The 72,089-nt window shown below is 37.5% G+C and overlaps 1 pseudogene; it reads left to right on the top strand.

The window, feature by feature from the left end:
- Nucleotides 1-34,370: 34,370 nt before the first annotated feature.
- On the top strand, nt 34,371-55,397 carry LOC121482554 (annotated as a pseudogene).
- Nucleotides 55,398-72,089: the final 16,692 nt, after the last annotated feature.

Raw genomic sequence — 72,089 nt, 5'->3', positions numbered from 1 at the left:
TGCTGGTGGAGTTCCTTAATCAGAGCAATAGGGTCTTCTGAAGAAGCCATGAGGAATCTTGCTGGTTTAATTCATTTATGCCTGAAAAAACATAGAAGAACAGTGATCAAGTGCAGCATGAAGAAGATTCTCATAGAGGGCTGGGATATTTCAGTAGATGGATGCTGATACCCCAAAAATGGATTACCATGGGCAAAAATAGTATGGAGAGAGTTATACTTAGCTGCTGGTGGTAGTAAAGTTGAGTGGGCATCTCTTTACCATCTGACATATTTTTTAACTTAGTCTTTGGAAAGGGTGAGCAATGATAGGAATTTCAGTGGCAGGGTTCACATGTCACTCCTTGGTCACAAGGAACTCTTAACTATGATTAACTAGCCTAGAAAAATCCCACACCTTGTAGTCAAACACAAAACAGTTGGAGGGTAGAAACTGATTTTTCTCACATGGGAATCTTTTCTGAGTTCTTATAACCACAACTGCTTTATTGATTAATGTATACACATGGAGAGAGATCTAAATGGACACTGGCTCAGCTGATGCTGAGAGAGATTAACTTCTACAAAAAAAACTGCCTTGCAGGTACCATTGCAATGCTTGCAGATGGCTTCTTATGTGGGGTAGTTTAGATGCATCAAAAAACATACTCCACTCCTTTCTGCTCCATGTTGTGCAATGATCTCTTGCCTAGGGTTGCCACTTTCCCTGAAATATCCCATTATAGATTCAATTCTTTAACTCACTTGGTCTCCAAGAATTCCTTTTTTTTAATGGCTTGTATTCTGAGAGAGAGAGAGAGAGAGAGAGAGAGAGAGAGAGAGAGAGAGAGAGAGAGAATGTGTGAATGGGGGAGGGACGGGGAGAGAGAGAGTCTTAAGCAGGCTCCACACCCAACACGGAGCCCCATGTGGGGCTCAATCTCACAACCCTGATATCATGACCTGAGCTAAAATCGAAAGTCAGATGCTTAACTGACTGAGCCACCCAGGTGACTCTACAAGTATTTCTTAATAAATGAAAATACTACAAGGAGGATTTTAACATTAACCTATAAACTGTGGTCAATCAGATATGTTAGTTTTCACCTTAGAGACTGAACAGGATGAAATATACAAATAGAGATGCATTTTACTTTGTAGAAAAAGGGAAGTAACGGAACAAAGATGGGGACAGTCTTAGGTGGTGCAATGTATTAGGATTACTAGAGAAGCCAGATTATATCATAAGTGTTGTCAGAGAATTCTACAAAAGGGAGGAGTAGACAGGAAAGATAGAAGGCAGACAGCCAACATAATAGCTTCTGCTAAACAAATTTGTGTCAAACTAGTTCTTTTAAGAGTCTTTTCTCATCAAGAGTGCAATCTCCTTGGGGAGAGGCTTCCTTTCGAGGAAACTAGAATTTGAATACCAGCTTCATTTTGGAGCTGTTGAACCACTTATTTTCTGCTCTCTTCCCTGCCCTGCTTCATTTTCATCCTTTTTTACAATAAGTACAATAATGTATACCCCTGGGGTGTGTTGTTAAGATTACATAAGATATCCCAAGTAAAAGGCAGTAGGACAGTGCTTTGCACATAATAGATCTCAATACCTCTCATTTTCTTTTTCTTCTGGCCTCTAACATATATTAAATAAGATGTTTGGTACAAAGGGACTTCTCATAAATGCTTACAAAGACTTGGTGAAGGAAAAAATAGTGGTGACAATAAAATATACTAGAGTAACCAAAAGGCGATCCATATTAGTATGTCACAAGGGCTAGGAAAGAAAGCCCAGACAGAAAATTACAAATTAACAGAGTTATGATCCCTATTGGTACTTTTTAATGTGTGAAGGCATAGTCAGAACTACCCAAATACTACCCAAGTGGGCTAGATATGTGAGGACAAACTAGAGCAATTGTTCATAGGGACATAATTCAGTGACTGAGAAGAGTTACAGATTAATCATAAACATCACCAGGTAAATCCAGCTAGAGAGAAGCAGATCTTATTGAAATGGTGAATATTTTCAGGGACTTTTTTCCAAGTCTATGTTAATTATATTTCATGGACAAGAGTCATGTAATATATAAAAACGGGTTTTAGTTTGGGGTTTACTTCATCAAGTACTTTTAGAGAAGCCATATACTCCCAAAGTATTTCACATTATTTGCTGGCTTTTTCAACTCCCAAGACTGGCCACATAAGCTGAGAGAAAGCAGAGTATGGGGGAAAAGCACAGGTGAGAGAACTAGGACACCTGCCTTCTAGTTTTCACCTTATCACTAACTGGTGGTATGACTTTGAGAAAATTACTTCTATTTCTAGGTTTCAGTAGTTCATCTGTAAAATGTAATAGTTGGACTATATTATCCCTAAGGTTTCTTTGAGTTCTAACAGTCTAAGTCTAGTACAAAGTTTGATTTAGTTAGCATAGGAAGATGTTATAGTATGTGGATCCTAAGCTCACCTCATCCCATGGGTATACCTAGATAACAGCCACACCAGTGCAACTAATCCAGGAAACAACACAAAGACTGACAGAACAGACTCTGCAGTTAATCCTAGGGAAAAGCCTGCATCAAAAATGGCAGTAGGAGCAGGGATGTGGTTGTGAACCAAACTCATGGCCAGACTAACCACAAATGGAAGGGAGAGAACAAGCATGGAAAAGAAAATGAATAAGCCCCACACCAGGCACCCCAGACAAAGGGACCACATTGGGAAGATGAGTCCTCAATTTGGCTTTTAAAACCAGTAGCACTTAACTTTGCACTTTTTTAATAAGTATGACTTGACTCTGGGTGCTTTAAAAATCAGCATTTTTAGCTGTGGGAAAAGCAAAAGGGAAGCTGAGTCCCATCCATTACGGAGACAGAATATCAATTTCTGCAAAACACAGCAAAGAACCAACAGTTTGAGCAGTGCCTGGAGTATAAGGGAAGAAGATTTATTTACTAATCTCAGAATGTGAGCTGGAAAAACATTGATCTTTAAAAGACTTCAAGAACAAAATGGCTGGTGGGCACCATTTATCTCCCCAATCCCAACCTAGATAGCCAAACACCTCCTGGAACCATCTTGAACTCTCTTCACCTAGCTTGATAACACTGTAAGCCCCATCTCTGTGTTCTTCTGCATAGCTGCCCATCCAATCCAATCCAATCCACTCAGCAGTATTCCCTCCAAAGTGACTCCTGCTCTGGGGAGATAAAAGATAACCACACATACCATCTCAACTGCAGTCCCAGCAGTGGGCTGAGGGCAGATATCTGGTCTGGCCTCTACTGTCAATAAAAACCTCACTGCGGGCAGCACAAGGAGAAAGCCTTGTAGTTTGAGGTCACTGAAACCCCAAGAGACAGACTGAAGGCAGACATCTGGGTCTGACCACAGGTCCCACTCACCAAGGAAATCATCTCACAATGTAAGGAGAGAACCCTGCAGTTCAGTTCAACAGCAGCCCCAGCAAAAGGGCTAAGAGAAGGCATCAGCTATGACCCAACTATAATTCCAAGGCAGTCCTAGACTGGCCTCTTAGTGGTACAAGGACCAACAGGCAAAGTGGGCCATTGCAGCTAACTAGACTGAAGGCAAACATGGTTCAGCCACAACAGTAGGGTGCATGCAACACAAAGAAGACATCCTTGAATAGCCTGGCCTGGGTAACTAGGAGACATTGACCTACAGGGCATTACAGGATCTCTTCTTCATAACACCACTACTTTTAAGATAAGAACCATAACTGATCTTCCTAATAACAAACATAGGAAGTTAAACAAAATGATGAAGCAGAGGAATATGTCCCAAATTAAAGAAAAGGGAAAAAAATCACAGCAAAAGGGCTAAATGGAATGGAGGTAATAAAGAATTCAAAGTTATGGCCATAAAGATACTTACTAGACTTGAGAAAAGAGTAGAGGATATCTTCAACAAAGAAAAAATATTTTAAAAGGAACCAGAGAAGAAAAACTCAATAACTGAAATGACAAATATGCTATAGAGAATATATAGCATATTAGAGGACATAGAAAAACAGATCAGTGAGTTAGAAGACAAAATAATAGAAGCCAAATGCAAAAAATGGCAAAAAGGATAAAAAAGAATAGTTAAAAAGGAGAGTAGGTTAAGGGCAAAAAATGGCAAAAAGGAAAAAAAAAGAATAGTTAAAAAGGAGAGTAGGTTAAGGGAATTCAATGACGTCATTGTAATAATATTGTCATTATGGAGATTCCAGAAGGAAAAGAGAGAGAAAAGGAACAGAAAATTTATTTGAAGAAATAATGGCTGAAAAATTACCTAATCTGGGGAAAGAAACAGACATCCAGATTCATAAAACACATAGCTACTGACAAAAGAAAGCCAAGAAAGTTTGTACCCAGACACATAATAATTAAAATGGCCAAAAGTAATAATAGAGAGTTTTAAAAGGAGCAAGAACAAAACAAACAAACAAAACAGTTACATAAAGGGAAACCCCATAAGGCTATCAGCTGATGTTTCAGCAGAAATTCTGTAGGACAGAATACACTGGCATGACATATTAAAAGTGCTAAAAGAAGTAAAAAACCTGTAATAAAAAATACTGTATACAACAAGGTTTTATTCAAAATATAAGGACAGATATTTTCTATGACAAACAGAAATTAATGGAGGTCACATCACTAAAATAGCCTTACAAGAAGTGTTAAAGGGCATTCTTCAAGTGGAAAGAAAAGGCCATAATCAGGAGTAAGAAAATTAGGAAAGGAAAAAAAATTTACAAGTACATGAAAACATAACAAAAGTAGTAGATTTATCACTTATAAACCAGTATAGAGTAAAGCACAAAAGCAGTGAAATCAATTACACCTACAAAAATCAGTCAATGTATTTATGAAGTAAAAGTAATTTACGGCATGATATCATATACATAAATGTGGAAAGTGGAGTAAAAATTAGAACTTTTAGCATTAGTTGAACTTAAGTGATCATCAACTTAATATAGACTTATATGCATAGGATGTTATATATATAAACCTAGTGGTAACCACAAATAAAAAACCTGTAATGGATTTGCAAAAAATAGAGAGAAAAGAATCTAAGCATATCATTAAATAAAGCCATCAAGCTACAAGAGAAGAGAGCAAGAAAAAAGAGAAATACAAAAACAACTATAAAACAAGTAACAAAATGACTATGAGTACACACTTGTCAATAATTATTTTGTAAATGCAGTAAATGGTCCAATCAAAAACACAGGCAGAAAGAATACACAAAACAGCAACACCAACCTATGTGCTGCATAGAAGAGATACATGCCAGTCCTAAAGACATATAGAGATTGAAAGTGAAAAGATGTAAAAACATTTATCATGAAAATTGAAGCAAAAAGAAAATATGGTAGCAGTACTTATATCAAACAAAACAGACTTTAAAGAATAAAATATTCATTTGTTTTAGAGAGGAAGAGAGAGAAAGAGCATTAATGAGAAGAGGAAGGGGCAGAGAAAGAGAGAGAGAATCTCAAGCAGATTCCACCCTGAGCACAGAGCCTGATGCAGGACGTGATACCATAACCCTGAGATCATGACCTGAGCCAAAATCAAGATACCAAAGTTTAACCAACTGAGCCACTGAGGCTCGTCAAACAAAATAGAATTTAAAACAAAGATTATAACAAGAGATAAAGAAGGATATTACATGATCATAAAGGAAAAATCAAACTAGAAGATATGTCAATTATAAATATTGATGGACTCAACATGGGAGCACCCAAAGACATTAAGCAAGTATTAACAGACATGAAAGAAAACCTCCATAATAACACAACAAGGGAGAAGGACAAACATTATATGGTTTCATTCATTCAGTGAAAATGAAAAATAGTGAAATGGATTAAAGGGGAAAGGAGAGAAAATGAGTGGGAAATATCAGAGAAGGTGACAAAACATGACAGACTCCTACCTGGGAAATGAACAAGGGGTAGTGGAAGGGGAGATGGGTGGGGGGATGGGGTGACTGGGTAATGGGCACTGAGGGGGGCACTTGATGGGATGAGCACTGGGTGTTATACTATATGTTGGCACATCAAACTCCAATTAAAAAATACAAAAAAAAAAAAAACAATGGTAGAGGACTTTAACACTCCACTTCCATCAATGGATAGATAATCCAGACAGAAAATCAACAAGGAAACAACGGCTTTGAATAACACATTGGAACAGATGACTTTAACATATATTCAGAACATTCCATTCAAAAACAGCTGAACACACATTCAAGTACATATGGAACATTTTTTTTTCAGAACATATCACATGTTAGGCAACAAAACAAGTCTCAATAAATTTTAAAAGTGTCAACATCAGGGGATCCTTGGGTGGTTCAGTGGTTTGGTGCCTGCCTTCAGCTCAGGGCATGACCCTGGAGTCCTAGGATCAAGTCCAAATCGGGATCCCTGTATGGAGCCTGCTTCTTCCTCTGCCTGTGTCTCTGCCTCTCTCTCTCTCTCTCTCTCTGTGTGTGTGTGTGTCTCTCATGAATTAATAGATAAAATCTTTAACAAATATATCAAAATCATTTCATACTTCTTTTTCAAACACAATGATATGAAACTAGAAATCAATGACAAGAAAAAAATCTGGAAATAACAAATACACGGAAGATAAGTAGCATGTTAGTAAACAATTAATGGCCCAATGAAGAAATTAAGGAGGAACTAAAAAACATATGTGGGGAGAAATGAAAATAAAAGCACAATGGTCCAAAATATTTGGGATACAGTAAAAGCTGTTATAAGAAAGAAGACTATAATAATACAGGCCTATCTCAAAAATCAAAAAACTCTCAAATAAACAAGATAAATTTATACCTAAATGTGTTTGATAAATAAGAACAAAATAAATTAAAAAAATAAGACCAAATAGATCCTAAAGCCAGTAGAGAAAGAGAATAATAATAATTAGAATTGAAATAAATGAAATGGAAAATACATAACAATATAACAGATCAATAAAGTCATGAGCTGTTTCTTTAAAAAGATTGGCAAAATTGATAAACCTTTAGCCAGATACATCAACGGCAAAAGTGGACTCAAATAAATAAAATCAGAAGAAGGATAAATAACAACTGTCACCATAGAAATAAAAATAATTATGAGAATATGAAAAGTTATATGCCAATAAATTGTACAACCTAGAACAAATGGATAAATTCCTAGAAATATGTAAACTTCCAAAACAGAATCAAGGGACACCTGGGTAACCTAGTGTTTGAGCATCTTCCTTTGGCTCAGGTCATGATCCCATGGTCCTGAGATTGAGTCCCACATTGGGCTACCTGCAGGTAGCCTGTTTCTCCCTCTGCCTATGTCTATGCCTCTCTCTATGTGTCTCATGAATAAATAAATAAAATCTTTAAAAAACAGAGTCAAGAGTCAATAATAAAAATTAAACAGATTACTAGCAATGAATTAAATCAGTAATCATAAACTCACAATAAACAAGTCTAGAAACAGATGTTTTCACAGGTGAATTCTACCAAACACTTAAAGAGTTAACACCTATTCTTATCAAACTATTCCAAAATAATAGAAAAGGAAGAAAGTCTTTCAAATGAGTTCTATAATACCAGCATTATCCTAACACCAAAGCAGATCAAGACATTATAAAAAAAAGAAAGAAGGAAAGAAAGAAAACTACAGACCTCTAATGAACATAGATGCAAAAATTCCCAACATAATATTAGCAAACCAAGTCCACCAATACCTTTAAAAAGTTAATCACAATGATCAAATGGAATTAATTTTTCAGATACAAAGGTGTTTCAATATTCTCAAATGCATGTGATATACCACATTATTAAGAGAAAGGATAAAAACCATAGGATTATCTCAATGCATACAGAAAAAGCATTTGACAAATTACAACATCTATTCATGATAAAAATCCTCAACAAAGTGGGCTTAGAGGAGAAATACCTCAAAATAATGAAGGCCATATAAAAAAATAACACACAGCTAACATCATACCTAATGGGGGAAAATTAAGAAATTTTCCCTCTGAAATCAGGAATAAGACAAGGATCTCCATTCTCACCACTTTTATTCATCATACTACTGGAAGTCCTAGCCACAGTAATCAATCAATCAATCATCAATCAATCAATAAATGGCATCCAAATTGGTAAGAAAGTAGTAAAACTGTATTTGAAGATGACATATTACACCATACTGAAAACCCTGAAGATATCACCAAAAATACTAAAACAAATAAATGAATTCAGTTGCAGGAAAGAAAATTAATATACAGAAATATGTTGCATTTCTATACACTAATAATAAAGTACCAGAAATGAAATTAGAAAACAATCTCATTTACAATTGTATCAATATTTCTTTTCTCATATAGTCAGGCCATTTGGATTTAAGCTTTGTTTATGTTATTAAAGTTTGTCCATCTTTAAATCAACACCACTGTACAAATCACTGAAAACATATGTCCTTCATTTTGCTTTCTGCAATGGCATTGTAACCAGTGTTGTTGCTATGTGCAGAAAAACATTAACACTTATTCTTGCCTTCACTCCTCTCTCTCTAGCCCCACCCCCACATAACGAAACACAGATACAAATAGACATTTTCATTGGCATGCAAGACTGGAAGAAAGTAAGCAAGATGGGGCAAATGTTCATTTACTTGGCCATCCCCTTTCCTGCTCCTACAGTTTGTTAAATTATCAGTGTAGGAAAAAGGAATTAAGTGATGAGATGAGCAATACCTTGTTGTAAATTAAGTTACTGTGTTAGATGCCACTAGAGAGAAAAGGGATACATGGCCTCTCAAAACTTGCAGACTGGCACAATACACAAAACAAGAGAGAAATGAGTAAAATCAATTGCTAAATTGAGCAATTCAAATGCTAAGCTCTATAGAAAGCTCCCATATATTTAGTGTACAAACCCACCACAGTTCTTGATGTGTTTGGGCCATTCCATATGACCTTTTTAAAAGCAGTGGTTTCACTAATTTATAAAACTCATACTTCTCTTTTGTAGCTTTTCAGCTTTAAGCCTTATAACAATTCTGCTCCTCATAAGCATTTTAAGGTGAAAGATTGACCAAGCCTAATGGTCCCATGTGCTGACGGAAATTTGGCAGGCAAAAAGGCAGGTGTGACTTAACTTTCTCACTATAAGTTCCATCCAACTGCACATGGCATTTTGCAAATTTTACAGAAGTATTTGGAACAAAGAAATGTGAAGTATCTATTAAGGTATTTGCATGGTGAGTAATGCCCCTGAAAGAGAGGTGCCCTCAATCACACTATTCTCACAAATGGAGAAAATGAAAAATGGGGAAGCTTACTTCCTTGTTCAGATTTATGCCCTTGGCCAGTCCCCAAATAGCATAACTTGAAGCTCAAGCTTCAAATCCCAGTTAACATTACACTAAAATTGGTCTCGAGTGTACAATTTAGTGATTCATCAATTATGTATAACGCCCAGTGCTCACCACAAGTACTCTCCTTAATAACCATCACCCATTTAGCCCATCCTCTGCTCACCTCCATCCATTAACCCTCAGTTTGTTCTCTGTAGTAGAATCTCTTAGGGTTTACTTTTCCCTTGCTTTGTTTCCCTTTCCATAAGTTCATCTTTTTATTTCTTAAATCCTACAAATGAGTAAAATCTTACACCATTTGTCTTTCTCTGGTATTTGACTTATTTCACTTAGCATAATACACTCTAGCTCCATCCATGTCATTGAAAATGGCAAGATTTCATTCTTTTCGATGGCTGAGTAATATTGCATTGCATATGGAATGGAGTCCATTCATCACTCAATGGACGTTTGAGTTCTTTCCATAATTTGGCTATTGTTGATAATGCTGCTATATACATAATGGTGCATGCACCCCTTGAATTTGTATTTTTGTGTCCTTTGCATAAATATCTAGTAGTGCAATCGCTGGGTCATAGGATAATTCTATTTTTAACTTTTTGAGGAACCTCTATCTTGTTTTCCCAGCGGCTGTACTAGTTTGCATTCCCACCTACAGTGCAAGAGGTTTGCCTTTACTCCACATACTCACCAACACCTGTTCTTTCACATGTTGTTAATTTTAGCCATTCTGAAAGGTGTGAGGTGATATGTCATTGTGGTTTTGATTTGTACTTTCCTGATAATGTGTGATGGTGAGCATCTTTTCATGTGTCTGTTAGCCACCTGGAGGTCCTCTTTGGCAAAATGTCTGTTCATCTCTTCTGCCCATTTCTTAAATGAATTATTTATTTTGGGGTGTTGAGATTGATGAGTTCTTTATAGATTTTTGGATACCAATCCCTTATCCAATATTTTATTTACAAATGTTTTCTCCCATTTTTTAGGTTTCCTTTTAGTTTTGTTGTTTCCTTTGCCATGCAAAAATTTTTATCCTGAAAAAGTCCCAAAAGTTCATTTTTGCTTTTGTTTCCCTTGCCTCTGGAGAAGTATCTAGTACTAAGTCGCTACAACTGAGATCAAAGAGGTTACTACCTGTGTTCTCCTCTAGGATTTTGACAATTTCCTGTTTCAAATTTAGGTCTTTCACACATTTTGAATTTATTTTTGTGTATGGCATAAAAAGTGGCCCACTTTCATTCTTCTGCATGTTGCTGCCTAGTTTTCCCAACATCATTTGTTAAATAGACTTTTTTCCATTGGATATTCATTTCTGCTTTGTTGAAGATTAGTTGACTGTAGAGCTGTGGGTCCAGTTCTGGATTTTCATTCTTTTCCATTGATCTATGTGTCTGTTTTTGTGCCACTCCATACTGTCTTGATGATTACAGCTTTGTAATATAACTTGAAGTCTGGAAACATGATGCCTCAATCTTTACTTTTGTTTTTCAAGATTGATTTGGATATTTGGGATCTTTTGTGGTTCCACAGAAATTTTGGTATTGTTTGGTCTGGCTCTGTGAAAAATGCTGGTAGTATTTTGATAGGGATTGCATTAAATGTGTAGGTTGCTTGGAAGTTAAATAACATCCTACTAAAGAATGAAGGGTAAACCAGGAAATTAAAGAAGAAATTTTTAAAAAGTACATGGAAGCAAATGAAAATAAAAACATGACAGCCTAGAATCTTTGGGATGCAAAAAAGGTGGTCATAAGAGGGAAGCGTATAGCAATACAGGCTTACCTCAAGAAGCAATAAAAGTCTGAAAGACAACCTAACTGTACATCTAAAGAATCTAGAAAAGTAACAGCAAATAAAGCCTAAAACCAGCAAAATAAGGGAAATAATAAAGATTAGTTCAGAAATAAATGATTTAAAAACAAACAAAAAACCCAGATCAATGAAACTAAGAACTAATTCTTCGAAAGACTTAATAAAATTGATAAAACCAGACTTATCAAAAAAAGGGAAAGGACTCAAGTAAATAAAATCATGAATGAAAGAGGAGAGATCACAACCAAGACCAGAGAAATACAAACAATCATAAGACATTATTATGAAAAATTATAAGCCCACAAACTGGGCAATATGGAAGAAATGGATAAATTCCTAGAAACAGACAAACTACCAAAACTGAAACAAGAAGAAAGAGAAAACTTGGACAGACCCATGACCAGCAAAGGAATAGAATCAGAAATCAGAAATAAAAAAAGAAAAGAAATCAGAAATCTTCCAAGAAACCAATGTTCAGAGACAGATGAATTCCCAGGGGGAATTCTACCATACCAGATATTTAAAGAAGAGTTAATACCTATTCTTTTCTAACTGTTCCAAAAAAATAGAAATGGAAGAAAAACTTCCAAATTCCTCCTAAAAGGCCAGCATTACCTTGGTTTCAAAACCAGACTAAGACCCCGGTAAGAAGAAGTATAGGCCAATATCCCCAATGAACATGGGTGCAAATATTATCAGCAAGATATTAGCAAATCCAATCTGAGATACCACATTAAAATAATTATTCATTCCAATTGAGGGTAATTTATTCCTCAGCTGCAGGAGTGGTTCAATATCTTTATATAAAATGATATGATACACCACATTAATAAAAGAAAGGATAAGAACAATATGATCCTCTCAATAGATGAAGAGAAAAAATTTGACAAAATACAGCATCCATTCCTGATCAAACTCTTCAGAGAGTACGGACAGAGGGAACCTGCCTCAATATCATACAGGTTATATATGAAAAGCCCACAGCTAATGTCATACTCAATGGGGAAAAACTGAGAGCTTTTCCTCCATAGTCAGGAACAAGACAGGAATGTTCACTCTCACCATTGTTATTTAAAATAGTACTGAGAAGGGAGGGGCAAGAGGGCGGAAGAGTAGTGTTCCCAAATCACCTGTCCCCACCAAATTACCTAGATAACCTTCAAATCATCCTGAAAATCTACGAATTCGGCCTGAGATTTAAAGAGAGACCAGCTGGAATGCTACAGTGAGAAGAGTTCGTGCTTCTATCAATGTAGGAAGACAGGAAAAAAGAAATAAAGAAACAAAAGGCCTCCAAGGGGGAGGGGCCCCGCGAGGAGCGGGTCTAAAGCCGGGGTGAGTGTCCCCAGGGCAGGAGAGCTCCGTCCCAGAGAAGCAGGAGCTTCACCAATCTTCCTGGGCGGAAAGGTGCCCGCAGGGAGTTGGAGCAGGACCCCAGGAGGGCACCGATGCCCCCGGGCTCCCTGGGACAATAACAGACACCTGCGCCCCAGGAGACGTCGCCATACTCCGGGGCGGCCGAGCTCCCTAAAACACTGCAGCACTCACGGCTGGACCCAGAGCACCTCGGAGGGGCTCGGGCGGCGGCTCCATGCGGAGGGGGCTGCGCGTCTCCGGGAGTAGCTCGGTGGGGTTCCGGCTGCGGCTCCACGGAGCGGGCTGCGCAGCCGGGAGCGCGAATCCAACAGCGCAGTTCCCGGAGCACAGGGCGCCGGGACACAGCCCAGGATCCGGCCTCCCCCAGGGACAGGCAGAGGCCGGGAGGGCCCAGGACAGCAAGGATGCTCCTGCCTGGAACTGAGCAGATCAGCGGCCCCGCCCATGGAGCATCCAGGCCCTGCAGACTGAGAGCTCCATAGTTACTGTGGGGGTTGAAGCCAGGCCTACAGAGCTGCCGCCAACACTGGGGTTGTTCCTCCTGGGACCTCACGGGGTGAACAACTCCCACTGAGCCCTGCACCAGGCAGGGGGAGGAGCAGCTCCCCCAAGTGCTAACACCTGAAAATCAGCACAACAGGCTCCTCCCCCAGAAGACCAGCTAGACGGACAAGCTCCAGGGGAAGTCAAGGGACTTAAAGTATACGGAATCAACATACTCCCCCGTGTTTTTTTTTTTCTGTTTTTCTTTTTGATTTCTGATTGCTTCCCCCACCCTTTTTTTCACCTTTCTTTCTTTTTCTTTCTCTTTTTCTTCTCTTTTTTCCTCTTCTTCATCCTTTTTTCTTTTTTCTTTTTCTTTTTTCTTTCCTTCTCTCTCTCTCTTTTCCTCCTTTTCCCAATACAACTTGTTTTTGGCCACTCTGCACTGAGCAAAATGACTACAAGGAAAACCTCACCTCAAGAGAAAGAATCAGAAACAGTCTTCTCTCCCACAGAGTTACAAAATCTGGATTACAATTAAATGTCAGAAAGCCAATTCAGAAGCACTATTATACAACTACCGGTGGCTCTAGAAAAAAAGCATAAAGGACTCAAGAGACTTCATGACTGCAGAATTTAGATCCAATCAGGCAGAAATTAAAAAACAATTGAATGAGATGAAATCCAAACTAGAAGTCCTAACGACGAGGGTTAACGAGGTGAAAGAGTGCATGACATAGAAGAAAAGTTGATGGCAAAGAGGGAAACTGAAGAAAAAAGAGACAGACAGATAAAAGACCATGAAGATAGATTAAGGGAAATAAACGACAGCCTGAGGAAGAAAAACCTACGTTTAATTGGTGTTCCCGAGGGCGCCGAAAGGGATAGAGGGCCAGAATATGAATTTGAACAAATCATAACTCAAAACTTTCCTAATCCGGGAAGGGAAACAGGCATTCAGATCCAGGAAATAAAGAGATCCCCCCCTTAAATCAATAAAAACCGTTCAACACCTCTACATTTAATAGTGAAGCTTGCAAATTCCAAAGATAAAGAGAAGATCCTTAAAGAAGCAAGAGACAAGAAATCCGTGACTTTTATGGGGAGGAGTATTAGGGTAACAGCAGACCTCTCCACAGAGACCTGGCAGGCGAGAAAGGGCGGACAGGATATATTCACGGTCCTAAATGAGAAGAACATGCAACCAAGAATACTTTATCCAGCAAGGGTCTCATTCAGAATGGAAGGAGAGATAAAGAGCTTCCAAGACAGGCAGGAACTGAAAGAATATGTGACCTCCAAACCAGCTCTGCAAGAAATTTTAACGGGACTCTTCAAATTCCCCTTTAAGAAGAAGTTCAGTGGAACAATCCACAAAAACAAGGACTGAATAGATATCATGATGACACTAAACTCATATCTGTCAATAGTAACTCTGAACGTGAACAGGCTTAATGACCCCATCAAAAGGCACAGGTTTCAGACAGGATAAAAAAGCAGGACCCATCTATTTGCTGTCTACAAGAGACTCATTTTAGACTGAAGGACCCCTACAGCCTGAAAATAAAGGTTGGAGAACCATTTACCATTCAAATGGTCCTCAAAAGAAAGCAGGGGTACCCATCCTTATATCAGAGAAACTAAAATGTACTCCAAAGACTGTAGTGAGAGGTGAAGAGGAACACTATATCATACTTCAAGGATCTATCCAACAAGAGGACTTAACAATCCTAAATATATATGCCCTGAATGTGGGTGCTCCCAAATATTTAAATCAATCAATAACCAAAGTGAAGAAATACTTAGATAATAACACACTTATACTTGGTGACTTCAAATTTGCTCTTCTATGCTAGATAGGTCTTCTAAGCACAACATCTCCAAAGAAACGAGAGCTTTAAATGATACACTGGACCAGATGGATTTCACAGATATCTACAGAACTTTACATCCAAATGAAACTGAATACACATTATTCTCAAGTGCACATGGAATTTTCTCCAGAATAGACCACATACTGGGTCACAAATCGGGTCTGAACCGATAGCAAAAGATTGGGATCGTCCCCTGCATATTCTCAGACCATAATGCCTTGAAATTAGAACTAAGTCACAAGCAGAAGTTTGGAATGACCTCAAACACGTGGAGGTTAAGGACCATCCAGCACAAAGATGAAAGGGTCAACCAGGAAATTAAGGAAGATACAAAAAGATTCATAGAAACTAATGAGAATGAAGATACAACCATTCAAAATCTTTGGGACGCAGCTAAAGCAGTCCTGAGGGGGAAATACATCGCAATACAAGCATCCATTCAAAAACTGGAAGGAACTCAAATACAAAAGCTAACCTTACACCTAAAGGAGCTAGAGAAAAAACAGCAGATAGATCCTACACCCAGCAGAAGAAGGGATTTAATTAAAATTTGAGCAGAACTCAATGAAATCGAGACCAGAAGAACTGTGGAACAGATCAACAAAACCAGGAGTTGGTTCTTTGAAAGAATTAATAAGATAGATAAACCATTAGCCAGCCTTATTAAAAAGAAGAGGGAGAACACTCAAATTCATAAAATCATGAATGAGAAAGGAGAGATCACTAACCAACACCAAGGAAATACAAACGATTTTAAAAACATATTATGAACAGCTCTACGCCAATAAATTAGGCAATCTAGAAATAATGGACGCATTCCTGGAAAGCCACAAACTACCAATACTGGAACAGGAAGAAATAGAAAACTTGAACAGGCCAATAACCAGGGAGGAAATTGAAGCAGTCATCAAAAACCTCCCAAGACACAAAAGTCCAGGGCCAGATGGCTTCCCAGGGGAATTCTATCAAACGTTTAAAGAAGAAACCACACCTATTCTACTAAAGCTGTTTGTAAAGGAGAATTACAGACCAATATCCCTGATGAACATGGATGCAAAACTTCTCAACAAGATACTAGCCAGTCGGATCCAACAGTACATTAGGGAAATTATTCACCATGTCCAAGTAGGATTTATCCCTGGGACACAAGGCTGGTTCAACACTCGTAAAACAATCAATGTGATTCATCATATCAGCAAGAGAAAAACCAAAAACCATATGATCCTCTCATTAGATACAGAGAAAGCATTTGACAAAATACAGCATCCATTCCTGATCAAAACTCTTCAGAGTGTAGGGATAGAGGGAACTTTCCTCGACATCTTAAAAGCCATCTACGAAAAGCCCACAACAAATATCATTCTCAATGGGGAAGTACTGGGAGCTTTTCCCCTATGATCAGGAGCAAGACAGGGATGTCCACTCTCACCTCTGCTAACAGTACTGGAAGTCCTCGCCTCAGCAATCAGACAACAAAAAGACTTTAAAGGCATTCAAATTGGCAAAGAAGAAGTCAAACTCTCCCTCTTCACCTATGACATGATACTCTACATAGAAAACCCAAAAGCCTCCACCCCAAGATTGCTAGAACTCATACAACAATTTGACAGCGTGGCAGTATACAAAATCAATGCCCAGAAATCAATGGCATTTCTATACACCAACAATGAGACTGAAGAAAGAGAAATTAAGGAGTCAATCCCTTTCACAATTGCACCCAAAAGTATAAGATACCTAGGAATAAACCTAACCGAAGAGGTAAAGGATCTATACCCTAAAAACTATAGGACACTTCTGAAAGAAATTGAGGAAGACACAAAGAGATTGAAAAATATTCTGTGCTCATGGACTGGCAGAATTAATATTGTGAAAATGTCAATGTTACCCAGGGCAATTGACACGTTTAATCCAATCACTATCAAAATACCATGGATTTTATTCAGAGAGTTAGAACAAATTATTTTAAGATATGTGTGGAATCAGAGAAGACCCCAAATAGCCAGGGGAATTTTAATAAGGAAAACCATAGCTGGGGACATCACAATGACAGATTTCAGGTTGTACTACAAAGCTGTGGTCAACAAGACAGTGTGGTACTGGCACAAAAACAGACACATAGATCAATGGAACAGAATAGAGAACCCAGAAGTGGACCCTGAACTTTATGTTCAACTAATATTCGATAAAGGAGGAAAGACTATCCATTGGAAGAAAGACAGTCTCTTCAATAAATGGTGCTGGGAAAATTGGACATCCACATACAGAAGAATGAAACTAGACCACTCTCTTTCATGATACACAAAGATAAACTCAAAATGGATGAAATATCTAAATGTGAGACAAGATTCCATCAAAATCCTAGAGGAGAACACAGGCAACACCCTTTTGAACTTGGCCGGCCACAGTAACGTCTTGCAAGATACATCCACAAAGGCAAAAGAAACAAAAGCAAAAATGAACTATTGGGACTTCGTCAAGATAAGAAGCTTTTGCACAGCAAAGGATATTCAACAAAACTAAAAGACAACCTCCAGAATGGGAGCAGATATTTGCAAATGACGTGTTAGATAAAGGGCTAGTTTCCACGATCTATAAAGAACTTATTAAACTCAACACCAAAGAAACAAACAATCCAATCATGAAATGGGCAAAAGACCTGAAGAGAAATCTCACAGAGGAAGACATAGACATGGCCTACATGCACATGAGAAAATGCTCTGCATCACTTGCTATCAGGGAAATACAAATCACAACCACAATGAGATACCACCTCACACCAGTGAGAATGGGGAAAATTGACGAGGCAGGAAACAACAAATGTTGGAGAGGATGGGGAGAAAAGGGAACCCTCTTACACTCTTGGTGGGAATGTGAACTGGTGCAGCCACCCTGGAAAACTGTGTGGAGGTTCCTCAAAGAGTTAAAAATACACCTGCCCTAGGACCCAGCACTTGCACTGTTGGGTATTTACTCCAAAGATTCAGATGCAATGAAACGCCGGGACACCTGCATTCCAATGTTTCTAGCAGTAATGTCCACAATAGCCAAACTGTGGAAGGAGCCTTGGTGTCCATCGAAAGATGAATGGATAAAGAAGATGTTATTTGTGTATACAATGGAATACAATACTCAGCCATTAGAAATGACAAATACCCACCATTTGCTTCAACGTGGATGGAACTGGAGGGTATTATGGTGAGTGAAGTAAGTCAGTCGGAGAGGGACAAACAGTGTATGTTCTCATTCATTTGGGGAATATAAATAATAGTGAAAGGGAATTTATGGGAAGGGAGATGAAATTTGTGGGAAATATCAGAAAGGGAGATAGAACATAAGGACTCCTAACTCTGTGAAACGAACTAGGGGTGGTAGAAAGAGAAGTGGGCATAGGTGGGGGTGTCTGGGTGATGGGCACTGAGGGGGGCACTTGATGGAATGAGTACTGAGTGTTATTCTATATGTTGGCAAATTGAACGCCGATAAAAATAAAAATAAATAAATAAAATAGTACTGGAAGTCCTATCTGACACAAAAAGACAAAAAAATAAATAAAAATCATCCAAATCAGCAAAGAAGTCAGTCTTTCACTATTCACAGATAGCATGATACTCCATATAGAAAATCTGAAAGACTCCAGCAAACAATTACTGGAACTGATACATGAATTCAGAAAAGTCACAGAATACAGGGGACCTGGGTGACCCAGTTGGTTAACCATCTGCCTTCAGCTCAAGTCATGATCTAAGGATGGAGCCCCACATAGGGCTCCCTGTTCAGCAGGATGTCTGCTTCTCTGGCTCTCTCTCCATCTTCCCCCCACCCCTTGTTCTCCATCTCTTTCTCAAATAAATCAATAAATAAATATCTTTTAAAACTAAAATCTGCATATAGAAATCTGCTGGATTTTTACACACCAATAATGAAGCAGCAGAATGAGAAATCAAAGAATTTGTCCCATTTACAAAATCGCACCAAAAACCGTAAGATACCTGGGAATAAACCTATCCAAAGAAGTAAAAGATCTATACTCTGAAAACTGTAGGACATTTATGAAAGAAATTGAGGGAAACCTGGTGGCCCAGTGGTTGAGCGTCTGCCTTGGGCTCAGGGCATGATCCTGCGGTCCCAGGATCGAGTCCCACATCAAGCTCCTCACAGGGAGTCTGCTTCTCCCTCTGCCTATGTCTCTGCCTCTCTCTCTGCGTCTCTCAAGAATAAATAAATAAAATATTTTCTAAAAAAGAAAGAAATTGAAAAGAACACAAAGAAATGGAGAAACAGGGGCATCTGGGTGGCTCAGTAGCTGAGTGTCTGCCTTTGACTCCAGTCATGATCTCAGGGTCCTGGGACCAAATCTCACATCAGGCTCCCCATAGGGAGCCTGTTTCTCCCTCTGCCTATATCTCTGTTTCTGTCTCTCTATGTGTCTCTCATGAATAAATAAATAAAATCTTTAAAAAGAGAAAAAAATAGAAAGATATTACATGCTCATGGGTTGGAAGAACAAATTTTGTTAAAATGTCTATACTACCCAAAGCAGTCTACCCTCTCTTCTGATGGTTGATGTGTAGCTTCAAATTTGTATATGAAAGATCTAATTTTTTTCTTTCTAGCTTAGATGCCCTATAACTAATATTGAGTGATGGTGGGAGACAGCAGATATGTATACACATAAATAAATCTATTCTTCTGGACTTATTTCAGAGATTCTCTATGTATAATTTTCTTCTGAGCCCTTTCCTTGTGTAGATTTTAACTTGCATCTAAAATCACACATTCTGTCCTACTCTCTGATATAGCCTTACATCTGGAATTCAGGATGTAAGTAATACATCTGGTATTCCTTTGCTTTAAACTTAGCATAGCATAGATTAGCAGAACATAAGAAATCAAATATTTTGCAGAAGCTCTAATATGATTTCCTTTTTGCATTACAGCAGTTTAAATGTGAATGGTGATGATGACTTCCTGTTTAAGGCAAACTATGTTATGAAATCATATACCTTATTCAAAATTCCTTTTGTATAGTGAGATTTAATATGTACTACTATATCCTCCACAAGTAAATAAACTCCATAATGGTAGGGGCTATATCTTATATGATTCTTATTATTACTCATACTCCACCTGAAAAATAGTAAACACACCATAAAGATTGCTCAAAGAAAAAGTATATCATCCATGTTTTCTTTTTTAAAGATTTTATTTATTCATGAGAGAGAGAGAGAGAGAGAGAGAGAGAGAGAGGCAGAGACACAGGCAGAGGTAGAAGCAGGCTCCATGCAAGAAGCCTGATGTGGAACTTGATCCTGGGTCCCCAGGATCACACCCTGGGCTGCAGTTGGCGGTAAACCGCTGCGCCACCGGAGCTGCCCTCATCTATGTTTTCTATGATCCCCATTTGAAACTATTTTATTCCTTATTTTATGGTTAAATTTCCCCCCATCTATTAGTTCATCTAACATAAATCTAATAAAAGAACAACCTATTTTTAAATTGGTACATCTTATCTCTATTATTAATTATCTTGATCCTCAAAATCATGAAATATAGCCGTATCATATACACAGTATAGTCTAATGTAAAGATTTTTGGCAGCAAATAGAACTGCGTTTGAAACACACCCAAGACAGTTGTACAATTTGGGACAGGTTGTTTAATTTTTGGTTTCCTCATTTATAAAATGGTGGAAATTAATATAGTTATTGTAAAAATGTAAGAAACCTTGCCCAATAAGAGTACATCATAAATGCAAAATAAATAAGAATCATTATTATTTTTTATGATAGAGCACCTAAAATCAAAGTTAGAGCCAGTAATAGATAGGCCTCAAAAGCTTAGTCTATCTGGTAGACTCTGGGTAGCTGCTCAGATGCTTATTAGCTTTTTATGGAATCATTAATAGGAAGATAATCGTTTTTGAATAGTGTATGTTATTTCAGGAGAAAATTAAAAGCTTTGGAATAGCATGGATCTCATGTAGACCTTTACTCCATGTGAGGAGTTTAGCCATGCTATGACATTCACACTGAGTTTTAAGGAGGATTTGGCATACACTAAATATACTTATGAACCCCTAATTCATCTTGGAGAATTCTGATTTATTTTCCCTTTGCTTTAAAAACCATATTGACTTCCCAGAGCTGTGAGAATAGACCAAGACCAAACACTCAGAATTCTCCATGAAGAAAATGAAGTTGGCATGATTAGGAATAAAACCAAGGAAATCAAAACCAATTTATATTCCAAAGTGAATTTTTCAAACCTAAAAATAACTCCATGCCACAAAAAGGTTATGTAAAATTAAAACTTTATTTTGAAAACAAAGTTTTAGTTATGCAAATAAATCAATTTTTTAAATCAATGTGCTGAAAATTTACAGAAAGATATACTGAACTGATAACCACTCCTTGAAGTACTTCATATTTCTTGGCCCCATATGACTAGTGGGTTAATGAATGAAAACATTACTAAATTAGTCTTAAAATTTCCTATGCAACATGATACAGTCTTTGGAGGACAATACATTATAGTGGTTCACCAGCAATTTTAATTGTATATGTATCCAAAATATTTCCAACCAGTTCCCCAATGTTGGTAAATGAAAAGTCAGGGGAAAAATATCTCTATTTAGTGTATTAAAGCATTCCACACATTGGATATTCCATAGCATTTGGGGAGAGCCAGCATGATTGACCATCATGCCCATATTCTCCAGTGTTGGTTTAGCCTCGGTTTTTACTCTGGCTATGCTTGGCTCAGGTCTCAGTTAGGGAGTAGCTTCTAATCCAGGGTAATAAACTTTAGTTCTTGACCATGAACCATGGTCACCAAGATTTTCTAATTTATTGATTCCCAGAATTTTGACAGCTTTAAATTTCCTCAGTGATTTTCCCCCCTAGGAAATGCTCAGACAGATATGGCATTGATCCATGTGCAAATCATACAACTTTAACTAAGAACCAAGATGGTTATTAATAAGTAATTTTATGTTAAATATGACCTAGGGCACACTCTGTGAATTCTGAAAGAAATTGCTGTTCTCTCTGCAGATTGCAAAATATCTTCATAGAGCTTTGCTTAATCAAATTTCATGGTTCAAAATTGGGGGAAGCTTACTCTATCCTCCAGGACTAGAAGGACCTTTCAGCAAATGGCCAGAATAAAGCTGAGTAGCCCAAAATCCAATGGATTATCACCCGCTCTGGATAACGCCTTAATTCATATAGATTGCTTTTCTAGACTGGCCACTTCACTGTCTGTCATATTCATACTTTACTTCAGCTAGGTAAATCATCACTAGGTTAGTTTAATTATATCCACTGATGTGAAATTAATCAAAATTATTCTCCTTTTTAGTACTGATGTGTAAAACCAGACTTATTTATTGTTCATCAGTTACGTTTTTTTAAATACCCATTTAACTCTAAACCTGCAGAAGGAAATGTTTTCTTGACATTTCTGATTGTTGTCACATCAATATGTACAAACTATGCTGATTATGAAGATGAATAAAGTAGTAATATAATAGCTAGAAACTACAGAAACATTTTGTGTTCTAAATTAAGTTTCGCAACTCAAGACTTCAAGTTATATTACAAAATTTTAGTGACCAAAATTGTATGGTACCAGCACAAAAATAGCACATAGATCAAAAGAACAGAATAAAAACCCAGGAAAGAACCCATACCTATGTGACCAATTAATATTCAACGAAGGAGGAAAGAAAGCCCAATGGGAAAAAGTCCTTTCAACAAATGGTGTTGGAAAAACTGAACAGCAAATGCAAAAGAATGAAACTGGACAATTTTCTTCACCATACACAAAAATAAATTCACAAAGGATTAAAGACCTGAATATGAGACATGAAGCCATAGAAATCCTAGAGAAGGACACAGACAGTAACCTCTTTGACATTCACCATAGCATGTTTTTCCTAGATATGTCTCCTGAGCCAAGGGAAACAAAAGCAGACAGAAACTATTGGGACTTCATCAAAATAAAAAGCTCTGCACAAAGAAGGAAACAATCATCAAAACTAAAAGATAACCTATAAAATGGGAGAAGATATTTTTTTTTTAATTTTATTTATTTATGATAGGCACACAGTGAGAGAGAGAGAAGCAGAGACACAGGCAGAGGGAGAAGCAGGCTCCATGCACCGGGAGCCCGATGTGGGACTCGATCCCGGGTCTCCAGGATCGCGCCCCGGGCCAAAGGCAGGCGCCAAACCACTGCGCCACCCAGGGATCCCTAGAAGATATTTTTAAATGGCATATCTGATAGAGGGTGAGTATCCAAGATATATAAAGAACTCATAAAACTATACCCTAAAAACTATAGAACACTTCTGAAAGAAATTGAGGAAGACACAAAGAGATGCAAAAATATTCCATGCTCATGGATTGGCAGAATTAAAATTGTGAAAATATCAATGTTACCCAGGGCAATTGACATGGTTAATGCAATCACTATCAAAATACCATGGACTTTCTTCAGAGAGTTAGAACAAATTATTTTAAGATATGTGTGGAATCAGAAAAGACTCCGAATAGCCAGGGGAATTTTAATAAGGAAAACCATAGCTGTGGGCATCACAATGCCAGATTTCAGGTTGTACTACAAAGCTGTGGTCATCAAGACAGTGTGGTACTGGCACAAAAACAGACACATAGATCAATGGAACAGAATAGAGAACCCAGAAGTGGACTCTGAACTTTATGTTCAACTAATATTCGATAAAGGAGGAAAGACTATCCATTGGAAGAAAGACAGTCTCTTCAATAAATGGTGCTGGGAAAATTGGAAATCCACATGCAGAAGAATGAAACTAGACCACTCTCTTGCACCATACACAAAGATAAACTCAAAATGGATGAAATATCTAAATGTGAGACAGGATTCCATCAAAATCCTAGAGGAGAACACAGGCAACACCCTTTTTGATCTTGGCGGGCCACAGTAACTTCTTGCAAGATACATCCACGAAGGCAAAAGAAACAAAAGCAAAAATGAACTATTGGGACTTCATCAAGATAAGAAGCTTTTGCACAGCAAAGGATACAGTCAACAAAACTAAAACACAACCTACAGAATAGGAGAAGATTTTGCAAATGACGTGTCAGATAAAGAGCTAGTTTCCAAGATCTATAAAGAACTTATTAAACTCAACACCAAAGAAATAAACAATACAATCATGAAATGGGCAAAAGACATGAACAGAAATCTCACAGAAGAAGAGATAGACGTGGCCAAGATGCACATGAGAAAATGCTCCGCATCACTTGCCATCAGGGAAATACAAATCCAAACCACAATGAGATACCACCTCACACCAGTGAGAATGGGGAAAATTAACCAGGCAGGAAACAACAAATGTTGGAGAGGATGGGGAGAAAAGGGAACCCTCTTACACTCTTGGTGGGAATGTGAACTGGTGCAGCCACTGGAAAACTGTGTGGAGGTTCCTCAAAGAGTTAAAAATAGACCTGCCCTACGACCTAGCAATTGCACTGTTGGGGATTTACCCCAAAGATACAGATGCAATGAAATGCTGGGACATCTGCACCCCAATGTTTCTAGTAGCAATGTCCACAGGAGCCAAACTGTGGTAGGAGCCTAGCGGTCCATCGAAAGATGAATGGATAAAGAAGATGTGGTTTGTGTATACAATGGAATACAATACTCAGCCATTAGAAATGACAAATACCCACCTTTTGCTTCACCGTGGATGGAACTGGAGGGTATTATGCTGAGTGAAGTAAGTCAATCGGAGAAGGACAAACATTATATGGTCTCATTCATTTGGGGAATATAAATAATAGTGAAAGGGAATATAAGGGAAGGGAGAAGAAGTGTGTGGGAAATATCATAAAGGGAGACAGAACATAAAGACTCCTAACTCTGGGAAACGAACTAGGGGTGGTGGAAGGGGAGGAGGGCTGGGGGTGGGGGTGAATGGGTGATGGGCACTGGGGGGGCACTTGACAGGATGAGCACTGGGTGTTATTCTGTATGTTGGTAAATTGAACACCAATAAAAAATAAATTTATTAAAGAAAAAATAAAAATAAATAAATAAATAAATAAATAAATAAATAAATAAATAAGGTAAAAATAGAACTACCCTACAATCCAGCAATTGCACTACTAGGTACTTACTCAAAAGATACAAAATACTGATTCGAAGGGGCATATGAACCTTTTTGTTTATAGCAGCATTATCTACAATAACGAAATTATGGAAATAGCCCAAGTATTTGTCTACTGATGAATTTTGAAGAAGTTGTGTATATATATATGTACACAATGGAATATCAGTCATAAAAAGAATGAAATCTTTTCATTTGCAATGATGTAGATGGGTCTAAGGAATATTATGCTAAGTGAAATAGTCAGAGACAGAAAAATACCACTTGATTTCCCTAATATGTGGAATTCAAGAAACAGAACAAAGTAGTATAGGGGAAAAATATAGAGGGAAGGAGACCAAGAAATGGACTCTTGACTATAGAGAATAAAGTGATGGTTTCCAGAGGTGAAGTGAGTGGTAAGGATGGATAAAATAGGACATGGGGATTAAGGAGTACAAGCATAGGGTATTGTAGGAAAGTATAGATCACTAAATTGTATGCCTGAAACTAATACTATATTTTAACTAACTGGAATTTAAATAAAAACTTAAAAAAATAACTAAGGGTGGTGGAAGGGGAGGAGGGCGGGTGTTGGAGGGGAATGGGTGACGGGCACTGAGGTGGACACTTGACGGTAGGAGCACTGGGTGTTTTTCTGTATGTTGGTAAATTGAACACCAATAAAAATTAATTAAAAAAAAACTTAAAAAAATAAATATGTGGTAATATGTTGTTAGCTTTATAGAAATACCTGAATGTGATCTGCTAAGTAAAGCTGAAAAGAAGTTTAGCTAAGTATTTATAATTATAAGAAAATTAAATTCTTTCTTCTGTTGCTGAGAATGTGGAGGAAACCTTGCTATTCCCTTCCCTACATAGCATAACATTAAGCAAAACCTTTTAGAAGAAAAAATATATCATCAGGAAGTAAGAAAGGAATTGAAAGGCTTTTTAGATAATGGATGGCATTTTCATATATTTTAGGCATCTAATGAGATAGTAATCATGCTACCCAAGATACAATTGAACCTGAATGGGCAGGCTTGCTTCATGCTCTGGGCAGGAGAAATTTTTTTCATGATTTATGAACTAATCATGGCCAATGATTTAAACTTTTGTTTCCCCACTAGCTAATTAGATTTAGTGAATTTCTTGACCCATATGCATCTCCAGAATCTATACAGACTTGATTTTGATTACTAACCTGTACCTTTGATTATTTCTCAGGAACTGTATCTGCATCTTGATTCACAGCTTATGCTAATGCAGTCATTGCTGCAAGTAAAAGTTATTCCTCTGATGCACACTCTGGATTATCTTTCAATGACTATACCAAGAGAACCTGCTTTAATTTTCAAATCCTAGATATCATGTTGTTATATGATAAGCAGTAATAGTCAAGCCACCAATGACTGCATCTGCTTCTGGACTCACATACCACCAATTATTATAATATTAACTTCCTCACACTTTATTCTGTTTAACTTTTGTGCTTACCCTGTAACCTTGACTCCTTTCTCAGACTTGGAATCTCCTAGACCTCAAATACTTTCTTTTGTCTTATAGATTGGCCAAACTATTGCTCTGGCACATGATATAGTATATAAGCATCCAGTACATGACCAGGTCTGTGTTAATGTTGTATTATAAAGCACTTTGTGTATATCCATTGTCATTTTAGGTTTTTTCTTTGAGGATAGTAGAATAATTATATCCTATTCTTGCAGGGAAACAGTGGCAAAGCCCAGCAAATCCAAATTTGCTACATTCTCCCGTGGAAGAAGTCTGAAGGGTGCCCCTCATTCTTGAGTGATTTCAAAATCTTTTAACATTTCCCAATGAATAATACATTTGTCTCTTAATCCTCAAGCCTTGCTAAACAGTAAGAAAAAATGAAATGAGCACTGGAAGAAGTGTCACAGATGTACACTGCAGCCTTTTCTCTGTGATAGACTCACAGAAGTACTTGGCCCAGTCATTTCAATTCTCTGAGCATCAGTTTTTCCGATGATAAAATGCAAACTGTCAATCTCTGTCATTTTTCAAATCATAAGAGTCTTAGATGTTTTCCATTGCTCCATCACTGACAGGATTGGACTCTTTCTGACTTTCTTAGACTTGGGGTCTGCAGACTTATTCTATAGACATATGGCACAAGAAAAAGACTTTTTTGGGAGGTCACTTTAGTGGGCAAGGGAAACAGCACTATCTGTGGTCCCTTCTTTCAGGATTAGGTAGGATTCAGAAGAAAGAGTTGAATTCCCTTTCTGGTTCTGAGCATCTAATTAATGCCAAACGTTTCTATTAGAGGAATACAAAAAGAATGCTTCTTTCTCCTATTCATTTCATTTTCCTAATGCAAAGGGGGAAAACTGAGTTCATTCATTCTTAAGAGTCTCTAGGTGAAAAATCAGTGAACTATTTGGAAGAATCAGTGTCCCCTTTTATATTTATTCACCTTTATAATATTAAATACAATATACTACCAGCCAAAACAGAATAGATACATTAGATGATTCTTGTCTCACAGAAATATTGCTGAAAACATATAGCAAGATAGAGCGGTACACGTGTTTACAAGTGCAAGGAATGTTTTCTATAATTAAAAAAAACCCTCCCCCTTAGACACAAACTTCTTGAAGGATGGCTTTTATGTGATCCAGATATTTGCTAGTGTGGCTGGTGGAATCTTTCCTTCAGCTAAAAAAACTTGAATCCCATCTATAAGAGTAATGCCTTTTCCACAAAACCTGGTATTTATAGCAGCTGCAGGAAAGAAATACACCTCGCTGAATGATCCAAAGCTCTCTAACAAATGTAGCTTTAGTTGAATGAAATTATACTCTTTTTCTTCCCTTCGAAGATTAGAGCAGTATAAAATGAAGTCCATGAAAAAAGTAATAAAAAATAAAATAAAATGAAGTCCATGCACACTATTATTGACAGCAGAGAAAGAAGAATGAAAGTCATTTGAGATTTCATCCTGGGTCACGCTGCAACCTGGAAATCCACCCTTCCCTTTTTTTTAAATAAATTAATTTTTATTGGTGTTTAATTTACCAACATACAGAAAAACACCCAGTGCTCATCCCGTGAAGTGTCCCCCTCAGTGCCCGTCACCCATTCCCCCCCATCCCCCACCCTCCTCCCCTTCCACCACCCCTAGTTCATTTCCCAGAGTTAGGAGTCTTTATGTTCTGTCACCCTTCCCTTTAAAAAAAAAAACTCTGAATGCAGCTCCTAACAGTTACATGCTACTGATAACTCCACAATTTGGTTTAAAGTTAGAAGGCATCTTCTTCAGTATTTCTACCTGAGCATAAAAGAAACAACATGCAAACCAGGGAACAATTTTACTTACATTGTCTCAAAATAAGTTGATTACTAGTATCTAAAAATGTAAATTTAACCTAAAATCATTTAGCCAACTGTTGATTTTTTAATGTACTGATTATTCTGATAGATAAAGCTTATCTATGAGAAACAGCAACTATCTCTTGTCTTATTTCTTCTCTTTTATTATAAATGTGTCTTTTTGTTGTTGTTCTGGAGTGCTTTCTTTGAAAGCAGAATCTCTATATCTAACATTAATTACAATTCGCTTTTGCAGTAAAAATATATAACTTAAACAAGCTGATAAGAACATGCAGTCATGTTAGTAAAGGTCCTGAGACATTATAGTTCTTATTTTTTAATCATAGCTCATTTTGAAAATAACAGAAACCTAACCATTTTAATAATTTAGTAGATAAAAAATCACCTCCAAAAAATATAACAAAGAGTAGATAAAAAAAAAAAACATTCTGCACATTCTGCAAGTAACTCTACTTAATACAGAGTTGGTAAAATTACAAATGTTCATGGGGTTATTTTGTTCAATATCAATTGAGTGAAACAAATCAGGAAAAATCTCTCCATGTCAAACTTACATTTCTCCCCATTCAAAGTTACTTCCCCCTCCCACATCAAGAAGCCAACTGCATAATTATTTTTGTTTGTGCAAATACTAAGGAAATGACATACAAGGATGGTCCAGGTTCATGATATCCATACCACCATTAGATCTGACAGGTTACCCAGAACCGGGTGTGAAGAGACCAATTCTAGATTATTAATAGTAAAAAGCACAGATAAGATCTTATTTATAATTTAAAAAAGAGCCTACCGTTTCAGTTTCTTTCCATTTTCTCCAGAAATCCCCAAAGAATTCAAGCGAAAGCCATTCCAACAAGGATGCTACTGATATATGCATCAATTCCAGCTCCCTGTTCTGAGAAAAACTATTCGAGTCCTATTTACTACCAAAAAATAAAAAATAAAAAGGAAATAAAGACAAAAATAAATGAAAGAAAGAAAGAGAAAAGAAAAGAAAAAAGGAAGGAAGGAGGGAGGTAGGGACAGAGGGAGGAAAGAATAAAAAAAAATTTTTTTAAAGCCAAAAAAAATGAAGATAAAAGGAAAAAAAATAAAATTTTTAGCATTCCACCATCATGTTGGAAAACACGGTAGTGAAATCAGAGTGAAATACACAAGCCTCTGTGAACACTGAACATTTCCGTTTTCCAGGGGGTAGCTTGAGCTAGCAAGCTCACTGGTGCTTGATCTCTCTTGATCTCTCTCTGGTTAATGATGCAGAACTATGCTATGGGCTGTACATAAAGCCTGCTAAGCTTCACACTTAGCAAATAAACTCTTGTTTCTATTTATAGGGCCACCGTGCATTTTCTTCCAATCTTGTGGTTGCACTCAGCTTTGAGTTTGTGACAATACATGGCCTATTTGTTTATGGAGCTTTTTGCAGCAGCTATGTGCCCTCTGGTTCCTTTCATAGATAGTGGACCACTGCAATCGTTACTGTGATCCTTTATCTCAGGCCCTCAGTTGTTGTGTTCAGATACCAAAGTGGGAACTCCTAACTTAAGGTTGCCCCATAGGTAGCTCCCAATAGAAGAGTTCAAAATGGCCATGATCTCTGCCTAGCACATTCTTAGATGTGCAGACCTTTAAACCCCTAGGATTAAAATAAATGTTAAATTCATTAAGAAAAACTTTAAGATACCTAACTCACCTCTTACTTCCTGTTCACCCATTCCCCCCAGAGTCCTGGGCCAGGAAGTGCAAGTAAACCTCCATTTCCTCTCAGCGGTTACGGATAATTCGGTGAAAAGGGCCTCATTTCCTGGAGCCCAAACCCTTAACCACAGCCTGTTGAAGATGGTGTTGCAAGGAGTCTCAGAGCCTCAGGGTCCAGCACCACACTGTATTAGACACCTAACATATCACCAGCAGCAGCACCCCTGAGAGATGAAGAGAGGGCAACTGAAGGCAATGTCCAAGACTTGAGTAGTATTTTAGATTAGACCAAGGGAAGTTTGCACACTGACCATGGGACAAAGAAACATATCAGTGCAGGTCCAGCCTCATGCCAGGACATACCTTCACAGTAAATTATAGAAAGCATCTACAGGATGCTTTGCCTCAAAATACTTCCTTCACTAATGCCTGAAACACAAGTCCTTTGGTGGCAAGCATTTCCTTCTTCCTGAGTCTTGACTTTCAAATCCTGACACTCTTAGGAATATACTTAGTTGAAAACCTTGTTGTGAATGAATTTATTAGAATTGAAAAGATGAGAGTAGATGGTGGGAGCAGGATATAAAAGAAAAATGAAAAGATTCCAGGACACAAAAACTGGTTTGCAAAGAGGAATCTTTAATGATTTTGCACTAAGCTAGTTATGGTGAGAATAGTTTTGAGCAAGTGGAGAAAATATGAGGGAAAGGGGTAAATTAATCTAAATTTGTATTAAGTCAGATATAGTGACAACGGACAACAATTCATTGCTCCTACTGTATCTTTTTATTCTGTACTTCACAGTCTGGAAGAATATGGCATTAATGCTTTGTTTATTTGAAGAAAACTTTCCTACTTGTTTTTTGCCATATCTAGAGGTTATTGTGATGTTCTCTCCCTTCATGCAGACTTAGCTTCATTCAGCAAACACCTACTGAATACCTACTAAATACAGACCAGTAGACCAAACACAGATGAAGAAGAGAGAATAAGGGAAAAAGAGTAGGAGAGAGCTGAGGGTAAACAAAAGGGTGCCACGTCCCAGCAACACTTTAGAAAGTAGTTAAGCAGATAAGACATCATGTAATTGCCTCAAACATAAGGAAACATACATGTCATAAGGGTCTAAAAATGTCATATATACTGCCATAAGATTTTACAGAGGAAGTCAGAGATCCCAGGGGGGCTGGGATAACGAATGGAATTGCAGGATGCAAGTCAGGCAAATCTTCCAGAAGAATGAGAGTTTGGGCTAAGCTTATTAAGAATGATAGGATTCAGGACTCCTCGGTGGCTCAGTGATTGAGCATCTGCCTTTGGCTTGGGGCATGGGCCCAGAGTCTTAGGATTGAGTCTCACATTGGGCTCCCCTTGAGAAACTTGTTTCTCCCTCTGCCTATTTCTCTGCCTCTCTCTGTGTGTCTCTCATGAGTAAATAAACACAATCTTTTTTAAAATGATAGGATTTCAATAAGTAAAAAACAGAAAAATATTTTTTTCAGATTTCTAAAATCTATGAATTTTGCTACATTTTATAGTCGCACCTTTTATTATCCTCCAGTTCTTCTTGTTGGCTTCCACCAAATAAGCTTTGGGCATGGACATATCAGTCTCCAAGTTTCAGCTGGCTGTCCCTAGTAGAACTCTTAGGCACCAATCCTCATGTATTTTGAAATAAAATACCGACCATAAAGTTCAGGGTCCACTTCTGGGTTCTCTATTCTGTTCCATTGATCTATGTGTCTGTTTTTGTGCCAGTACCACACTGTCTTAATGACCACAGCTTTGTAGTACAACCAGAAATCTGGCATTGTTATGCCCCCAGCTATGGTTTTCTTTTTTAAAATTCCCCTGGCTATTTGGGGTCTTTTCTGATTCCACACAAATCTTAAAATAATTTGTTCTAACTCTCTGAAGAAAGTCCATGGTATTTTGATAGTGATTGCATTAAACGTGTCAATTGCCCTGGGTAACATTGACGTTTTCACAATATTAATTCTGCCAATCCATGAGCATGGAATATTTTTGCATCTCTTTGTGTCTTCCTCAATTTCTTTCAGAAGTGTTCTATGGTCAACTAATATTCGATAAAGGAGGAAAGACTATCCATTGGAAGAAACACAGTCAATTCAATAAATGGTGCTGGGAAAATTGGACACCCACATGCAGAAGAATGAAACAAGACCACTCTCTTTCACCATACACAAAGATAAGCTCAAAATGGATGAAAGATCTAAATGTGAGACAAGATTCCATCAAAATCCTAGAGGAGAACACCGGCAACACCCTTTTTGAAATCATCCACAGTAAATTCTTGCAAGATACATCCATGAAGGCAAAAGAAACAAAAGCAAAAATGAACTATTGGGACTTCATCAAGATAAGAAGCTTTTGCACAGCAAAGGATACAGTCAACAAAACTAAAAGACAACCTACAGAATCAGAGAAGATATTTGCAAATGACGAATCAGATAAAGGTCTAGTTTCCAAGATCTATAAAGAACTTATTAAACTCAACACCAAAGAAACAAACAATCCAATCATGAAATGGGCAAAAGACATGAAGAGAAATATCACAGAGGAAGACATAGACATGGCCAATAAGCACATGAGAAAATGCTCCGCATCACTTGCCATCGGGGAAATACAAATCCAAACCACAATGAGATACCACCTCACACCAGTGAGAATGGGGAAAATTAACCAGGCAGGAAACCACAAATGTTGGAGAGGATGCGGAGAAAAGGGAACCCTCTTACACTGTTGGTGGGAATGGGAACTGGTGCAGCCACTCTGGAAAACTGTGTGGAGGTTCCTCAAAGCTTTAAAAATAGACCTGCCCTAGGACCCAGCACTTGCACTGCTGGGGATTTACCCCAAAGATTCAGATGCAATGAAAGCCTGGGACACCTGTACCCCGATGTTTCTAGCAGCAATGTCCACAATAGCCAAACTGTGGAAGGAGCCTTGGTGTCCATCAAAAGATGAATGGATAAAGAAGACGTGGTTTATGTATACAATGGAATATTATTCAGCCTTTAGAAACGACAAATACCCACCATTTGCTTCAACGTGGATGGAACTGGAGGGTATTATGCTGAGTGAAGTAAGTCAATCGGAGAAGGACAAACAGTGTATGTTCTCATTCATTTGGGGAATACAAATAATAGTGAAAGGGAAGGCAGAAGAAGTGTGTGGGAAATATCAAAAAGGAAGACAGAACATAAAGACTCCTACTCTGGGAAACGAACTAGGGGTGGTGGAAGGGGAGGAGGGCGGGGGGTTGGGGTTAATGGGTGACGGGCACTGAATGGGGCACTGGACGGGATGAGCACTGGGTGTTACTCTGTATGTTGGCAAATTGAACACCAATAAAAAATAAATTTATTATAAAAAATAAAAATAAAAAAATAAAATAAAATACCAAGTAATAAAATTTCCTGACCTAGACTGTACTTATCATTCCTAATTAGATCAAGGTACTTTAGCCTGTTTAGAATCAAAGTAATACCCCTATTGGAATATTGTTAAATTCCACTCCAAACTGGTCAAATAAGAATACTATGTCAAAGGTGATTGGAATATGAATGATGATTTAGTCTAAACTTTCATTTTAAAGGTGAAGAAGGTCATAGAAATAACCCGATTCATGTGTCACAGTGAGTTAATAGTAAAGCTGGTACTTAAGCTCAGGTTTCCTGCCTTTTAAGACAATGTCCTTACCAAAGTCATTTCCATCTGACCAGTGTCTTATGACATTAATGATATGAGTAATTTGTTCGCAATTATACCATCTGTGGCCAGGCTTTATCTTACTTAGTTACAGAGGAAAGGTCAAATATCAAACTCAAAAGCTGAATTCTATGCCTCTGTTTTTATACATAAAAGAGGTAGATATTTTGACTCACTTATATCCACTTAAAAAAGAAAAGAAAGTTTAAGCCCACTCAAACTAGAGATACAGGCCAAGACTACAAATTTTATCTCAATAGTGTAATTTTGAAATATAAAACATGTTAAAGTGGAAAAAAGGGGGGGTATGGTGGCAGAATAGGAGGACCCTAGGTTCATCTCCTCCCACAAATACAACTAGATAAGTATGAAATCATCCTAAATGCCCCAGAAATTGACCTGAAGACTGCCAGAACAAACTCCACAACTAAAAGTAAAGAGCAATCCACACTGAAGACGATAGAAAGTACAGAGATGTGGTTTGTTAGAGAAATGGATTGTGGCCCCTGCAGTGGGGTAGAACCATGGTGGTAGAGAAGGATGAGAGACAGACTAGCCCAAGGTGAAGTGCATGGGGAAAAGATATCCCCATAGTCATTGGCTTGAAAATCAAGAGGGAATGAATTTCCTGACTTCAGGAAACCAGCTGGGCTTAATGCCTGGAATTTTAAAGATCAGTAGGCTTGGCTCCAAGGTAACATGAACAACATTGGGTCTGCTCTTGTAGAGAACAAAGGGCAAACAGTCTGTGAATATAGGCATGAAAACATCAATCTGAAGAGAACCTGGGGTACACAGTGGAGATGTTATTTGCTTATTTCAGAACATGTACCAAAGAGGCAGTATTCACAAATATAAGGAAACATACATGTCATAAGAGTCTAAAAATGTCATATCTACTGCCATAAGATTTTACAAAGGAAGTCAGGGATCCCTCCAGTAATACTTTTATTATTATTATTATTATTATTATTATTATTATTATGATTCGGAGGCATCATTTCACTTCTCTCCCTTCAGCATAAGCATAGAGCCACCTGCAGAAACCAGCAAGGATCCAAATCTCACTATTTAACTTCTTACAGCAAGACCTGAACCACTCCAGTGGAAGGTCATCACTCCAGTGGAACCACCCTTCCCTTCCCCAGTCATGCTTGTGTCAGTAAAGGGTGGTGGGGCTCCTCCCCCAGAAGTTCCAGGAATTTCTCAGGGACACAGTTCTAGAGGCAGTGACAACAGGTATCATTTTGTAAGCAGACTGACCAGAGCACACCTTCTTAAAACTTGCTATATTCAGGCCAGGGACCAAACACCACACACAATGGCAAAAAAAAAAAAGTTTCTGTAGACTACTGGCCTGAAAGAAATTAACCAGGATAAAACAGCAGAGCCCACACAACACACATTGGGACACTCTTAAACGTCAGCCCCTGGGGAACAAAAGACACTACACTGAAGGGCAATATGGGACCTCTTATTCATAAGGCCATTACTCTCAAGAACAGATGTAGCTGACTTTCCTAATACAGAGAAACAACACAGAGACTTTTAGACAAAGTAAGAAAACAGAAGATTTTGTCCCATATGAAATAATAGGACAAGGCCAGAGTCAGAGATCTACCAAAACAGATATAAATGCAGGCCCAATAGAGAATTGAAAGTAATGATTATAAAGATTCTCACAGACTATGGAAAGGAGTGGAAGTCATCAGTAAAACCCTCACCAAAAAAATAAAAAAATAATGTAGTAGAGATAAAGGGTTCAATAAACAAAATAAGGAACATTCCTGATAGAATGAACAGCAGGCTGCAAGAAGCAAGGAATAAATAAAGGAACAAGAAAACAGTAATGGAAAGTAATCACGCCAAACAAAAGAGACAAAAATGATTATACAAAATGAGGATAGACTTGCAAAATTGTGGAACTCAGAACATTCATAATATAGGGGTCCAATAAGAAGAACATAGAGAAAAGAGGGCAGAAAACATATTTGAAGAAAAATAGCTTAAAACACCCATAAATTAGGAAGGAAAACAAATATCGAGAACCACGAGGCACAGAGAAACTCCAACAAAATTAACAAAAGCAGATCTGCAAGAACTATTGAAGGGGATTGTTTGAGCAGAAAGGAGAGAGCAAAAGTGACATTAAGAAAGTAGGAAATAAAAAGCAGTAAAAATAAATACTCTATTTAAAAAAATCAGTAAAGTCACAAAGTAAAAGTTGTAAAACATGTTAATGTATACCTAACACTTGAGGAGGACAGAAGAAAAGAATGGGTTCTAATTTAAATGAACATCAACTTAATTTAAAATGCTATAAACAGAAGAGGTTATATACAAACCTACTAGTAAAAATATATTAAATACCAGTAATACATAGACAAAAAAAGAAAGAAATCCAAATATATCACTAAACAAAAAAAAATTAAAAAAAATGAAAGATAAAAGATAAGAAAGGATCAGAAAAAAATCTTCGGTAACAACCTCAAAACAAAAAAATAAAATGGCAACACATATATATCTATCAATAATTACTTCAAGTGTAAATCAATTAAATGATCCAATCATAGGATGACAGAATAGAATTTTAAAAAACAGGACCGGGGGCAGGTCAAGATAGTGGAAGAGTAGGGGCCCAAGTCAACTGTCCACACCAACTTACGTAGATAACATTCAAATCATCCTAAAAACCTACCAATTTCTCCTGAAATTTAAAGAAAGAACAGCCAGAAGGCTAAAGAGAGAGGAGATAGTGCTTCTAAAAAGTACAACTTGTTTTTAGCCCCACTGCACTGAGCAAAATGACTAGAAAAAAGAACTCACCACAAAAGAAAGATTCAGAAACAGTACTCTCTGCCACAGACTTAAAGAATTTGGATTACAATTGGATGTCACAAAGCCAATTCAGAAGCACAATTATAAAGCTACTGGTGACTATGGAAAAAAGCATAAAGGATTCAAGAGACTTCATGACTGCAGAATTTAGATCTAATCAGGCCAAAATTAAAAATCAATTAAATGAGATGCAATCCAAAACAGAGGTCCTAATGATGAGGGTTAATGAGGTAGAAAAAAGAGTGAGTAACATAGAAGACAAGTTGATGGCCAGGAAGGAAGCTGAGGAAAAAAGAGAAAAACAATTAAAAAATCATGAGGAAAGGTTAAGGGAAATAAATAACAGCCTCCAAAGGAAAGAATCTGCATTTAATTGGGGTTCCAGAGGACACCCAAAAGAGACAGAGGATCAGAAAGTGTATTTGAACAAATCATAGTTTAGAACTTCCCTACTTTGGGGTGGGAAACAGGCATTCATATCCAGAGATAGAGAGATCCCCGCTAAAATCAATAATAACCTTTCAACACCTCGACATTTAATAGTGAAACTTGCAAATTCCAAAGACCAAGACAAAATCCTTAAATCATCAAGAGACAAGAAATCCCTAAATTATATGGGGATAAGTATAGGATAAACAGCAGACCTCTCCACTGAGACCTGGCAGGCCAGAAAGGGATGGCAGGATATATTCAGGGTCCTAAATGATAAGAACATGCAGCCAATAATACTCTATCCAGCAAGGCTGTCATTCAGAATAGAAGGAGAGATAAAGAGTTTCCAAGATAGGCAAAAAGTGAAAGAATATGTGACCACCAAACCAGCTCTGCAAGAAATATTAAGGGGGACTCTGTAAAAGAAAGAGGAAGCCCAGAGAATAAATCCACAAAAACAGGGACTGAATAGGTATCATGATGACACTAAATTCATACATTTCAATAGTAACTCTGAATGTGAATGGGCTTAATGAACCCATCAAAAGGTGCAGGGTTTCAGACTGAATAAAAAGCAAGACCTATCTATTTGCTTTCTACAAGAGACACATTTTAGACCTAAGGACACCTACAGCATGAAAATGAAAGGGTGGAAAACAATTTACCATCCAAATAGTCCTCAAAAGAAAGCAGGGGTAGCAATGCTCATATCAGATAAAGTTTACCCCAAAGACTGTAGTAAGAGATGAAGTGGGACACTACCATATTCAAAGGATTTATCCAACAAGAGGACCTAACAATCATGAATCTTTATGCCCCGAATGTGGGAGCTGCCAAGTATATCAAACAATTAAAAACCAAAGTTAAGACATACTTAGATAATAATACACTTATACTGGGAGATTTCAATATGGCGCTTTCTGTAAATGAAAAATCTTTAAGCACAATATCTCCAAAGAAACAAGAGCTTTAAATGATAACCTGGACCAGATGGATTTCACAGATATTAACAGAAATTTACATCCAAACGCAACTGAATACACACTCTTCTTGAGTGCACATGGAACTTTCTCCAGAAGAGACCACATAATGGGTCACAATACCAGGTCTTATACAATACCAAAAGATTAGTGTTGTCCCCTGCATATTTTCAGACCATAATGCTTTGAAACTAGAATTCAATCACAAGAAGAAATTTGGAAGAAATTCAACCACGTGGAGGTTAAAGACCATCCTGCTAGAAGATGAAAATGTCAACCAGGAAATTAGAGAAGAATTAAAAATATGCATGGAAACTAAAGAGAATGAAGATACAACTGATCAAAATCTTTGAGATACAGCAAAAGCAGTCCTAGGATGGAAATACATCACAATACAAGCATCACTCAAAAAACTGGGGAAAACTCAAATACATAAGCTAACCTTGCACCAACAGGAACTGGAGAAAGAACAGCAAAAAAGACCTACACCAAGCAGAGGAAGAGAGTTAATAAAGGTTCAAGAAGAACTCAATGAAATAGAGACCAGAAAAACTGTGGAACAGATAAAAAAAAAAACAGGGGGTTGGTACTTTGAAAGAATTAATAAGATGGATAACCATAAGCCAGCCTTACTAAAAACAAAAGAGAAAAGACTCAATTTAATAAAATCAAGAATGAAAAATGAGATATCACAACCAATACCAAGGAAATACAAACGATTTTTAAAACATTATGAGCAGCTATACGGCAATAAATTAGGCAATCTAGAAGAAATGGACACTTTCTGGAAAACCACAAACAACCAAAATTGAAACAGGAAGAAATAGAAAACCTGAACAGGCCAATAATGAGGGAGGAAATTGAAGCAGTCATCAAAGACCTCCCAAAACACAAAACTCCAGGGCCAGAAGGCTTCCCAGGGGAATGATATCAAATGCTGAAAGAAGAAACAATACCTATTCCACTAAAGCTGTTCCGAAATATATAATGAGATAGAATGGCTCCAAACTCATTCTATGAAGCCAGCATCACCTTAATTCCAAAACCAGACAATGACCCCACCGAAAAGGAGAATTATAGACCAATATCCCTGATGAACACAGATGCAAAAATTATCAACAAGATACAAGCCAATAGGATCCAACAATACATTAAGAAGATTATTCACCATGACCAAGTGGGATTTATCCCCGGGATGCAAGGCTGGTTCAACACTCATAATGCAATGTGATAGATCATATCAAAAAGAGAAAAAACAAGAACCATATGATCCGCACACTAAGATGCACAAAAAGCATTTGACAAAATACAGCATCCATTTCTGATCAAAACACTTCAGACTGTAAGGAAAGAGGAAACATTCCTCAGCATCTAAAAATCCATCTACAAAAAGCCCACAGCAAATATCATTCTGGAAGCCTTTCCCCTAAGATCAGGAACAAGACAGGGATGACCACTCTCACCACTGCTATTCAACATAGTACTAGAAGTCCTAGCCTCAGCAATCACACAACAAAAAAAGTTGGCAAAGAAGAAGTCAAACTTTCCCTCTTTGCAGATGACATGATACTCTCCATAGAAAACCCAAAAGACTCCAACCCAAGATTGCTGGAACTCATACAGCAATTTTGCAGTTTAGCAGGGTACAACATCAATGCCCATAAATAAATGGCATTTCTATACCCTAACAATAAGACTGAAGAAAGACCAATTAAGGAGTCAATCCCCACTTACAATTCCCCCGAAAAGCATAAGATACCTAGGAATAAACCAAACCAAAGAGGGAAAGCATCTATACCATAAAAACTACAGAACACTTTTGAAAGAAATTGAGGAAGACACAAAGAGATGGAAAAATATTCCATGCTCATGGAGTGAAAGAATTAATATTGTGAAAATGTCAATGTTACTCAGGGCAATTTACACATTTACTACAATCCCTATCAAAATACCATGGACATTCTTCAGAGAGTTGGAACAAATCATCTTAAGATTTATGTGGAATCAGAAAAGACCCTGAATAGCCCAGGAAATATTAAAAAAGAAAAGTAGAGCTGGGGCATCACAATGCAATATTTCAGGTTGTACTACAAAGCTGTGATCATCAAGAGAGTGTGGTACTGGTACAAAAACAGACACATAGATCAATGGAACACAATAGAGTATCCAGAAATGAGCCCTCAACTCTATGGTCAACTAATATTAGGCAAAGCAGGAAAGAATATCCACTGGAAAAAGGAGAGTCTCTTCAATAAATGGTCCTGGGAAAATTGGACAGCCACATGCAGAAGAATGAAAGTAGACAATTCTCTTACACCAGACACAAAGATAAACTCAAAATGGATGAAAGATCTAAATGTGAGACAAGATTCCATCAAAATCCTAGAGGAGAACACAGGCAACACCCTTTTTGAACTTGGCCACAGCAACTTCTTGCAAGATACATCCATGAAGGCAAGGGAAACAAAAGCAAAAATGAGTTATTGGGACTTCATCAAGATAAGAAGCTTCTGAACAGCAAAATACCACAATCAGATACCACCTCACACCAGTGAAAATGGTGAATATTAACAAGACAGGAAACAACAAATGTTGGAGAGGATCTGGAGAAAGGGTAACTCTCTTGCACTGTTGGTGGGAATATGAACTGGTACAGCCAGTCTGGAAAGCTACGTGGACTTTCCTCAAAGAGTTAAAAATAGAACTGCTCTGAAACCCAGCAATTGCACTGCTGGGGATTTACCCTGAAGATACAGATGCAGTGAAACGCCGGTACACCTACATCCCGATGTTTATAGCAGCAATGTCCACAATAGCCAAACCGTGGAAGGAGCCTCAATGTCTGTAGAAAGATGAATGGACAGAAAGAGGATGTGGTATATTTATACAATGGAATGTTACTCAGCCATTAGAAACGACAAATACCCACCATTTGCTTTGATGTGGATGGATCTGGAGGGTAATAAGCTGAGTGAAGTAAGTCAATCAGAGAAGGACAAAAATTATATGGTCTCATTCATTTGGGGAATATAAAAATAGAGAAAGGGAATAAAGGGGAAAAGAGAGAAAATGAGTGGGAAATATCAGAGAGGGTGACAGAACATGAGAGACTCCTACTCTGGGAAACGAACAAGGGTAGTGGAAAGGGAAGATTGGTGGGGGGTTATGGTGACTGGGTGATGGGCACTGAGGGGGACACGACGGAATGAGAACTGGTGTTATGCTATATGGTGGTAAATTGAACTCTAATAAAGAAAATAATTAAAATTAAAAAATGAAATGAAAATAAAAGAGGGACGCCTGTGTGGCTCAACAGTTGAGCGTCTGCCTTTGGCTCAGGGCTTGGTCCTGGTGTTCCGGGATAGAGTCCCACACCGGGCTTCCTATATGGAGCCTGCTTATCCCTCTGCCTATGTCTCTGCCTTTCTCTGTGTGTGTGTGTTTGTGTCTATCATGAATGAATAAATAAAGCTTTTAAAAAATTAAAAGATATGAATTGAGAATCTTCCAAATATATATGGGCATATCCAATATCATGAGAAATAGAAAGATTTTAAATAGAACTATATAATGATGCTTCAATTAGCCTGTTCTCTGTAGAAAATGTCCTTTCAGAGTCAATAAGCTGAATTAAAAAATATTCATAATTCTGATGAAGCATACTGCTTTGCAGCTGCATGAAAAAATATTTTAATCAGGAGCATCTATTTATTATAGGACAATTTGATGAAAACATAGTCAACCCAAGGGAAATTTATGAAGTCTATCAAGTTTATTGTCCATGTACAATCTCTTCTTTCTTTCCTGCTATGAGATTGCTAACCTCAATTTCAAATAATGTCCATGCTTTTCTCATTTTATATTTATCTAAAAAAAATTATCTATGAAAATATCTACTATCTACTGATAAGTAGTTATTTATAGATTATGACTGTTGTACACTGATTTAAACATCTTCAGTTAAACAGATCTTTAAATGTTAAATAATGGATTAAAGGATTTTGCTTTGCTTACTCCTCCTCCACCTCCTCCTCACAGTCCTCCTACCCCTTCTCTTTCCCTCTCTCTTCCTTCTTGAAGGTATAATACTACTAAGAGATGAGATGTTAGGATGGCAGGTAGAAGGAAACCCTGAAGTTGTAGTTGATCTTCTTAATTATAAAGTACACACATGTACACACACTCAAACAAAATGAGGTGAGCTTGCATGGTCATTCAAGTCAACTGATTATGTTAAGTACATATTATGCATATATACTTGTGAAAGTATGTGCAAACAATTTACTTTTTGTGTGCTAATGTTTATGCTTGCTTATAAATATTCAGATATATTTTGTATTAGTTTTATATTGCTTAGGTAGCAAATTACAACACACCTTGGATTAAATCAACACAAATTTATTTCATAGTTCTACAAGCTAGAAGTCTAAAACGGGTCAGCAAGCAACCTTTCTTCTGGAGGCTCTAAGAAAGAATCCAGTCTGTTTTCTTGCCTTTTTTCTAGCTTTTAGAGACTGCCTACATGTTTTGACTTCTGTTCCCATCATATGTCTTCTTTCCCTCTACTTTTGTTATCACATTGCCTTCTCTATCTGCAACTTTCTTGACTGTCTCTTATAGGGACTCTTTTAATTACATTAGTTTATGCAGATAATTCAGCATAATTGCCCCATATCAAGTTCCTTAACTTAATCACACCTGCAATGTTCCTTTTGCCATGTAAGGGAATATATTCACAGGTTCTAGGATTTAGGACATGGACACATTTGTGAGGACAATTTTTTATCCTACAACAATTTTGAAAAAAATTAAAATTTTAAATAAAAATTGCATTAATAAAATCTATGTATCAACCAAAAATGAAGATATAATATTATTTTGTCATAATATAGTCAAGATATGAATATATATATATATATATATATATATAATGTAATATTATATATAAAGATCCTTGGAATACCTCCTCACTTCCATTCTTCTATTCTCTTCAGAGTCACTCCCCAAACTGAATTTCAGAAGTAAATTTTCAGCTTATAGTTAATGGACATTTTCAGTATAGTGTTGATATTTAATTTTTTAAGATTTTATTTACCTATTCATGAGAGACACACAGAGAGAGGCAGAGACAAAGGCAGAGGGAGAAGCAGACTCCATACAGGGAGCCCGATGCGGGACTCAATCCCGGGACTCCAGGATCATGCCCTGGGCCAAAGGCAGGTGCTAAACTGCTGAGCCACCCAGAGATTCCTTAATTTTTTATTTGGATGTAATAAAGATGTGTAAATCTAAATACTGGAAGATGTCTACCATAGACAATCATTTTTTTTAGTATAATTGAAATTGAGCTTTTTCTCTCCTTGAAACTAATTAGATGATAACATTAGGTTAATATCATTTTATTGGGATCCCTGGGTGGCGCAGCGGTTTGGCGCCTGCCTTTGGCCCAGGGCGCGATCCTGGAGACCCGGGATCGAATCCCACGTCGGGCTCCCGGTGCATGGAGCCTGCTTCTCCCTCTGCCTGTGTCTCTGCCTCTCTCTCTCTCTCTGTGACTATCATAAATAAATAAAAATTAAAAAAAAAAAAAAATTTTAAAAAAAATATCATTTTATTATATTGTTAACATCAGTGTGATTATAGAAAAGAAATATTAAAATTTTAAATATTAAAAAAGTAAAAATTAAATTAAATTAAATTAAAAAAACAGGACCAATCTATATGCTGCCTACAAGAGATTAATTTTAGACCTAAAGAAACCTACAAATTTAAACTGATGGGATGGAAAAAACTTTATCATGCAAATTTCTGTCAGAAGAAAGCTTGAGTAGCAATACTTACATAAAAAAAATAGTTTAAAACAAAGATTGTAACAAGAGACAATGAAAGGCCCTATATACTAATAAAGGGGACAATCCAACAAGAACATATAACAATTTTACATAGTTATGCACCCAACATGGGAGCACCCAAATACACAAGACAGTTAATAACAAAGATAATGGGACTGATTGTAAAAAAGCAATAACACAGGACTTTTAAAAATTTTTATTTAAATTTGTTAGTTAACATGCAGTTATAGATGAACAATATAGTGATTCAAGACTTCCATACAACACTTCACAACAAGTAAACTCCTTAACTCCCCATCATCTATTTTTTAATATTGTATTTATTTATTCATAAGAGACACACAGATAGAGGGAGAGACATAGGAAAAGGGAGAAGCAGGCTCTCTGCAGGGATCCTGATGCAGGACTCAATCGCAGGACCCTGGGATCATGCCCTGAGCCAAAGGTGAACACTCAACCACTGAGCTACCCAGGGGTCCCCCCATCACCTATTTAAACCCATTTCCCACCCACCTCCCAAAGATTTTTGGATTACAGTGTTTTCATTTTGATTGGTTCCTTATGCTTTTTTGATTTCTTCTTTGGTTTCCTGGTTGACACATTCATTGTTTTGTAACATATTACTTGACCTCCATGTATTTGTAATCTTTCCAGATATTTTTTTTTTGTTGCTGACTTCCAGGTTCATAGTCTTGTGGTTAAAAAAGATGCATGTTTTGACATCAATCTGCTTGTATTTGTTGAGACCTGTTTTGTGACCTAATATGTGACCTATTCTGGAGAATTTTCCAAGTGCCAATAATAGGGGACTTTAACACCACACTTATATCAATAGACAGATTTTTCAAACAGAAATCGACAAGGAAACAAATGCCTGGATAGAACCAGGCAGATTTAGCAGGCATATTTAGAACACATCTTCTAAAACAAGAGAATACACATTTTTTTTTTCTGGTGCACACAGAGGATTCTCCATCATAGATCACATATTAGGCCATAAAACAGGTCTCAACAATTTAAAAAGGATTGAATTCACACCACGCATGTTTTCTGACCATGATACTATGAAACTGGAATCAAACACAAGAAAAAATCTGGAAAGATCACAAAAACATGAGGTTAAATAGCATGCTATTAAATGACGAATGTGTTAACCAAGAAATCAAAGAAGACATCCGAAATCACATGGAAACAAGTGAAAATGAAAATGGAAACACAACAGGCCAAAACCTTTGGAATGCAGCAAAAGTTGTTCTAAGAGGGAAATTTAGAGCAATAGAGGCTTACCTCAATAAGCAAGAAAAATGTAAAATAAACAACTTAACCTAAGACTAAACCTAATCAAATAGGTGAAAGATCTGTACTCTGAACAGTATAGAACATTGATGAAAGAAATTCAGGATGACACAAAGAAATGAAAATATATTTCATGAACATGGATTGGAAGAAAAAATATTAGTAAAAAATCCCTACTACTGAAAGCAATCTACACATTTAATGCAATCTCTATAAAATGCTCATGGCATTTTTCACAGAGGTAGAACAAAAGTCTTACAATTTATATGGAACCACAAAAGGATATTAATTGCCAAAGTAATTTTGAGGAAGAAAATCAAAGCTGGAGGTATCACAATTTCATACTTCCAGTTATATTACAGAGCTGTCGTAATGAAAGCAATATCATACTGGCACAGAAAATAGGCACATAGATTAATGGAACAGAATAGAATACTCAGAAAGAAACCCACAACTATATGGTCAGTTAATCTCAAACAATGCAGTAAAGAATATCCAATCGGAAAATTCCTTCAATAAATGGTATTGGAAAAACTGATCTGCTGCATGCAAAAGAATGAAACTGAACCACCTTCTTACATCATATGCAAAAATAAAAATTTAAATGTGAGACATGACACCATAAAAATCCTAGAAGTTAGCCAAGGCAGTAATTTCTCTGGTATCAGGTTTAGGAATATTTTTCCTAGATATGTTTCCTGAGATAAAGTAAATAGAAGCAAGATTAAACTTTGGCTACTACTTCAAAATAAAAAGCTTCTGTACAGCAAAGGAAATTGTCAATAAAACAAAAGGCAACTCACTAAGTAGGAGACAATATTTGCAAGTGACATATCCAGTAAAGGGAGGATGTTAAACAAAACAACACCAAAAGCCAAATAATCTAATTTAATGGGCAGAAGAAATGCATAGATATTTCTTCAGAGAAGACCTACAAATGGCCAAGAGACACATGAAAAGATGCTCAACATCACTTCTCATCAGGAAAATGCAAATCAAAACCACAAGGAGATATCCCTTCACATCAGAATGGCTACAATCAAAAACATAAGAAACAACCTGTGTTGGTGAGTATGTGAAGAAAAAATCCTCTTACACTGTTGGTGGGACTGCAAACTGGTGTTACCACTGTGAAAAACTGTATGGAGATTCCTCAAAAAGTAAAATAGAACTACCCTACGATCAAATGATTGTTCTATAGGGTACTTACTCAGAAAAATACAAAAACATGAATTGAAAGTGATACATGGACCACTGTATTTGCTGTATAATTTATTGTAGCCAAATTATAGAAGCAGCCCAAATCAAATGTCCATCAGTAGATGAATGAATAAAGAAAATGTGACATATATATGTAATAGAATATTATTCATCCAAAAAAGACTGAAATCTTGCCATCTGCAAGGACATGGATTGAGCTAGAAAGTATAATGCTAAGTGAATGTCAGTCAGAGAAAGACACATACAATATGATTTCACTCATATGTGGAATTTAAGAAACAAAACAATTGAACAAAGAGCAAAAGGAGAGATAAACAAGCCAAGACACAGACTCTTAACTATTGAGAACAAACAGATGGTTACCAGAGGGTAGGTTGGTGGGGGAAGAGGTTAAATAGGTGATGAGGATGAAGGACTGCACTTGTGATGATCACAGGCTGATGCATGGAAGTGTTGAATTGCTATATTGTACACCTGAAACTAAGATAGCACTCTATGTGTAACAGCAACTATATTGGAATTTTTAAAAAACATTGATAAAAATAATTCTGTTTTGGGATGTCTGGGTGGCTCAGTGGTTGAGCACCTTCCTTTGGCTCAGGTCGTCATCCCATAGTCCTGGGATGGAGTCCTTCATCAGGCTCCCTGAAGGAAGCCTGCTTCTCCCTCTGCATATGTCTCTGTCTCTCTCTCTCTCTCTGTATGTCTCATGAATAAATAAATAAAATCTTAAAAAAAAGGAACCCTGTTTTGCCTTGTTCAGGGCATCATGGCCTTGTAAATTATTCTCCATAATCTCCTATTTATACAAATAATGTTCATCTTGTGAGGCAAAGTGATATAATAATAATAATAATAATAATAATAATAATAATAATAAAGTGTAATGCACCTGCATGACTCATTCAGTTGAGTTTTGCACATTGATTTTGTATCCTGCAACTGTACAGAATTCATTTATCAGTTCTAGTAGATTTTTGGTGGAGTCTTTCAGGTTTGCTATCTATATGACAGTATCTGCAAATAGTGAAAGTTTTACTTCTTCCTTGCCAATTTCAATTCATTTTATTTCTTTTGTCTCAGATCATGATGTCAGGGTAGTGGGATAGAGCCCTGAAACAGGCTCCATGCTCATAGAGGAGTCTGCTTGAGATTCTCTCTCTCCCTCTCCTGCTGCTCCTCTTCCCCACTTGTGCTCTCTCTCTGTAAAGTGAATAAATAAATCTCATACAAAAATAATAAAATATAAATAAAGGAAAAGATTGAGCTTTTGTTATTGATTTGAGAAGAGAATTTTCTTTTTAATATGTTTCATTATCATCTATTGTTTACTTCATGATTCTAAAATTGCTTTCAAATTAGCTTATTGTGTTGCATAATACACTATACAGTCATTGAAATAATTTTTTCAACATCCACGTTGAAGCAAGTGGTGGGTATTTGTCATTTCTAATGGCTGAGTAATATTCCATTGTATACATAAACCACATCTTCTTTATCCATTCATCTTTTAATGGACACAGATGCTCCTTCCACAGTTTGGCTATTGTGGACATTGCTGCTAGAAACATCGGGGTGCAGGTGTCCCGGCGTTTCACTGCATCTGTATCTTTGGGGTAAATCCCCAACAGTGCAATTGCTGGGTCCTAGGGCAGGTCTATTTTTAACTCTTTAAGGAACCTCCACACAGTTTTCCAGAGTGGCTGCACCAGTTCACATTCCCACCAACAGTGTAAGAGGGTTCCCTTTTCTCCGCATCCTCTCCAACATTTGTGGTTTCCTGCCTTGTTAATTTTCCCCATTCTCACTGGTGTGAGGTGGTATCTTATTGTGGTTTTGATTTGTATTTCCCTGATGGCAAGTGATGCAGAGCATTTTCTCATGTGCTTCTTGACCATGTCTATGTCTTCCTCTGTGAGATTTCTGTTCATGTCTTTTGCCCATTTCATGATTGGATTGTTTCTTTGGTGTTGAGTTTAATAAGCTCTTTATACATCTTGGAAACTAGCCCTTTATCTGATACATCATTTGCAAATATCTTCTCCCATTCTGTAGGTTGTCTTTTAGTTTTGTTGACTGTATCCTTGGCACTGGGTGTTTTTCTGTATGTTGGCAAATTGAACACCAATAGAAAATAAATTTATTATTAAAAAAATGAAGGTGAAAGTTGAAAAAATTTTTTAAACATATTCATATCATGAGACCTACAATTTTAAATACGTATGGTTCTACCTTTATTTTTTTATTCTTGAACTTTTTATTTACTTATTTTTATTTAAGTTTTTATTGGAGTTCAATTTGACAACATATAGCATAACACCCAGTGCTCGTCCTGTCAAGTACCCCCTGCAGTGCCCATCACCCAGTCACCTCAACTCCCCGCCCACCTCCCTTTCCACCATCCCTTGTTTGTTTCCCAGAGTTAGGTGTCTCTCATGTTCTGTCACCCTCACTGATATTTCCCACTCATTTTTTCTCCTTTCCCTTTTCACTATTTTTTATATTCCCCAAATGAATGAAACCATATAATGTTTGTCCTTCCTTTCTAAGAATTTTCTATAATTTAAACTTTTATTGGTTGATTTAATCATAACTAGCATTTCTTCAGCACTCTATAATCTGCAAAGTGCTTTATGCCTTGTTATGTAATTACACAAAATTAATACATCATTATCAATAAAACATTAGCGTGCTGCAATTAATGGATTATTTAAAAAATAGATTACCTAAATTATTTTCTTTGTCAAGTTACCAGTTAAAATACAAATCATACTTATTCCTTCTTTAAATAAAATACTTCTTTTGGAGAGTGTTTAATGGCCTGAGAATTGGCAATTCACTAAGCAATGTGCTACCAATTTTACATTTGTTATATTATTTACTCATTCAAACAGCCTTATGTTTTAGATACTATTTGTCCCCATTATAGAGTTGAAAAAAAAACAGGCTGAGGAATGTTAAGTAAATTTCTCCAAGTTATACAGCTTTGTCAAGAAATGGTGAAAATTGGCTTGCAGTTTTGAAATTAAGATTTCAAGACACAATATCTTTGCTGATACTCAGGCTATAGTTGTACTTTTTGGTAAAGTATATATACAATAGCAACTAAATTATGCTAATCATTATTAATGTGGGGGAAATAAAAGAATAACATAAATATTGATTCAGGAGATGCACATGACTAAGATAAAAATTATCATAGCTTTGTGATTATGGGGTTATGGCATAAGGTAGACTTTGTATTTGTGGAACTCCCAGATAGATCTAAATAGACTGCAAATTACCTTCAGTACCAAAATTACAAGCAGTCCAAGGGCAGATCACTTGCTCAACTCCTTCCTTCTTTGCCAAAGTTTTCACTGATATCTTACATCTGTATTTTTTTGTTTTTCTTCCAGGGACAATCTCTGACTTGATCATGAAAGGAGATGGGAAAACAATGCACACTACAGAAATTTACTGAGTCCAGAAAGAAAGTGAAGGGAGATTGGTAGAAAGTTGTTTCTATCCCAAGTAGCCCAGTAGCCAGAGTCAGTTTACTCAAGACTACGCTCATTTCTTATTATATATTGGATCAGGACCAGATGGCTTAACAGGGGAATACTATCAAACATTTAAGGAAGAGTTAATACTTATTTTTCTCAAACTATTCCAAAGAAAGAGAGAGAGAAGAAAAGGAAAGAAAAATTTCAAATTCATTCTATGAGACAAGCATTATCCTGACACCAAAATCAGATAAAGACAGTACCAAAAAAAGAGAACAACAGGTCAATATTTTTCACAAATGGAATCCATTAATATATTTAAAAAAATCGTTTGCCAGGGGCACCTGGGTGGCTCAGTGGTTGAACCCCTACCTTTGGCTCAGGTCATGTTCCAGGGTTCCTGGGATTGATTCCCGCATCAGGCTCCCCGCAGGCAGCCTGCTTCTCCCTCTGCCTATTTCTATGCCTCTCTCTGTGTCTCTAACAGATAAATAAATAAATCTTTTTTAAAAAATCATTCATGGTATTTTGATAGGGATTGCATTAAATGTGTAAATTGCTCTGGGTAGCATTGACATTTTCACAATATTAATTCTGCCAATCCATGAGCATGGAATATTTTTCCATCTCATGTGTCTTCTTCAATTTCTTTCAGAAGTGTTCTGTAGTTTTGAGGGTATAGATGCTTTCCCTCTTTGGTTAGGTTTATTCCTAGGTATCTTATGTTTTTGGGTGCAATTGTCAATGGGATTGACTCCTTAATTTCTTTTTCTTCAGTCTCAGTGTTAGTGTATAGAAATGCCACTGATTTCTGGGCATTGATTTTGTATCCTGCCACACTGCCAAATTGCTGTATGAGTTCTAGCAATCCTGGGGTTGAGTCTTTTGAGTTTTCTATGCACAGTATCATATCATCGGCGAAGAGGGAGAGTTTGACTTCTTTGCCAATTTGAATGCCTTTTACTTCTTTTTGTTGCCTGATTTCTGAGGCTAGGACTTCTAGTACTATGTTGAATAGCAGTAGTGAGAGTAGACATCCCTTTCTTTTCCTGATCTTGGGGAAAGGCGCCCAGTGCTTCCCATTGAGAATGATATTTGCTGTGGGCTCTTTGTAGATGGCTTTTAAGATGCTGATGAGTATCCCCTACACTCTGAAGAGTTTTTATCAGGAATGGATGCTGTATTTTGTCAAATGCTTTCTCTGCATCTATTGAGAGGATCATATGATTCTTGTTTTTTCTCTTGCTGATATCATCAATCACATTGATTGCTTTATGTGTGTTGAACCAGCCTTGAATCCCAGGGATAAATCCCACTTGGCAATGGTGAATAATCTTCTTAATGTATTGTTGGATCCTATTGGCTAGTGTCTTGTTGAGAATTATTGCATCCGTGCTCATCAGGGATATGGGCCTATAATTCTCCTTTTTGGTGGGGTCTTTGGTTTTAGAATTAAGGTGATGCTGGCCTCATAGAACAAGTTTGGAAGTATTCCATCTCTTTCTATCTTTCTGAACAACTTTAGTAGAATAGGTATGGTTTCTTCTTTAAACGTTTGATAGAATTTCCCTGGGAAGCCATCTGGCCCTGGACTTTTGTGTGTCGGGAGGTTTTGGATGACTGCTTCAATTTTCTCCCTGGTAATTGGCCTGTTCAGGTTTTCTATTTCTTCCTGTTCCAGTTTTGATAGTTTTTGGTTTTCCAGAAATGCATCCGTTTCTTCTAGATTGCCTAATTTATTGGCCCCAACCATAGCTGGGGGCATGATGATGCTAGATTTCAGGTTGTACTACTAAGCTGTGGTCATACATACAGTGTGGTACTGGCACAAAGTGAGACACATAGGTCAATAGAACAGAATAGAGAATCCAGAAGTGGATCCTCAACTTTATGGTCAACTAATATTCGACAAAGAAGGAAAGACTATCCACTGGAAAAAAAAGACAGTCTCTTCAATAAATGGTGCTGGAAAAATTGGACTTCCACATGCATAAGAATGAAACTGCACCATTCTCTTACACCATACACAAAAATAAAGTCAAAATGGATGAAAGATCTAAATGTGAGACAAGAATCCATCAAAATCCTAGAGGAGAACAGAGGCAACACCCTTTTTGAACTTGGCCACAGTAACTTCTTGCAAGATACATCCATGAAGGCAGGGGAAACAAAACGGAAAATGAACTATTGGGACTTCATCAAGATAAGAAGTTTTTTGCACAGCAAAAGAAACAGTCAAAAAATTAAAAGACAACTTACAGAATGGGAGAAGATATTTGCAAATGACCTAGCAGATAAAGGGCTAGTATCCAACATCTGTAAAGAACTTATTAAACTCAACATCAAAGAAACAAACAATCCAGTCATGAAATGGGCAAAAGACATGAACAGAAATTTCACAGAGGAAGACAGAAACATGGCCAAAAACCACATGAGTATATGTTCCACATCACTGGCCATCCAGGAAATACAAGTCAAAACCACAATGAGATACCACCTCACACCAGTGAGAATGGGACAATTAACAAGGCAGGAAACCACAAATGTTGGAGAGGATGTGGGAAAGGGGAACCCTCTTGCACTGTTTGTGGGAATGTGAACTGGTGCAGCCACTCTGGAAATCTGTGTGGAGGTTCCTCAAAGAGTTAAAAATAGATCTGTCCAGGACCCAGCAATTGCACTGCTGGGGATTTACCCCAAAGATACAGATGCAGTGAAACACCAGGACACCTGCACCCCGATGTTTCTAGCAGCAATGTCCACAATAGCCAAACTGTGGAAGGAGCTTTGGTGTCCATCGAAAGATGAATGGATAAAGAATTTTGGTCTATGTGTACAATGGAATATTACTCAGCCATTAGAAATGACAAATACCCACCATTTGCTTCAACGTGGATGGAACTGGAGGGTATTATGCTGATTGAAATAAGTCAATCGGAGAAGGACAAACATTATATGGTCTCATTCATTTGGGGAATATAAAAAATAGTGAAAGGGAATAAAGGGGAAAGGAGACAAAATTAGTGGGAAATATCAGAAAGGGAGACAGAATATGAGAGACTCCTAACTCTGGGAAACGAGCAAGCGGTGGTGGAAAGGGAAGTGGGTGGGAGGTAGGGGTGACTGGGTGACGGGCAGTGAGGGGGCACTTGATGGGATGAGCACTGGGTGTTATGCTATATGTTGGCAAATTGAACTCCAATTAAAAAAAATCATTCATCGCTATCAGGTGGATTTGTTTCTGGTATGCAAAGGTGGTTCAATATTTGCAAATCAATTAACATGCTTTCCCACATCAATAAGATAAAGGATAAAAATCATATCATCATTTCAATAGATGCAGAAAGCATATTTTGCAAATTGCAACATCCTTTCATGATAAAAGCCCTCAACAAAATAGGTCTAGAGGGAACATACCTCAACATAGTAAAGGGTATAATGGAAATACCTATGGCAAACATCATACTCAATGGGGAAATATTAAGATCAGGAATAAGACAAGGACGTCCACTCTCTCCACTTTTATTCAACAGAGTCCTGGAAGTCTTAGCCATAGCAATAAGACAACCAGTTTGGGGCCTTGAGGGAGCCTAATTTGATATTTCAAAAATGTCCAGAGAACATTCTACTAAAAGTCACAGAGTAAGTGTAATTGAGCACTGGATATTTCAATCAAAAATAGCACTCAAGGGAATTAAGCAAAGGAGTGCTGTTTGGATCTGCATGCATAGACCAGAATTCAAGGCAGGAGTGGTTTTTTTTTTAATTTTTTTAAATTTATTTATGATAGAGAGAGAGAGAGAGGCAGAGACACAGGCGGAGGGAGAAGCAGGCTCCATGCACCGGGAGCCTGAGGTGGGATTCAATCCCGGGTCTCCAGGATCGCGCCCTGGGCCAAAGGCAGGCGCCAAACCGCTGCGCCACCCAGGGATCCCGGCAGGAGTGGTTTTATTGTTACTGATTTTAAGACTTTATAATCAACAATAAGTGAGAATATCTATTGTATCAGACCCATGTGATAAAGGATTCAACAGAAGCCCACAACAGTCACTATATAATGCCTGTATTCAGATATATACGTGTGGACAAAGGCTTTCATAGAATGAAACACCCTTATCCATAAATAAACCAGGTCACTTGTCCTATACAATACAATATTCAATGCAAGAGTTATAATCCCCCAAAGCCCACTCACATACCTGCCACCACATCTGAAGTCAGTATTCCAATTGTCTTATTTTTGGTTCTTCCAATTCACTGTCCTTTTTGCAAAAGCAAACTGTCTTGAAAGGTAACATATATAGCCTCGAATTCCTTTAGTGTAAATCTATTAGGTAAATCTACTTTCAGTGGATACCCTGGCAATTTGGGGATAATCAACAGGACAGGAATGCTGGAGAGGAATGAGAAAGGTGTGAGGAAGGATCCACCACCCATTTTTGTCTTTGGCCAAACATGCTGACCACATAAGAAACTCACAGGGTACTGGAAGCAAAATATTTTTTAAGGAGAGCACTTGATGCAATGAGCACTGGGTGTAATATGCAACTCACGAATCACTAAATTCTACCCTTGAAACTAATAATACAGTATATGTCAACCAAATTGAACTTAAATATTTTTTTAAATATTTTTAAACATCTTCCTGTATAGGAGTTTTTACTGGTGAGCTATGCATGGCCATCAGAAAGTCCTGGAATCTCTAAAAACATTTATAAAAAATTTCTGTGTGCATATATATGAACACTTTTTTGGTAGTACGTTCCTTATTTTAATCAGATACTTGAAAAGGCCCGGACCAGAATGTGTTAAGAACCACTGGACTTATGAGGGTTACCTATATAGCCTGTCTGCTATCAGAAATGCAACCTGGTAGAAAGGGCCCAGAAAATGAGGGTTTTCAGATAATAATCCCCCAAATGGTTAGAAACTGCTGATCTGTCCAACTTCCTCATTTTACAAGTGAGGAAACTGAAGCCCTGAGACAATTGTACTAATTGTCCAATATAGTATAATTATAATTACAGTATACTAGTATAGCATAATATAGATGAGCTCAGGCAGGCATTTTTAGCTTCCCTTGTCACCTGTGCTACTGTGTTCCCCAGAGCACTTGGGCCCAACAACATTACATCTGCCTTGGAGAACTACATCAACCAACCTATTGCAATTATTACTTCTATGGAAAGAATGATTGTGGAAACACTGCAATGCTTTAACCAGACCATAAACTTGAGTATGGATGAAAGCCATGAACTAGTGTTCAGCTCTTCACAAGAGTAAAACAAGTGGTACTAAGGTTATACATTGTAACAAGTGACGATGTTGCAGTCATTGGAGAAATTTATGAAGAAACAGATCCTGCACTTGATTTTGGGAATATTCCAGCAGAACTTCTAAACTCTATAACACAATTAGGAAAAACTACAAACCCTAGACATCTGTAAATCTTTGTATGGAAACTAATTATTCTGAGGATTATGTATAGAATTTTATGATTGTGTAATGGTGGACTTTGACTCCATATTGATTCATTGTAATATGATATGCAAATTAAAATATTTCTACATTTCTTTGAATAAAATATAGATGAGCTCAGTGTAAATTACCTTGATTCTAATGAGAGATAATTTTCCTTATCCTTTTTTCTATTTTCCTTGATGTTTCTTTTCTAAGAGTAATTGTAAGTGGAAAAGAAGGTGCTTATTGTGTTGCATACAGGCTTATTCTAGTATTTTTAGACCTGAGTAATGGCAGAGAAGGAGATGTGGTATAAAAGGAAAAGAAATGTTGAATTCCAGGGGTATTGCCATGATATTTGATAAAATTTAAAATACAGGTCCCTCAGCTTAAAGAATCTCTGAAATTGTATGAAATTTTTAGAGTGTGTGTGTGTGTGTGTGTGTGTGTGTGTGCATTTTATGGAAAATATTCCATAGATTTTATATGCTTTTTAAGAGTCCATGACATGCAAAAAAGTTAAAAATCACTGAGTTTATTTATTCATTGAAGGAAACTAAAGTCCAGAGAGGATAAGGGACTCACATGTTATCATAGGAAGTAGAAAGCTAAAACAAGAACTCAGTTTCTCAACTTTGGTTCAGTGGTTTTTACACTGTGCCCCAAGCAATCTTTTTCTTTACTAGCTTATCTTTCTAAATAAGATGTATTTTGTTTTTTTCCCCTATTTAATACCTGTGACAAAGACCTGATGAGATATACTCAAGACCACAGACACTTGTAGACTCAATACTGAAAGGTATTTTTAAATGAGTGCAAGGAAGTCTTCTGAACCTCCAATAATTCAACTAATGTGTTTTCAAATGGACCTAGCCGCTGTAGTTGGGGTAAGAACTTTAGTTACATAGGTTAATTTTTAGTTGCAGACACTGTAAAATTGGATCTACTTGATTTATATAGAAAGCAATTTGTTAAAGATTATTAAATTAATGGACCTCCAGAAGAGACACAAAACCAGGCTTAGATGTCACACAGCTAGGGACAATTCAGCCAGGAGCAAAGTCACATCATGAGAATATTCTAGGAGACTATTCACTATCCAATACTCAGTGCTATGACATTAGAGACTATATGTGACATTTTGCCCAGATTGTCTGAAAGAATTGGATGCTTCTGTCATGATTTCCATAAGATCCAAGCCAATCCATATGGCCCCAGATTCATTTTTCTTTCTTCTACTTCCAAGTATGATAAATTTTCAGCCTCTTTTTTTTAAAATTTTTATTTATTTATGATAGTCACATAGAGAGAGAGAGAGAGAGAGGCAGAGACATAGGCAGAGGGAGAAGCAGGCTCCATGCACCGGGAGCCCGACGTGGGATTCGATCCCGGGTGTCCAGGATCGCGCCCTGGGCCAAAGGCAGGCGCCAAACCGCTGCGCCACCCAGGGATCCCAAATTTTCAGCCTCTTAACCAAATTTGGATCACATGCCTGTACATCATCTACCAAAAAAGTAGATGAAATTTTTTCATCTACCAAAAAATTTAAAAATATACACATTTGTGTATGTATGCATATATGCAATGTAGATATTAGTTCTCTAACTTAATTGAACAAGAAACCAAACTAAAAAGAGGTTGGAATGGGTATTGGATGAACAAACATAGAATATCTTCCATGGGAGGTAAATTTAGTCAACTATTTTATATTGCAGTATGCAAAGTGGGCTAGGATTAATGGGTCACTCAAATAATTTAAAATCAAAGCCCTTTATGTGAGCAGATAAATCAATACAATCCTAAAGGGAGAACTGTAAGAAGTAGATACAAACTCCCAAGAGACATATGCTTGCTGAATGCAAGAAAAATTATCAAAGCAATTATTGATATGAAGCATTAGAAAAGATAGCATAGGCAGGCAAATGAGTTCCCTGACCCTATAGATGTATGAAAGCAGAAGGTGGACTATTCAATGATGGAGATTGTTATAAATGAATTGTGTCCTCCCCAAAATTCCTATGTTGAAACCTGATTTTCCAATGTGACCATATTTGGAGAAGAGGATTATGAAGGAGTCACAGAGTAAATGAGTTCATACGAATTGAGCCTTAATTCGATAGAGCTGTACCCTTATAAGAAGAGGAAAAGAAACAGAACTCTCTCTCTCTCTCTCTTTCTCTCTCTCTCTCTCTCTCTCTCTCTCTCCACACACACACACACTAACTCTCCCATGTAAGAAAGGGAACTTTCTATAAGCTAGAAAGGTAGCACTCACCAGAAATTGAACCTGGATCTGGGACTTTCCAACTTACGGAGCGATGAGAAAATCAATTTCTGTTAAGTTACCCAGTCTATGGTATTCTGTTATGGCAGCCTGAATGGTATGTACCAAATAGCTAGTTTGTGCAAGCACACCTTGATTGTTCCCTGTTACTCTTGAGAAGGTAGAGATCTTGCACTCCCTATATTCCTATCAATCAGAATGTGTAGAAGAATGTGCTGTTCAGTCTTCAAGGTCAGAGGTTCCAGGTGTGGCCAACCCAGAACATCTCCTTTATAATGAATAATGTCCCGATGGCAAGCCTTGATCTCCTTGAAACACTGGTTGTGCAAGGAGGAGAAATGATACAGATAGTTGCTAGGCTACTCTATAAAATCTTGCTTCATGTAAAACCCAGTAGCAGGTATTTTGTCCCAATAGCTGCCCCTAAACTCCTTGTATGTAAGTTACCTGTTAAACATATACTGCAATCACTGCCTCCAGGTCTTTTCTTGGGCTTCACCAAAGTACCACCCACTTTCATTTAGAATCTGCTGAGGTACAGGTACACACAGCCTGAGCAGATTAAAGCAGGAATGTTGCAGAATAAATTTAAGCAAAGGAAGAAAAGAGTCTACAATAAAGATTCTAAAGTTGTTCAAAAAAGCCCTGGGAGATCTGCAAAGGCAGGTAACAACAAATTCAAGAGAAAAAAAATTTTAGGGATAAATGGCTTTTCTGGCTGCTTTTATGATTTTCTCTTTAACTTTGGCCCCTAATATTTTGACCATGTGTCTGTTTGTAAACATCTTTGTGTCAATACAATTTTGAAAGTTTTTAAAATTTCTTGAATGTGAAGGTAAGTGTTTTTCACCAAATTGATAAAATTTATGACCATCACTTCTTTATTTTTCTGTCCCTTTATTCCATTTCTTTTAATTATTTCTGTTATGCAAGTGTTAGTCTACTTCATCTTGTCTCACATTTCTCTAAGACTATTCATTTATCTTCACTCCTATTTATGTCCTTCAGGTTGCATAATATATATTGATCTATCTTTAAATTTGCTGATTCTTTGTTTTGAAAACTACATGTACTCTTGAACCTTTCAACTGAATTTTTCACTTTGCTTTTTTAAAAATATTTTTTTTATTTATTCATGCAACATAAACACAGAGAAGCAGAGACATAAGCAGAGGGAGAAGGAAGCTCCCTGTGGGGAGCCTGAGGCAGGACTCAGTCCCAGCAACCCGGGATTATGACCCGAGCCTAAAGCAGATGCTCAACCACTGAGCCATCCATGTGCCCCTCCACTGAATTTTTCACTTTGCTTGTTGTATCTCCTACTTCCAGAATTTCCATTTTTATCATCTTTATTGATATTTACTTGATAATATACCATTTACGTGTCTTCATTTAAGTCATTAAACATAGTTTCATTCAGTTTTTATACATATTTATAATAACTGTCTTGGAATCTTTGTCTATTAAGTCAGACATCTGGACCCTCTCAAAGGTCCTTTCTTTTCTATTGCTTGCTTCTTTTCCCCAGTATAGGTCACATTTTACTGTTTCTCTACATATCTTACATTTTTATTGATAGCTGCATAAATGGCATATTGTAGGAACCTAATACTGAGTCTTCTTTCTTGTTGGAACTTGGTTTTGATGCTTATTGCTTATTTGATGATTTGTTTGTTTAATTACTTGAGTGGACTACTGTGAAGTTTACTTCTTTTGTCATTGTATAGCCTCTGATGTCCATTCTCAGATTTTCCTTTTCTTAAAAAATCTTTTAGTCTGGCTTCTCTTGTTCAACTCTTGTTTATTATAAGTCACTTATTGGGCAAAACTTATACTTAAGTTCACTAAACCAGTTAGATCATTGGATGTGTGTGTTTCTATGGTTCAGGAAACTTGGATTTTGCTTCAATCTCATCCTGGGATAAATGGCTCAGAAGATCCTTCTATGGCTGCCCTTGAGAGAAATTCCTTCTTTTGTTACCTGACCTTATGTGCAGTCTTCTAGACCACCATAGTTTAATGTGATCTTATTTTTCTGACTAGAATCTTAGGAGTCATCCTGGGGTCAGAATAGTTTATGATTTTATTCTGCTGTTGCTTCCTCAGAGGTTGTACTTAAACCCCTTAAGCCAATAAGGTTTCTACTTATTGCTGAGTGATTTGAAAGTGGCTTGGAGAATGTTTTTAAGCCTGTCCCATGGCCTGCTATTACTGTTCATGAATAGTAGTGCACATAACCTTCCCAACTTCAACAGTTGTGTGTGATCCCAGGAGAGTTCTTACCTGTCTTTCTCTAGTTATCTCAACTAAACATCTGGCTGCTCTGCTGTTTTGCTTATATCAGAGCTATAGGCTGCCTCTTAACTGCCCTCCACCAAAATCTCCATTGTTTTGATATGGCCCTTAGACATGGAGTTCTCTAGTCTGTATGCCAAAAGGTCAGTCTGTCCTCTCAGGCAGAGGTGTCATTGTGGTTTGTTTCTCTTCTTGGGAAGATCTATGCCATTGCACAGAAGCTAAAGGTGGAAAGAGCATACTGCTTCTCTTGGAGTGAAAACCTTGCTCTACCAGTGGGTTCTGGTGTGGAAAGAAGTGTAGTAGTCCTTGACTGTTATTCAGCTTGCTTCTTCCAGAATGAAACTTCTGCCCTGTGAGCAAATTGGGGTGCGGCCAATCAGGCTGCAGTATTCTATGTCACTGTTGGGGAAAAGCCCTAGCAGATGAGTAGGATTTGGGTGTAAGGAAGGACTTTCAGTCCTCTCATTCATGTCTTCTGGGAATAGAGCTTGCAAAACACAGATATGGGGGAGGGCATGAGATTCACATATATCCTGCCCATGTGATGTTCAACTATACAGTTCCCAGAGTAAAACTTCCTTAACATAGAGGTGGGGATGGCAGATAATGAGAGAGGTTCATAGCCCAAATTCCACAGACTATAATTCATATTGCTGAGATTTACTATGTTTAGCAGATTTTCTTGGACAAATATTTCACCATGTACTGCTTAGATCACTTTTCAGATAATTTAAATCATTGTGTTGGACAGAAAGAGGATGTGGTATATTTATACAATGGAATATTACTCATCCATTAGAAACGATGGAACTGGAGGGTATTATGCTGAGTGAAATAAGTCAATTGGAGAAGGACAAACATTGTATGTTCTCATTCATTTGGGGAGTATAAATAATAGTGAAAGGGAATATAAGGGAAGGGAGAAGAAATGTGTGGAAAATATCAGAAAGGGAGACAGAACATAAAGACTCCTAACTCTGGGAAGCGAACTAGGGGTGGTGGAAGGGGAGGAGGGCAGGGGGTGGGGGTGAATGGTTGACTTGCACTGAGGGGGTTACTTGACGGGATGAGCCCTGGGTGTTATTCTGTATGTTGGCAAATTGAACACCAATAAAAAATAAATTTATTATTTAAAAAAAGGAAACCATGTATTAATCCATATATTTGCATGGTTTTCTCTAGGATTGGCCAGAACAAATATATAAATGTAGCTTTCTAAAATAAGGCTTGTAGTGACCGAGAATAAAACATGCTTCCATTGTCAGGCTTTTTGCATTTGGACGAAATAGAGTTAATAAAAATGCTTATTTGGGGGGGGTATTTTTTAATTTTTAAAAATTTTTTAGAAATGAGGTAGGGTTAAAAGAAATGGCCCTAACTTTTTTCCTAAAATTTCCTTCCAGTTTTATGATGGCTCATTGAGAGAAATGGAGTTCCAGTCAGTGTAACAATAATTACTAGGATCTTTTTTCTTGGATTTCTTAAACTTAATTTTCAGAAATTTCCATAAAAGTCCATTATTGTGGAATTTACATGATTTATCTTTATTACTCAGACATAAAATTTCCCTTTGTGATACCACAACTGAAACTGAAATTTTAATATTTTAAATTGATATTTAAGGCACTTATTTGGTTTAATATTAGAGCCTGAACTGTCATATTCTCTCTTAGAATGCTCAGTTGGTTGATAGCTCAGAGTTCTCTAATTGTAGGCTTGCATCTCTGGGAAACAGAGTTTGAAACTTGAATCTTCTCAAATTGAAATCATGTCTTCAAGTGCTCAATCCATTGTTCTGTGTTTATTCTGTCTTCCAAGGTTGAAGATTATTTATTGGAGTGCCAGGCTGTACTTGAGGAAGATACTGATATAAATGCAGATGATGAAGATTGCTACAGAGAGCATATTCAAGGGGTATTATATCAAAAATTAAAACATAAGTCAAATTGATTAGAGTAGGAGATCCAGATTTTTTTGTTTAGTTTTGTATGTGTTTGGAGTTATATTTCAGCATAAGTGTAGTTCATGAAGTTTTGTGGCTTAGAAAATAACAGCTTTTCCTTTATTAGGCTTTTTCTTTGGATTCATGCAGTGTGTAGAAGTTAAGTGAAGAGACAAGTAGAAAGAATAAGTTAGTTTATGCTCACCACTAATCCTAATAGAAAACCAAAATAGCCTGTGAAATGGAAAAAATATATGCCTTTCTAACCATACTAATCAAAACTGTTCTTTATTCTTCAAAGGCCCTTGCAAATATTTACAATTATCAATATCCTAGGCCTTAGGATTATATTATCCTCATTTACAATTATTTTAGTATTTACTACTTTTTTTCTGGGTCTACTCCCCTAAATTAAGTGATAAGTAAACTCCTGGAGAACACAGTCCATAATAAACTCACTTAGAGCCTATAAATTAAATACACAACTGAACAAATTAATGTGGTCTTAGAAGTGAGTAAAAATCAAGGAGGAAATTAATTTTGTGAGGTTAAAGGACCCAGACAGCATGGTATATGTTTATCCCATTGGTCTGCATGTCAACCTACATGTTTTAAGATTTGATGTGTGTAGCAGGGATTTTTTTTTTTTTTGCCATCCCCATTCTGTGTCTGTTAGAAGTGGGGTTAAAGTCTCACTTTGAATAAGGCAGGTTGGCTCAATAGGATAGAGTGGAGATATCTGGATAACCTCTTCATGATGACATGCCTATATGGTAAATTTACTCTCCAGTAAGTTCCAAAATCTGTACTTTTTTTTCATTAACAGATAAAAACTAATGAGTTTTAAGTGTTTGATCTCACATATTCACTTTGATCATAATAGTTACCCTTGTAGGGGATTTTTGTTTTAAACCCAAGGAAGTGATGTTATATCCTGTTTTTGCCAGTGGTTTATGAATAGCAACCAAAGTTCATTTCTCAGCAAAGTAATGAGTCTGTAAACTGAAACAAATAAAATAATTGATTCAGAACCTCTTCTGTATAGTACCACTGACTATAAGAATAATATAATAAGAAATGCAAAATTAGGAACATCCTGAAGCCAAGAGTTTTGAAATAATGTGAAGTAAAATATTTCTATGCTTACCACTGTTCAAGGACAGGCTGCTATCCTAACGATGAATATTAATGATCCACACTAATAATAACGTAAGAATACAGAGAAATAAGGAATCTTTGCCTCAAAACATTCATAAGACTACATTAATATCTTAGAGTACTTGGATTAATCAATAATGTATTAATTGATAACTGAAATTTATGCTAATACTACTAGTTAGCTCCATTTTTTTAACACTTATGTGTTAATCACTGTCTTTGATACTTTGTATGCATTCTGACATTTGACCTATGAGATATGTGTCATGCCATCCACTCCATTAAAAAATAGGAAACAAACTCAGGAATGTTAAGTGATCTGCTTAAAATCATACAGTCAACAAGGATAGTAGCAGAACATGTTATAGACCTTTAACAATTATGCCTTATTTTCAAATCCTGCACCAAACTTCAGATAGAATTCAAAGAGGCAAAAGACAAGATTGCTGCCCTCTAGGAGATTATAGGTAAGTTGGTAAGGCATGACTCATGGCACTATACATTTCAGAGGCACTAAAGTTTTCAGTTTCAGGGCTCTAGCTTTAAGTGTTATAAAGGTGCTAAAAGGTGCTATATAAAGCACCTATATATTCCAACTTGGTCCAAGGAACTTCTCAAAAGCATGTGAATGGAATTTGAGTTGGTTTGCTGCACTGAAAAGTCACCTATGGGAGGGAGGGGCAAGATGGCTGAAGAGTAGAGTCCCCAAATCACCTGTCTCCACCAAATTACCTAGATAACCTTCAAATCATCCTGAAAATCTATGAATTCGGCCTTTGATTTAAAGAGAGACCAGCTGGAATGCTACAGTGAGAAGAGTTCGTGCTTCTATCAAGGTAGGAAGATGGGGGAAAAAGAAAGAAACAAAAGGCCTCCAAGGCGGAGGGGCCCCACGAGGAGCCAGGCTAAGGCCGGGACGAGTGCGCCCAGGACAGGAAAGCTCCCTCTGGGAGAAGCAGGAGCTTCACCAATCTTCCTGGCCTGAAAGGCACCCGCAGGGAGTTAGAGCAGGACCCCAGGAGGGCGGGGACGCCTACAGGCTCCCTGGGACACTAACAGACACCTGCGCGCCCAGGAGAGTGCGCCGAGCTCCCTAAGGGCTGCAGCGTGCGAATTGACCCAGGAGCAGCTCCGAGGGCCTCGGGAGGCGGATCGGCGTGAAGGGGGCTGCACAGCCGGGAGCAGCTCGGCGGCGGCTCCGGCAGAGGAAGAGGCTCCGTGCGGAGGGAGCTGCGGGGCTCCGGGAGCAGCTTGGGCGGGGGCGGGGGGGCTCAGGCGGGGGCTCCGCAGAGGCGGCTGCACAGCCGGGAGCGCGAATCCAACAAATGCAGGCCCCGGAGCACAGGTGCCCAGGCCAGGACACAGCCCAGGATCTGGCCTCCCCCCTGGGACAGAGGCCGGGAGGGCCCAGGACAGCAAGGACGCTACTGCCCTAAGCTCAGCAGATCAGTGGCCCCGCCCCTGGAGCATCCAGGCCCCTGCAAACTGAGAGCTCCATAGTTACTGTGGAGCTGAATCCAGGGCTCTACAGCTGGCCACCGCCACAGTGGTTGTTACTCCTGGGGCCTCACAGGATAAACAACCCCAACTGAGCCCTGCACCAGGCAGGGGGCAGAGCAGCTCCCCCAAGTGCTAACACCTGAAAATCAGCACAACAGGCTCCTGCCCCAGAAGGCAAGATAGAGGGACATGTTCCAGGGGAAGTCAAGGGACTTAAAGTATAGAGAATCAGAAGATACTCCCCCCTCCCCCGTGTTCTACCTCAGAGAGGTAGAACAAATTATTTTAAGATTTGTGTGGAATCAGTAAAGACCCCGAATAGCCAGGGGAGTTTTAAAAAAGAAAACCATATCTGGGGGCATCACAATGCCAGATTTCAGGTTGTACTACAAAGCTGTGGTGATCAAGACAGTACTGGTAATGGCACAAAAACAGACACATAGATCAATGATACAGAATAGAGAACCCAGAAGTGGACCCTGAACTTTATGTTCAATGAATATTCGATAAAGGAGGGAAGACTATCCATTGGAAGAAAGACAGTCTCTTCAATAAATGGTGCTGGGAAAATTGGACATCCACATGCACAAGAATGAAACTAGACCACTCTCTTGCACCATACACAAAGATAAACTCAAAATGGATGAAAGATCTAAATGTGAGACAAGATTCCATCAAAATCCTAGAGGAGAACACAGGCAATACCCTTTTTGAACTCAGCCAGAGTAACTTCTTGCAAGATACATCCACGAAGGCTAAAGAATCAAAAGCAAAAATGAACTATTGGGACTTCATCAAGATAAGAAGCTTTTGTCCAGCAAAGGATACAGTTACAAAACTAAAAGACAACCTACAGAATGGGAGAAGATATTTGCAAATGACCTATCAGATAAAGGGCTAGTTTCCAAGATCTATAAAGAACCTATTATACTCAACACCAACGAAACAAAGAATCCAATTATGAAATAGGCAAAAGACATGAAGAGAAATCTCACAGAGGAAGACATAGATATGGCCAACATGCACATGAGAAAATGCTCTTCATCACTGGCCATCAGGGAAATACAAATCAAAACCACAATGAGATACCACCTCACACCAGTGAGAATGGGGAAAATTAACAAGCAGGAATCCACAGATGTTGGAGAGGCTGTTGAGAAAAGGGAACCCTCTTACACTGTCGGTGGGCATGTGAACTGGTGAAGCCACTCTGGCAAACTCTGTGGAGGTTCCTCAAAGGTTTAAAAATAGACCTGCCCTACGACCCAGTCATGGCACTGTTGGGGATTTACCCCAAAGATACAGATGCAATGAAACACCGGGACATCTGCACCCCGATGTTTATAGCAGCAATATCCACAATAGCTAACCGTGGAAGGAGCCTCGGTGCCCATCGAAAGATGAATGGATAAAGAAGATGTGGTTTATGTATACAATGGAATATTACTCAGCCATTAGAAACGACAAATACCCACCTTTTCCTTCAATGTGGATGGAACTGGAGGGTATTATGCTGAGTGAAGTAAGTCAATTGGAGAAGGACAATCATTATATGTTCTCATTCTTTTGGGGAATATAAATAATAATGAAAGGGATTATAAGGGAAGGGAGAAGAAATGTGTGGGAAATATCAGGAAGGGAGACAAAACATAAAGACTCCTAACTCTGGGAAACGAACTAGGGTGGTAGAAGGGGAAGAGGGCGGGGGGTGGGGGTGACTGGGTGATGGGCACTTGACGGGATGAGTACTGGGTGTTTTTCTTTATGTTGGTAAATTTAACACCAATAAAAATTAAATTTATTATTAAAAAAAAGAAAAAACAAATACCTATCATATGCATCAATATGGATGGAACTGGAGGGTAGTGTGCTGACTGATATAAGTCAACCTGAGAAAGACAATCATCATATGGTTTCACTCATATGTGGAGTATAAGAAATAGTGAAAGGGAAGATAAGGGAAAAGAAGGAAACTGAGTGGGGAAAAATTATAGTGGAAGACAAGCTACGACAGACTCCTAACTCTGGGAAACAAGGGGTTGCAGAAGGGGGTTGGGGTGGGATGATTGGCTGATGGGTACTAAGGAGGAAACTTGATGGAATGAGAACTGTGTGTTATACTATATGTTGGCAAATCAAACTCCAAAAAAAGAAAAAGAAAGAAATGGCAACCTTAACCCTACAGCTGTCACTGATAGTAATTGGATGAAATTGGGTTCTAGTACTTTCTATGCCCTTTCTTGACTGGGTGATTTTAAGCAACACACATTACAAACACTCTGACACTGTTTCTTCCTCTGAAATATGATAATAATCAATGATCTTTCTGGTTCAGAAGCCCCTTATGAAAATCCAATGAGAAATGTAAATGATACTTATTTTTAATTATAACTATTTAAACATGAGGACACCGGAAGAGGTAGTATTTAAAAACATATTTTATTTAATGTCGGGGTGCAGGTGTCTCAGCTTTTCAACAGCATCTGTATATTTGGGGTAAATCCCCAGTAATGGAAATAATAGGTCGTAGGGTAGCTCTATTTTTAACCCTTTGAGGAACCTCCACACAGTTTTCCAGAGTGGCTGTACCAGTTCATATTCCCACCAAAAGTGCAAGAGGGTTCCCCTTTCTCCACATCCTCTCCAACATTTTTTCTCCTGTCTTGCTAATTTTCACCATTTTCACTGGTGTGAAGTGGTATCTCATTCTAGTTTTGATTTGTATTTCCCTGATGGCAAGTGATGCGAAGCATTTTCTCATGTGCTTGATGGCCATATCTATGTCTTCCTTGGTGAAATTTCTGTTCAGGTCTTTTCCCCTTTTCAGAATTGAATTGTTTTTTTGGTGTTGAGTTTAATAAGTTCTTTATAGATCTTGGATACTAGCCCTTTATCTGCTAGGTCATTTTCAAATATCTTCTCCCATTCTCTAGGTTCTCTTTTAGTTTTGTTGACTCTTTCTTTTGTTGTGCAGAAGTTCTTAGCTTGGTTAAGTCCCAATAGTTCATTTTTGCTTTTGTTTCCTTTGCCTTCATAGATGTAGCTTTCAGGAAGTTACTGTGGCCAAGTTCAAAAAGAGTGTTGCCTGTGTTCTCCTCTAGGATTTTGATGGAATCTTGTCTCACATTTAGATCTTTCATCCATTTTGAGTTTATCTTTGTGTATGGTGAAAGAGAATGGTCTAGTTTCATTCTTCTGCACGTGGCTGTCCTAATTTCCCAACACCATTTATTGAGCAGACTGTCCTTTTTCAGGTGAATATTCATTCCTGCTTTGTTGAATATTAGTTAACCATAGAGTTGAATGCACATTTCTGGATTCTGTATTCTGTTTCATTCATCTATATCTCTGCTTTTTTTTTTTTTTTTTTTTTTTTTTTTTTTACCAGTACCACACTGTCTTGATTATCACAACGCTGAATGAAATACGACATTGTGATGCACCCAGATATGGTGTTCTTTTTCTTTTTTTTTTTTTTTTTTTTTTTTTTTTTTTTTTTTTTAATTTATTTATTTTTTTTTGCTTTTATTTATTTTTTTTTAATTAACTTTTATTGGTGTTTAATTTACCAACATACACCTCACACCAGTGAGAATGGGGAAAATTAACAAGGCAGGAAACAACAAATGTTGGAGAGGATGCGGAGAAAAGGGAACCCTCTTACACTGTTGGTGGGAATGTGAACTGGTGCAGCCACTCTGGAAAACTGTGTGGAGGTTCCTCAAAGAGTTAAAAATAGACCTGCCCTACGACCCAGCAATTGCACTGTTGGGGATTTACCCCAAAGATTCAGATGCAATGAAACGTCGGGACACCTGCACCCCGATGTTTCTATCAGCAATGGCCACAATAGCCAAACTGTGGAAGGAGCCTCGGTGTCCATCGAAAGATGAATGGATAAAGAAGATGTGGTTTATGTATACTATGGTGTTCTTTTTCAATATTCCCCTGGCTATTGGGGTCTTTTCTGATTCCACACAAATCTTAAGATGTTTTGTTCCAACTCTCTGAAGAAAGTCCATGGTATTTTGATAGGGATTGCATTGAAAGTGTAAATTGCCCTGGGTAGCATAGACATTTTCAGACTTATTGTTCCAATCCATGAGCATGGAATATTTTTCTATCTTCTTGTGTCTCCTCAATTTCTTTCAGAAGTTTACTGTAGTTTTTAGGGTATAGAAACTCTCCTTCTTTGGTTAGGTTTATTCCTAGGTATCTTATGCTTTTTGGATATAATTGTAAATGGGATTGACTCCTTAATTTCTCTTTCTTCAGTCTCAATGTTAATTTATAGAAATGCTACTGATATCTGGGGATTAATTTTCTATCCTGCCACATTGCTGAATTGCTGTATGAGTTCTAGCAGCCTCGGGGTATAGTCTTTTGAGTTTTCTACATACAGTATCATGTCATCTATGAAGAAGGAGACGTTGACTTCTTCTTTATCAATGTGAATGCCTTTGATTTCTGTGTGTGTGTGTGTGTGTGTGTGTGTGTGTGTGATTACTGACGCTAGGACTTCTAGTACTATGTTGAATAGCAGTGGTGAGAGTGGACATCCCTGTCACGTTCCTGATCTTAGAGAAAGGCTCTCAGTTTTCCCCCATTAAGAATGATATTTGCTGTCGGCTTTCTGAAGATGGCTTTTAAGATACTGAGGAATGTTCCCTCTCTTCCAACACACCGAAGAATTTTGATCAGGAATGATGCTGTATTTAGTCAAATGCTTTCTCTGCATCTATCGATTGGGTCATATGGTTCCTGTTTTTTCTCTTGTTGATGTGGTATATATCACGTTGATTATTTTACAAGTGTTGAACCATCCTTGCATCCCAGGGATAAATCTCATTGGTCATGGTGAATAATCTTAATGTACTGTTGGATCCCTATTGGCTAGTATCATGTTGAGAATTTTTACATCTGTGTTCATCAGAGATATTGGTCTATAATAACCCATTTTGGTGGCATATTTGTCTGGTTTTGGAGTAATGAGATGCTGGCCGCATAAAACGAGTTTGGAAGTATTCCATCCCTTTCTAAACTTTGAAATAGCTTATTAGAATAGGTGTTATCTTTAAATGTTTGATAGAATTACCCTGGGAATCCATGTGGCCCTGGACTTTTGTGTCTTGAAAGGTTTTTGATGACTGCTTCTATTTCCTCCCTGGTAATTGGCCACAATGTACAATGGATGTCTCCATTTCTTCCTGTTCCCGTTTTGGTAATTTGCGGTTTTTCCAGAAATGCATCCATTTCTTCTAGATTGCCTGATTTGTAGGTACATAGGTGCTCATAATAGAGTTTTAAAATCATTTCTATTTTCTTCTTTTTGGTTTTGATATATCCTCTTTCATTTATGATTTTATTAATTTTAGTCTTTTCTCTTTTCAATAAGGATAGCTAAGGGATCATCTATCTTTTTGATTCTTTAAAAGGACCAACTCCTTGCTTTGTTGATCTGTTCTACAGGTTTTCTAGTCTCTATTTCCTTGAGTTCTGCTCAAATATTTATTATGTATCTTCTTCTGCTTCATGTAGGTATTACTTGCTGTTCTTTCTCCAATTCTTTTCTGTGTGAGGTTAGCTTGTGTATTTGATTTTTTTGCAATTTTTTGAGGGAGGCTTGTATTGTGATGTACTTCCCTCTTCGGAACACTTTTACCATATACCAAATATTTTGGAAAGTTGTATCTTCCTTTTCATTAGTTTCCATGAATCTTTTTAATTCTTCTCTAATTTCCTGGTTGACTTATCCACCTTTTAGCATGGTGCTCTTTAGCCTCCATGTGTTTGAGGTTCTTCCAAATTTCTTCTTGTGATTGAGTTCTAGTTTCAAAGCATTGTGGTCTGAAAATATGCAGGGGACAATCTCAATCCTTTCATAAAGGTTGAGACCTGATTTGTGACCCAGTACGTGGTCTATTCTGGAGAAAGTTACATGTGCACTTGAGAAGAATGTGTATTCATTTCGGTTCAGATGGAAAGTTTTGTATATATCTGTGAAACCCATGTGGTGCAGTGTATCATTTAAAGCCCTTGATTCTTTGGTGATGTTGTGCTTAGAAGATCTGTCATTGGCAGAAAGTGCCGTATTGAAGTCTCCTACTATTAGCGTATTATTATCTAAGTATGTCTTTCCTTTGGTTATTAATTGATTGATATACTTGGCAGCTCCCACATTAGGGTCATAAATATTCATGATTGTTAGGTCTTCTTGTTGTATAGACCCTTTAAGTATGATATAATGTCCCACTTCATCTCTTACTACAGTCTTTGGGATAAAGTTTAATTTATCTGGTATGAGGATTTCTACCCCTGCTTTCTTTTGAGGACCATTTGAATGGTAAATGGTTATCCACTCCCTTCATTTTCAGGATGTAGGACACCTTAGGTCTAAAATGAGTCTCTTGTAGACAGCAAATAGATGGTTCTTGCTTTTTGATCCAGTCCTATAACCTGCATCTTTTTGATGCAATCATTTAGCCCATTCACGTTCAGATTAACTACTAAAAGATTTGAATTTAGTGTCATTATAATACCTATTTGGTCCCTTTCTTGTGGACTATTTATTTGAGCTTCCTCTTTCTTTTACTGGGTCCCCCTTAATATTTCTTGCAAAGCTCGTTTGGTGTTCACATATTTTTTCAGGTTCTGCCTATCCTGGAAGCTCTTTATCTCTCCTTCTATTCTGAATGAGAGCCTTGCTGGATAGAGTATTCTTGGCTGCATGTCCTTCGCATTTAGTGCCCTGAATGTATCCTGCCAGCCCTTTCTGGCCTTCCAGATCTCTGTGGAGAGGTCTGCTGTTAATCTGATATTTCTCACCATCGAAGTTAGAAATCTCCTTTCTCTTTATCTTTGAAATTTACAAGTTTCACTATTAAATGTTGAAATGTTGAAAGGTTTTTATTGATTTTGGGTGGGGCTTCTCTATCTCCTGGATCTGAATGCCTGTTTACCTCCCCAAATTAGGGAAGTTCTCAGCTATGATTTGTTCAAGTATGCTTTCTGCCCCTCTATTCCTGTCGGCACTCTCCGGAACCCCAATTATATGTAGATTCTTCCTTCGGAGGCTATCATTTATTTCCCTTAAGCTTTCCTTATTGTCTTTTCATTGTTCTTCTCTTTTGTCTTCAGCTTCCTTCCTTGCCATCAACTTGTCTTCTATGTCACTCTTCCTTCTACCTCATTAGCCTTTGTTGTTAGGACCTCCAGTGTGGATTGCATTTCATGTAATTGATTTTTAATTTTGGCCTGATTAGATTTAAATTCTGCAGTCATGAAGTCTCTTGAATCATTTGTGATTTTTTCCTAAGTCACAGGTAGCTTTATAATTGTGCTTCTGCATTGACTTTCTGACATCAAATTGTAATCCAAATTTTGTAACTCTGTTGAAGAGAGTATTGTTTCTGATTCTTTCTTTTGTGGTGAGCTCTTCCTTCTAGTCATTTTGCTCAATGCAGAGTGGCTCTATGAGTGGGCTGAATCAAGAATATC

Source organism: Vulpes lagopus, chromosome X (assembly GCF_018345385.1).
Source record: "Vulpes lagopus strain Blue_001 chromosome X, ASM1834538v1, whole genome shotgun sequence".
Classification (NCBI taxonomy): domain Eukaryota; kingdom Metazoa; phylum Chordata; class Mammalia; order Carnivora; family Canidae; genus Vulpes; species Vulpes lagopus.
Note: the sequence above shows the minus strand (reverse complement) of the source record. Positions and strands in the feature narration are given on the sequence as shown.